The sequence below is a fragment of the Nicrophorus vespilloides genome, unplaced genomic scaffold, assembly GCF_001412225.1.
Source record: "Nicrophorus vespilloides isolate i.1.1-1 unplaced genomic scaffold, Nicve_v1.0, whole genome shotgun sequence".
Taxonomy (NCBI): Eukaryota; Metazoa; Arthropoda; class Insecta; order Coleoptera; family Silphidae; genus Nicrophorus; species Nicrophorus vespilloides.
The window spans coordinates 360-72,448 of NW_017099286.1; the positions used below are offsets into that span (position 1 = coordinate 360).

Genomic DNA, 72,089 nt, shown 5'->3' on the forward strand with positions numbered 1-72,089 from the left:
AATTCGGTTATATTGGCACAAAAATTGATTATATCAATGGTCAAAATAAACTTATTAAAATAATTACTAACAATAATTAGGAGACTTAATTGCAATTAATGAAGGTTACTTAAAATTAATGAACTTGTATAAGACTAAGAAATGAATTTCATATTTCTGTATAAAAATTAATTTAATTTGTATCAATTTTTTTCTAAAATTAATTATATAAAAATTACAGAAAATATCTTATAATAATATTAAGATTTTTAAGTAGTAACTTTTATAATTTCTTAATTTTTTTGTATCTAAATATACACTTAATGCATTTAAGAGATGTAGGATTTTAAAGGTACACCAGAGATAACATAAAATCAGGTAGAAATGTAGCACTAAACGAATCAAATGCGTTATACCAAATTGAAAAAACATCCTTTAGGTAATTATTTTCCAGGACGATCCGCCTATAAACATCTCCGCTCCGCTCCGAAAACAGCACTTAAACTTTTTCCTTCTCGCGGAGGGCGTTAAACTGTCGATGGAGCCCTTAAATTTTTAATTGCCCATTGCACGTCTTCGTCCGCCTCCGGGCCGGAACGTGTCCATAATAAATAAAGGGAACGAAAGTATACACCAAAAAAATATATATATATAGTAATAGAAAGAAGGGCGATGATACACTTTGTGTACGCTTTTTTGTTGCGTTGTTTTTTCTCGCTTCTGTCTTCTTTATGGTGAAAGCGTGCGAGGTGTTAATGCAAAGCGAAAAGGGATCTGAGCTGAGCCCTTCCTTCATTCCTTTCGAACTCCCCAATCCTTTTGACCCACCGGCTACGTCTACGTCAATTATTCATACAATTAACGAACGCTTTCGACAGATGCTCGAATTCCCTGCACCTCGAAAATCCTCACAACAAGTAAATGAATTAAACACCAATATACTCTAATTGAATCTATTTTACTATTGATTACATATACATCAAAACCTCGTATAATCCGGCTTATATCAGTCCGGATCTACAATAGTACAATTTTGTTATTACAAAACTTATAATTTTTATCACTTGACTTGACTGTATAAAGTTTTTTGTTGTGCTGTTTGCATCAATTTTGTTTAGTTCTTCGATTAGTCTGGTTTTAAATAATCCATGGTTATTGGCAGATACGATTATCCATACTATGCGAGACATTGCTGTATATTAGAAAAGTGTATATCTAATATTTAAGTCCTACAAATAAATTTAGAAAAAACGATTGAAATAAATAAATAAAATAATGAATCTCGACAAAACGAAGTTGTTCAATGAAACGCAGGTGTTCAATAAAAACGCAGGTGTTTCCTATGCAGGTGTTCAATAAAAACGCAGGTGTACAATTAAACGCAGGTGTTCGATTAAACGCAAGTATTTCTTATTGCAGATATTCACGAAAGTGTTCAATAAAAACGCAGGTGTTCAATTAAAATGCAGGTGTTTCCTATGCAGATAATCATGCATGTGTACAATTAAACGCAGGTGTTTCTTAATGCAGGTGTACAATTAAACGCAGGTGTACAATTACACGCAAGTGTTTCTTATTGCAGATATTCACGCAGGTGTTCAATAAAAATGCAGGTGTTCAATTAAATGCAGGTGTTCAATTACACGCAGGTGTTCAATAAAAATGCAGGTGTTCAATAAAAATGCAGGTGTTTCCTATGCAGATAATCATGCATGTGTTCAATTAAACGCAGGTGTTTCTTAATGCAGGTGTTCAATTAAACGCAGGTGTTCAATTACACGCAGGTGTTCAATAAAAATGCAGGTGTTTCATATGCAGATAATCATGCATGTGTTCAATTAAACGCAGGTGTTTCTTAGTGCAGGTGTTCAATTAAACGTAGGTGTTTAATTAAACGAAAGTGTTTCTTATTGCAGATATTCAGGCAGGTGTTCAGTAAAAACGCAGGTGTTCAATTAAACGCATATGTTTCTTGTTGGAGATGTTCTTCTAAAAACGCAGGTGTTTTTCTATATTTGTGAATGATTAATAATTTGATTAAGAATTTTTCGTGGCCAAATGATGTCTATTTTCACGTTTGAGAGAGAAATTCAAAAACATAAAATAAATATTAAGAAGTTAAATGAATGGATTGAAATAAAACTGATAGCAATATCAGTTTCTTTAATAAACTTTTAGAAATTCCAAATAACTAGTACACAAATAATCCATTGCTATTAAATTATTAATACCAAGTTATCTCGTCTCTATAATAAACATCAAATAATTAATTATTTTTTTTACTAATTATGGTATGATCATTATAGGAAACAGGATATAATCGTGTAAACGTGTACATTTCGCAATTGCAGATGGATAATTCGATGATTTAACTATGCAAATGTGCAGAGAGAGAGAGAGATAGAGAAAAAGTGGAGCGCCGATGCGAACAATAAAATATCTAATGATCAACGGTAACGTCATTAGCGTTCGGGTCATTATGATTGTAATGTCGGTATTAGCGAAAGGTCCATAAACATGGCCAATAAACAGATTATCAATTGAGTCGCGAATAATGAATGCGCGTTATGTGTGCACAGGGAAAGGGTAGGTAACAATAATAACGGCGCCGACTCGATTTTACGACCCGGCGCATCCACCAAACAAAAAAAAATATATACACACGCATACAAAACTAGTTCGAAATAATAATAAAAAAAGGAACGTAATTTGATTCCTGATCAATTGCAGACCGTTAACCTAATTGGGGGGTTTCTTTCAAACGGTTATCGCGATAACGCAACGTCATTAGCTGCCTCTAATTATGTATGGATTATGTAATTTATATTTGCAGTAATTTAGCTTTGTAAATTACTTTTTCATTAAAAATTATAAGCCGTATATAATTCTAGATTAGGATTAATTTATACCAATTTACATACAATTTTATTTATAATTTATTTATTAAAAAAATACACTTAATTTTTATATGGTTTCAATTTATAATTGATAATAATTATTTTTCTTATAATTTTTCTTATTTTTTAGTCAGAATCCATAATTTTCTTATTTATTAATATTTATAAACAAGTTAATTTCTATAATTATATATTAAAAAAATTAGTAAATTTAATTTTTGTTTATAATTGAACTACAATTTGAATAGTTTTGATTATCTTGAAAACTTATTCTTATATAAAAAGTTAATTATAGATCTACAATAAGTATTATTAATTATTTTTACTTAAGTTAAAACAATATTTTCAATTGATGAAATTGATTCATTAAAATGTATTAAAATTTAATTATTTTAATAACTTATTATAATTCACACTCATATTAAACCAACTTAAAAAATTCATAATCCATTTTTTGTTTACTTAATTCATTACTTTATACTGATGAGAAACCAATTTTCTTAATTGCTGATAGATTGATTAAAATATATAAAAAAAAACCCTAATTGAATCATTAATTTAATTAACTTTGCTTTACAAAATTCCCTAGTTTATATAGAAGTTAAAGTAATTTTCAATATTGATTAAAATTTATAACAAAAAAAATCATTAACTTATTATAATTTACTCTCAAAGAAAACCAACTTAAAAATAACTGAATCCCTTTTGTTTTACTTAATTATCTAGTTTGTACTGAATATAAACCAATTTTTTTAATTGATTACAAATTGATTCAAATGTATAAATAAAAAACTAACTGATTTATTAATTTAATATAATTCACACTGAAATAAAACCAAATTAATAAAAACTTAATTCATTTATTTTAATTAATTCCCTAGTTTGCACTAAAGATAAACCAATTTTCTTAATTCATTACAGATTGATTAAAATTTATAAAAAAAAACAAATTGATGCATTAACTTAAAGAAAACCGACTTAATTTCTTTGTTTTACTTAATTCCCTAGTTTATATAGAAGTTAAAGTAATTTTCATAATTGACTAAAATTTATAACAAAAAAATACCTAATTTGTTCATCAACTTATTATAATTCACTCTCTTAAAAATAACTGAATCCTTTTTTTTTTACTTAATTATCTAGTTTATATTGAATATAAACCAATTTTCTTAATTGATTACAGATTGATTGAAGTTTGTAAATAAAAAAACTAACTGATTCATTAATTTAATATAATTCACACTCAAATAAAAACTTAATCCATTTATTTTAGTTAATTTTCTAGTTTGCACTAAAAATAAACCAATTTTCTTAATTGCTTATAGAATGATTAAAATTTATAAAAAAAAAAAACAAATTCATTAATTTAATATAATCACACTGAAATTATCACTTTAATTATCTAGTTTATACTGAAGATAAACCAATTTTCTTAATTAATAATAAATTAATTAATTTATTGAAATTAGAACTAAAAGAAAACCAACTTAAAAAAAACTTAATACGTTTGTTTTAATTAATTTTCCAATTTTCTAAATTGATTAAATTTCACACAAAATCACTTTCCTCTAAATGTGTTTAAATTAAGATATAATTAAATAAATAAAAAAAATCTAAAATTGATTAAGTATATAGAAATGTCCGACTTAATGTCAATAAAGAAAAAAAAGTAAGTTAAATTGAGCTAAAAACAATGATTGATTTTCTGAATGAAATTTGTTGAAGTGTTATGCAAATAATGAGAGGATATCTCCAAAATGAGTTCCGAATTGTTGGGGACAGGAGGAGGAAGGGTGGAAAGGGGAGAGGGGGGGTCAGGCATTTAAATTTGCCCATCCACGGAGCCGGCGGCTTTACTCTGATTTACAATTCGTATCTAATCCACTCAAAATCCTCACGTTCGGAATCAATTTGGTTAAGTGCCTTGGCCTGACCTGCCGCTACTAGATTCTACCATACACATACATACACATATATATATATATCTTATATGTATACACATTTATATACGTATAGTATTCAAATTCGTTCATTCAGTACTCGTCTCCGGCCCAGACGGGTGTGTGCAAATTAAGCTATTCAAGTTTTAAGCAAAATCTATACAGCTCGCATGTAGCATTGGCATTTCGGAAATCGATGTACAACACAGTGGACTAAGCTTGTTCCGCTCATTAATTAACGCCATTACCGCACATCATTACCGACTCACATTAATTATACGACTCATAAAGTAACAAATTGATGCACAGACTATGTAACAACATTTTTGGTCATATTTACATCTGAAAAAAGTTATCCATTGAATTTTTATATTTATACAATTAATCTTAATTATACAACTTAATAATTACATAAATAATTGTAGTCAATAAAAAGAATCACGTAAATAATTGAAAAAAATTCATAAAACTTCTTTTTTTTATGTCTTATAATTTTATTCACATTCTGTTCATCAATGTGAACATTGAGTAAATTTAAAATCGCGGTTGATAATAAATGGATAATCTTTGTCGGTGGATGTTTATAGTGATTTGAACATTAATAATTTCTTCAATCTATATACTAAATCTAGTGGATCTTTGTCCATTAAATCTTACAGTTGGACAGGCGTCTTTCTTCAGCGTGAATGTGATATGCACAGATTTCATTTTGTTAACTGCTATTCTCCATTTATAAGCCATTCTTGTAGTTTATCTTAATTTTCCTGTAGATATTCGGATGCTATTACTGGATTCTCATCTGATACTAAGATATTCAGAAATAATGAATATATTTTTTTATTAACATATATTTATTGCATTTAATTTGGACCAAAAGGGCTATCAACTTAAGTCTTTTCCCAATATTAATATATCCTAGTAAAGTACACATTTTTATCTACATATTACTACAATATATTTGTTTTTTTTTATCCTCGACCTTTGTAAATACAATTATAATACATAAAAAATAAAAAATAAGGTTAAATAAAATATTTTCAACTATCTACCAACGTTGCCTAATGTTGGACTACCAGTAGTTGTCTAAGTAACACCTGTCAAATTAATAGGACAAATGAAAAGGCATAAAAGTTTGTCATACATATCCACATCACAGCAAGCCTTGATAAAAAAAGCACAATAAAATTAATCATCAAATTTTAAGTTTTTTAAGAAACAACATAAATAATCTATATGAAATATTCTATACAAAGTGTGTTGGAATCAGTGTAAGGATAAAAAGTACTATTGATTAATATATACAATATATACGTAAGAAAACTGAAATTAAACCAGTGGTCCATTCTAAGAAACAAGTTGCTTTAATTGGACCAATCGAAACGTATATCTTATTTCTCATTTCATCTGCATTCTTTTAACTTATAGAGAATTAATGAAAAAAAATAGATGTTCATTCAAATTAAATATTTTCAAAATTAGTATATTTTTCATAAAATGTTTTAGTTTCAGATGTATTAAAATAGTTTAAAGTTTTCGTAGAATTTATAATAAAACTGAATCTTTCCATCTGAAATATAGTCTGTCAAATTCTTATAAATTTTTGAATTTTTACAAATTATTTATAAATTTAACTACTAAAATATTTTTTCTGTTACGTAAATACAAAATAATTTATAATTGCAATTATGTTTCATGATGATTAAAGTTTCTATATTAGCCAATAGATTGTTGGAAAAAATATATAATAAATAATGCGAAGATAAACGAGAATTAATTGCGGAATTATTATTTGCGCTGCTTTCCCCAAAACTTAAGCATTATAATTGACTTTTATTTGTATGAAAATATGTGTAATTATCTGATTGAAGAAAAGGAATGATTTAAGTTTTGAGTGAGAAGGGTGGTTGAGAAGTTTGCTACTCATTTGAATAGGTTTCCATTACCGAACGTCACAGTGTTGATTTTCAATTAAATAATTGGTTAAAAGTTGCATAAGTTCGCGGAGGCCAAGGGAAAACGTGAAGAACGACGAAGTGTGCGGAGGCGGCAACAGAGCGACGCCGGCGACGTCGGCGTCGTAATTAAAATATTAATTAATTTCCACTATTAAAATATTTACGAGTAGGAGGAAATTTCATTTCTCGACCAAAGCCAAACCGCGACCCAAATAATTTTCATTTAAATACGGCACATGTACACATATTGTGAGTAAGGATGAAAACTGTCTCCTTCTCTTCCACTTTTTTCTATTGGTGGAAGAGAGATGTGCAAGAACGATACACACATTGACGCCAAAAATGTTTGTTTTTTTGTTGTAGTTTATTCGTTTATTTGAGAAACGTGCTCGGGGCGAAATTTTCCCTCGACGCTAACGACCCCAAAACGGATAATAATAATAATAAACGCCATTATAATCCGACGGGCATTTCATTATAGAAACTTTGTTAATTGTCGAACGGATTGTTTAGGTACGTACTTCATACTGATATGAATCATAGCTTTACATAATCATTATACAAAAAAAAATGAGCAATTAAAATTACAGTTTTACAATTTGGCATTGTTTCAAAACTAATTTATAATTACATAACAGTACTAAACACATCTTACATATTTTTAGTATATTTTAACAAATAAACTTATGATTTTTTTATAAACTGAATATTGAAATACGTTCACATAAGATTACAATGACATCGATTTTAATCATGTGAAATAATCTAGCTATTAGATAAAACGTAATAACTTTTATAGCTAACTTATTAATTAACATTATATAATAATTTATATATACATAAAATTGCCCTATAGAAAATCCTTAGTATAATCATATAATATTTATTTTCTTTAACAGATTTAGTTAATAACAATAGAGTTTAGCATTAAAAAAATAGATTTTTCAATTTACATTGTTACATAATTAACAAATATCATCTAAGTTTGTTATAATTATAGAAACAATGAAGTTTGAATTGTATTGCTCTATTGCTCAATTTAGTATTGGATTTATTAGAAAGTTCAAAGTTTATACTTTTATACTAATCTTAAGACATACAAGTACCATTAGTAGTTAGTTGGTATGTAATTAAATAATATATGAAATTTTACATAAATTAATCATTATATGTTAAATTCCATTACGTAACAATTACGAACTTATATACAAAACAGAATTTTACTTCTTATAAAATTATATAGAAAAGGTTTATAGTTTTCCAATGAAACTAAAATCCTAATAAATTAGAGTTATTTTTTAAATAAATCTAGAAACATAAATAGAAATTGTAAAAAAATCGTCAAATTTTGTTAAAAAAAAGTAATATTAGTTAGGGCAAATATATAGTCAATTTAATACTAATGAAAATTTCAAAAAAATAGCAAATTTTTTGAAGAGCCACATGCGGCTCACGAGACACAGTTTGGCCACCCCTGCGCTATAGTTTCTAAAAAAATATAAATCTCATTAAACAAATATTTTCAGAATATAATAAAATAATTGCAATTAACGACTTTCCTAATTATTTTATTATATTACAGTTTTTCATATACTGAAAATTTCACTAATTATCACTTTTTAATCAGTATTGTTTTGTCGTGTCTCAGGGATGGTTTTCTGGACACTGTGAAATATCTTCTTCTGTTGTCTGTATGAGAAAATAATGAAACCAACGAGTTTTAATTGTTGTTATTTATTAAAATATGCTTTAATATGTGATAGGTCTAGAATCTCTGTAGTTTATTCTTTAATGTTCTTTCTAAGACTAGTTACAAATACTTATTCTACGTATAAAATTAACTAATCAAGGGAGTTTGAGTTTGAAGAGTAATTTTTGATAAGACGCTCAGCTTCAGATCACTACTCCTGTACAGATTCTGCCAATTCTGCGTCTTGTTCCCACTTGAAAATATGAGCGATGTTCTTATCAGTAGTTGGTCTTGATGAAACTACCTATTCTGCGTCTGGGATCTCAGTTGATAATAGGAAGGAATGTTAGAATCGGTCTCACGGAGGAGGTTTATATAATAAGGCGTCTAAGAGACGCCGTGGATGTCTCTAATCCGTTAATACACTATATTGATAATAATAATTGTAATAATATCGGTTGGACATACGTAATTAAAGTCCTTATTAAAATGCGCTTAGCTTTGGAACATTTTTCTAAATAAAGTAATTGGTATAATTGTATTTTGTAGATGGACTTTTTGTGTGATGCATACTTCGAAAATTAATGCAATTACACAGCGTGGTTTCCACAAGGGGTTTGGAAAATGGAATTGAATTCGAATATGTTGTAATGATTAGTGTATATTGGATTGTGGGGACCGCCGAATGCCGGGGTCGCGGTTCCGATAGGAACACTCAGGCCAGCATTACCATAATACATCATGCCAAATTGAATATACGAGGAAATCATTTCACCTTCCCCCCCAACGAAACCGCTGCCACCCGCATTAAATTGAAATAGTTTGATATCTTCCTTCGCTACTGCTTCGACATTCTGATACTATGAATTGTTTACACAACTATGATCAACCAACAAATTCATCATCAAATTGTTATTGCGTTTCAAATGTTTAGTTTTTTTAGTTCCTGGATTCCCCAGTGATAATAATTTGTCCTCGTCCGCTATAAGTTCTTAACATTAATTAGAACATTGCAAGAGTTGTCTTCTTCCTTCGATAATGCTTCGACATTCTGATATTATGAAGTGTTATAACTATGATCAACCAACAAATTCACCATCAAATTGTTTTTGCATTTCAAATGTTTAGTTTTTTTAGTTCCTGGATTCCCCAGTGATAATAATTTGTCCTCGTCCGCTATAAGTTCTTAACATTAATTAAAACATTGCAAGAGTTGTCTTCTTCCTTCGGTAATGCTTCGACATTCTGATATAATGAATTGTTTACAAAACTGTAATCAACCAACAAATTCATAATTAAATTGTTATTGCCTTTTAAATGTTTAGTTTTTTTAGTTCCTGGATTCTCCAGCATATTTGTGATAATAATTTGTCCTCGTCCGCTATAAGTTCTTAACATTAATTAGAACATTGCAAGAGTCGTCTTCTTCCTTCGGTAATGCTTCGACATTCTGATACTATGAATTGTTTACAAAACTGTAATCAACCAACAAATTCATGATCAAATTGTTATTGCGTTTCAAATGTTTAGTTTTTTTAGTTCCTGAATACCTCAGCATACTTATAATAATAATTTGTCCTCGTCCGCTATAAGTTCTTAACATTAATTGGACCATTACACAAGAGTCGTCTTCTTCCTTCGGTAATGCTTCGACATTCTGATATAATGAATTGTTTACAAAACTATGAACAACCAACAAATTCATCATTAAATTATTATTGCCTTTTAAATGTTTAGTTTTTTTAGTTCCTGGATTCTCCAGCATAATTGTGATAATAATTTGTCCTCGTCCGCTATAAGTTCTTAACATTAATTGGACTATTACACAAGAGTCGTCTTTTTCCTTCGGTAATGCTTCGACATTCTGATATAATGAATTGTTTACAAAACAATGATCAACCAAGAAATTCATCATCAAACTGTTATTGTTATAGCGTATCAAAATTTATTATTTTCAGTATTTTCGTTCCTGAATTCCCCAGCATCCTCGTGATAATAATTTGGCGAATTGAGCGAACGGAGAAAAATCTCCTCGTCCGCTATAAGTTCTTGACATTAATTGGACCATTGCAAGAGTCTTCTTCCCTTTCTTTCTCTCTTCTCTTCTCCCAAGGATTTCCTCTCTAAGCTCCATTCCGGTCACCAATCAAACCCAAAGAAATCGTCCCGAGGGGGTGGCGGTCGAATATCCACCCTCCTTCATCCCTCTCCAAGAATCAATACAATTATTCCTTATGTTCTCCCCCTTCCAAGTCATTACTTTTTTTTTTTCCAAAGACACAGAATGTGCGTTTTTTCTTTCATTCTTGTTTTTGTTCGTTTCCTCTTATTATTATGCCGATTGGATCTACCAATTCACCTTTATTGGTTCCTCTATCTGCAGCGAGTTTAACATGTATTTTCCCGTATTATTAATACAGCGGGTTTGGGGGGAATCCCTCCTCTGTATGCCTTTTGTACACGTGCCTAATATGTCTAGACTAAGGACCACACATATGCCTCCCCTGGGAGTCCTACGGCTAAAACAACCCCACGACCGTATCTCATTATTTTATTGCGTCCCGGACCCGAAACTCTTAAATTATTAAAATCCGATCCATAAATAATAATATTCAAATCTGCGCCGCTCCGCAAGTCCCCATTGAAACATGGCATTTTTATTCATTATATACGACTTCGTTCAATTTCGTTAAAAGTCCAGAACAATCCTAGATATGACAGATACTTCATCAGCAGTTCCCATCATCCGTTCCAACATGGAAAGCAACTTATGCAACAGCTATTAACGTCAATTGTCACATATTTGGTATGCAAAGTATTACATTAATGTAGATTTATACTCACTTGATATTTCCAATTGCAAAACAAATCATTTTTATAAATAATATAAAGATTACATAAAAGTACCAATAAGTATTTAGGTCTCTTTCACGTCTCTTTATAATATAAATAGTTCAAAGGTTATCGTTTTTTTCAATTTTTACCGTAAGTTATAGGAAAACACTTATAGTTACAAACTTGACAATCGCTTTTTGGAAAGCCCAAAAATATAGATTGCATTATAGTGATTATTTATAATTGTGTTATTAAGAAAATAACACTCGATTTTCGTGGATTAAAAAAACGTATACATTTCAGGAAATCTGTAATAGTCACAAATATGATATTTGCTATGTTCGAAGGTCCAAACATTTAGCTGTAATTAGAGTGTTCACTAATAAGTTTGTCGTTTAAAGTTCTTTAGAAAATTGATGAATTATAACACTCGATTTTTTAGACTAAAAAACGTTTTTTTCAATTTTAATCATAAGTTATGGAAACCTGTAATAGTCGCTTGTTGGAAAACCCAAAAATTTAGATTGTATTATAGTGCTCATTTATAATTGTGTCATGTATAGATATTAAAAAAAATCATGATTTGTAAAAAAAACACTCAATTTTCGAGGATTAAAATAACGTATAAATTTCAGGAAAACTGTAATAGTCACAATGGCAATAGTTGCTAAGTTAGAAAACCCAAACATTTAGCTTAAATTACAGTGTCTACTTATAACTTTATCGTTTAAAGTTATTGTGAAAATTGATGACTTTTATTGGCAAACAAACGTACGATTTCAGGAAAACTGTAATAGTCACAAATATGATATTTGCTATGTTCGAAGGCCCAAACATTTAGGAGTACTTACTAATAAGTTTGTTGCTTAAAATTCTTTAGAAAATTTATGATTTGTAAAGACAAAGACATTCGATTTTTAAGCCAAAAAAAACGTTTCTTTCAATTTTGACCGTAAATTAAAGATATTTATCACATTGGAAAGCTTTAATTATAGTGTTTATTTATATTTTTTGAGAACAAATAATCAATGTTAGACATTTGATTTTCGAGTATTGGAAAACGTTTTCTCAACATTCACCTAAATTACATAAAAACTGTAATAGTTAGAAATGCGACCATTAGCACTTTGGAAAACTCAAACTTATGTATTTAATTATATTGTAGTACTTATTTATAATTGTAGCGTATATAGTTATTGAGAAATTTGATGATTTGTAAACACATTCGATGCACACAAAAAAGGTTTTTCAATTTTGATAGTAAATTACAGGTAAATCTGAAATAGTCACATTTGTAATTGTAATTGGAAAACCCAAACTTATATCTTTAATTATTTTGTAGTATTTATTTATAATTGTACTAATATATGGTACAATTATTTATTTATAAAACACTCGATTTTTGATGCTCCTAAAAACTTTTCTTTTTTCAATTTTGACTTAAATTATAAGAAAACTGCAATAGTTACAAAGATGATAGATGCTATTTTATATAGCCCAAACATATAGCTTTAATCAGAGTGCTCACTTATAATTGTGTCATGTATAGTTATTAAGAAAATCGATGATTTATAAAGAATTATTATAAGATTATAAGAAGAATATTATAAAGAACTCGATTTTCGATGTTCACAAAAACGTTTTTTTTTTCAATTTTGACCATAAATTACAGGAAAACTGTTATAGTTACAAATATGAAAGTTGTCACTTTATAAAGCCCAAATATTTGTGTCATGTATAGTTATTGAGAAAATCGATGATTTATAAAGAATTGAATCTGCATATTCATAAAAATATGTTAGCAATATAATTCAGTTCTGCTACAGCTACAGATTACTACTACTACAATTTTATTTTTGTTTGAAATAGAAGCCACAGCAGTTCTTCGTTTTCCCGTCCATCAGTTTCATAAATAATTACCGACTGAAAAGGCTTTTGTCAAGTGGGCGAATAACGAACGGTCGGATGAGTGAGTCGGAGATAGCTGAGTTGCGTGTGTCACAGAGTTGTCATCCCTGAAGGGACGTCGTTAAAATTATCAAACGACCCTTTCCCTGCACACACTTTCACTCTCTGTCTCTCTCATCCCTATTCATCTCTCCATCCATTTCACTCTCTCACCCATCATCCATTCTGAACCCTTCGCCCATCAACGAAACGGCCCATCCCCTAAACCTCTCCCATCTCCCGCGGCATTCACAATTCATCCAAAAAGCGTGAACCTGAAATTACTGAAACGCGTGCGGAAATATTGTTCGCACGTAATTATTTTTCGACGTTTTAGGGTAGGCGCATATTTCCTTTGAGGATTATTCAACCTGCACCCCATTCCATCCATTCCCTATGATTTAACCGGTATTTAACAAATTCGTACGGTTCGCAAATAACAATTACAACGAACCAAAAGAAATCCGTTTCCAAAGTGTACGTTTGTTTACATCATCTCTTGGGAAATTTTCGGTTTGCCCGAAAAAAAAATATGAAATAATGAAATAAAGTGATCGGGAGAAAACGCATATATCGAATCAATAAAAAGTTAATAAAAGCGCGCAGGTAGAAATGTGGAGAAATGGCGGAGCTTTTACGCTCAATCATTTCCAGTTCTCTCTCGCTTCTTTCTAAATCCACTCGTTTTTTTTTGTCTGCTACTTCTTCTCGTAATTTATTATTTAGCATCCTCTGCAATCGCTTTGCTACAGCACAAATTGAATAATACACATTGCAGACTTCTGCTAGAAAAATAATTATATTCCACTATGATTGAAACGAATTTCTACTTATTTCTCAATTTTAATTTAACTAAATCCTTAGTAAATTTTATATTACATCAAGAGCTTTTAGAGTAATTAAATTTTATATAATTTTCTTTATTAAATCAAAAAAATTTCTAATGTAAATTGATTATTTGAATATGAATAAAATAATAATGTAACTTTTCTTAATCATAATTTCAATTCTATTTTTACTCAAATTTATGGTATACAGGGGAATCTGCCTGTAACACCAGTATCGATATAATAAAGAGATTCCAGTCCAAAACGTTGAGGAAAATTACCAATGCTCCATTGTTCTTCACAAACGATGACATCCACAAGCAAGCTAACATCAGTTTCGTCAAGGAAGAAATAGCAAAGGCTAGCAGAAGATACCATCATCGGCTGATCATCGTCGAAGACTGAAGAGATTTAAACCGCAAGACTTACACAACCAATAAATCAATGTTTGCAAGTGCATACATAATTGTTGTATATGTGAAGTGGGATTGCTGGATCATCTTTTCATTAAGTATTTAAGTGTCCTTTTTTATTTTCTTTTTACCACATTTGTAAAGCTTGATATTTATGTTAGATCATACATTGCTTTATTTAAAAAAAAAATAATGTTGACAATGTACAACTGCAAGGAAAATTGAAATAAAAAAATCATTTTTTCTGTTAATTAAATCTATTATATTTTTAAATTAATTATTACATTTAATTTACTTAATTTTCATCAATTCAAAAAAAAATCTTAAGAGAAACATTAATTAATTGAAGATTTATAAAAAAAACTAATGGAAATATTTATTGTAGTTATTAATTTATTGAAGATTTGTTCAAGAAAATCGTGTTTTCTTTGAGCTACACATATCTCTTGGAAAACTTCGTTTTGTATGTGCTTTGTTAGAAGAGATTTTACATAAGAAATGAAAGAAAAACTTATAGCATTTTTTAATTCAAAAAAATAGTTAAACTAAATTACTTTATTAAATTATTAAGAATCATGTCTAAAGCGATTATATATAAGAAATTAAACTACTTTATAAAGTTAATAAAAAAAACTGTACTAAAGTGATTCTACATAAGAAATCAATGAAAACTAAAGTCTTTATTCGTGTTTATTCATACTTTATATTACAACATTTATAAATTAATTTAATTTTGTTTCATTATTTCAAAATTTTTCTATTGAAATCGACTAATATGAATTAAATAATAATAAAACTTTCCTAATTATTATCTGAAACTATTTTTTTTAATTAATAATTGTAATTCTGTTTTATTTAAAAAATACGTAATTCTACAAATTGTTTATGATTATTTTTATTGTTATTGCCAACAGTTTATTTAAATAATTCTTCAAGGAAATCGTGTTTTGGTTATATAAAATTTAATTTAAAAAAAAATAGTTGAAATTAAACTACTTTATGAAGTTTATAAAAATCAGGACTAAATTTTGTCCATGTAAACATTTCATTTTTAAGAATTGTTAAAGAAAACAGAAATTTTCATTCAAAATTAATGTATATTAAACAACTTTACGAACTTAATAAAAATCATGTTTAAAGTGACTTTCTTTGCATGCGAAATTGTTGGAAAAGTTCGTACCATAATAAACACGTACATCGCTTATTGAATCCACCGAATCTGCATTAGATGTAGAAATGTTTCATTATTTCAAAATGTTTCTATTGAAATCGACTAATATGAATTAAATAATAATAAAACTTTCCTAATTATTATCAGAAACTATTTTTTTTTAATTAATAATTGTAATTCTGTTTTATTTAAAAAAATACGTAATTTTACTAATTGTTTATGCTTATTTTTATTGTTATTTCCAACAGTTTATTTAAATAATTCTTCAAGGAAATCGTGTTTTGGTTATATAAAATTTAATTTAAAAAAAAAGTAGTTGAAATTAAACTACTTTATGAAGTTTATAAAAATCAGGACTAAATTTTGTCCATGTAAACATTTCATTTTTAAGAATTGTTAAAGAAAAGACAAATTTTCATTCAAAATTAATGTATTTTAAACAACTTTACGAACTTAATAAAAATCATGTTTAAAGTGACTTTCTTTGCATGCGAAATTGTTGGAAAAGTTCGTACCATAATAAACACGTACATCGCTTATTGAATCCACCGAATCTGCATTAGATGTAGAAATGTTTTATTATTTCAAAATGTTTCTATTGAAATCGACTAATATGAATTAAATAATAATAAAAATTTCCGAATTATTATCTGAAACTATTTTTTTTAATTAATAATTGTAATTCTGTTTTATTTAAAAAATACGCAATTCTACAAATTGTTTATGATTATTTTTATTGTTATTGCCAACAGTTTATTTAAATAATTCTTCAAGGAAATCGTGTTTTCTTTGAGCTACATAAAAGGTAAAAGTTAGTCTTGCATCTGCTTTTGTTAGAAGTTTCTGATGCAACTTCTACTTGTATCTTTTTCCATCCCGTTTTTTTCTTTCTTTTTTTGTAGTCTACGCTGCAGCTGTTAAATTGATGAGATTGTCCATTAGGCGATTACAAGATATTAAACTAATTTAACGTGCTGTGCGTCTGCGGAGAATGGAGCGTCGTCCTCACCCGAAACTTGTCAGGCCGTCTTGTAAAGCGTCGCGACGCCCGGAAGATGGATTGCCCGATACACGTGGCCATGTGTACTTGTACTATATATATGTGTATACGTACATGCTTGTACATGTGCACCTACACATGCGGCACTCCGACGTCGCATTAACATAATTGACGAAATTCGACGGCCGTGCGACACACGCTAATCGCATCCAATTACAATATCCAAATTCCGATTTATCACCGAATCTAATTTGGGAATCCATCTATGATTACATATGCATCATCAACCTTAAGATTTTTTAAAACGTGTTTTTAAATAACACAACTAAAATAATATAAACAATATATTTAATATTTAAAAACGATTCAATTAATAATTAATAATTGAAAATGGAATTATTTTGTATTTCTATAAATTACATTATGAAGGAAATCAAGCTAAAACGTTAGCCTTTTAAAACAGTTTAAAATTTAGTACTTTATTATTAATTAATTAATACAAATCAGGACTAAATGAACTCATTTCATAATAATCGGAATATTTGTTGAAATAATAAACGAGTGATTTTAAAAAGCCCTAAGGAAAAGTCTGGTGCAGAATTTTGTTTGTTAACATAACCACTTCATAGCTCATTATTATTTTTGATACGAAGTCATACCTTGTCCGAAGATCAGCAGCTCATTTTTTCATCTATAACAAAATGGCAGCAAATTAAAATTATGACATTACTTTTGCGCCACCTTGTATATAAAATTTGATTAAAAATGAGTTGAAATTAAACAACTTTATAAAGTGAATAAAAAATCAGGACTGAAGTGATTCTACATAAGAAATGAAATAAAACTTTTAATTTTTTTTTAATTTAATTATATCAAAATTAATTATATAATTAAAATTATTTTGGTTATATAAAATTTAATTTGAAATGAATTTTGACTAAAAAAATTAATTGAAATTAAACTACTTTATGAATTTTATAAAAATTAGGACTAAATTTCATTTCTAACAATTGATAAATAAAGGAGAAAACTTCATTCAAAATTAATGTATTTTAAACAACTTTACGAACTTAATAAAAATCAAATTTAAAGTGACTTTCTTTGCATGCGAAATGGTTGGAAAAGTTCGTACCATAATAAACACGTACATCGCTTATTGAATCCACCGAATCTGCATTAGATGTAGAAAGAATAAAGTTTGGGAAAGGGAAAAAAGAAAAATTCCGTAAAGAAAATAGAGACGTAGCGTCGCTCACTTTTAACTTCAAAAAAAAACCCTCGATTCATATTCAAATAACTTTCCAATCTATCTCTCCCTTCTTCATCATCTTCCTTTTTTTTCTCTCCCTCCACGAGTACAATTTTCCATTACCGGATCATTAATAATATTCCCGTTGATCCTTGCCTTCCTTTTTAAATGTTTTGATTTAATTTCCATCCAGCGAAAATATTATTTCATCGCCAGAAGAAATGATGGATGGGATACGAAATGAAATTATTCACATTCACAGCCAATCATTTTCTTTACTTTTTAACATATACATTCATAAAATACAGGCAATAATATTTCTTTAATAACTAAAAAGAAAATTGCTTGAAATTGCTGCCATTAATTGTTAAGACTAAAGCCATCAAATCTTAAGTAATTCTCATCTTATATCAATCATACTTGCAGTAGATTTTGCAGGAATGAAATTTAATATATTGGAGAGCATTAACGTTCTTGGTTCCTGCTGGATGCGCGTGTCCAAAAGACAAATGATTATATAAGTAAGTCCCATTTGTGTCCAGATTTGGGGGAAACATTAATCATCAAAGTTGAGTCGTAAAGAAAAAAAAAACTACCGCGTCTGCAGTAAAAGCGGTATAATTCTCTTCAGGAAAGAGGGGACACGAGGGTTTTTTGGGAAGAGTATGCGAGGATTCTTGAGCTAATATTGCCTTAACCCACAAACACGATAAATTAAAAAGAGATTTATTTGTCTTCGCTCGAAAGGAAATGCAACTTTTTTCTCCTTCTTCTACTTGTCTGGATTTGGATGAAAGCAATTAAAGTGTGCGTTTATTTAAAACCGTCGAGTTAGTTTGTTTTTTTTTTATCTTTTGGAGTTTGGCTCGTTGCAATTTGGGAATAAATGGAAATGCCCTGTTAACGAATGTTATGTTTAGTGCGATTATTTCACGATTTGACTAATGGAATAATCCGATAATACCCCTGACATCTGCAGGAGGATTAAAACCAACCAAACATACATACGTACAGTGTTTTGGGGGAGTGCTCGACGCACATGCAAACACATTTTGTGACCAACGTGTTTTTTTTTATCAGAAAAAATAAATAAATTTTAACAAACTTTATTTGTAGCTGTTAAAAAGTCCTTAAATTTAATTAACAATATAAGAAATATAAATAATGATTGCATATAATAGAAATTACGAATTTATTTGTATTACATTTGATGAAAAGTATTTAATGTGTTTATTTTTTTTCATCACAATAAATACATTTTGTAAACTTTATTTGTAGCTGTTAAAAAGTTCTTAAACTTCTTCAAAAATATAAGAAAAAGGAATATTGATTGCATGCAATAGAATTGAACCAACATACAATTATACAGTGGAACCTCACTTCACGAGCACCTTGCATAACGAACATTTCGCATACCGAGTGACGATTTTTGAATATGTTTCAAAAATCCGGAAATTTTAAAGCGGAGTAAATTCTTTAAGTGAGGTTCAACTATATTTATATAATCTAAATTAATATTACAAATCTATTTTTTTTGTTAAATTTAATGAAAAGTTTATATTTTTTATGTAGTATTTTCCAATCAAAAGAAGGGAATTATTGACTCTTTAAGAATAATTAAATTTACTTATGGTTTCATATTTTATGAGTTAATAGATTTCAAACAAATTTACAAGATTTACAATAAAACCAATATTTGCACAAAACAAACATTGTTTTTTTCTATATTTTCACAATAATCTTGATAGCATTCTGTTTTTCAAAAAATTGTTTCAAAATTACATAATAAAAGCTTCGAATTTGGTTTTTGCAATTATTTTTTTATTTTCATTATCTGAATTCATTATTTGAATTCAATATTAAAGAGTTATATAACTTTTTAAACTGAATTTAATTGTAAGCAATTGTTATTTATGTATTATGAAGGCAGTTTGAAAAAACAATTTTGTTGTTAAAAAATTATTTAATTTTTCTATACAAATCGCTAAACTGTCCAACATTTAGACCAAAGTTTGTCTAATAATGTGATGGATTTCTAAGCAATTCATACTTCAAATTCTTTGATTTTTGCCATGGTCAAAACACACCTTGGTGATAGATTTTCTTATTCTGTAAAGACGGCCTTTTTTCATGATTGTTTTCCGATCTAATTGATCTAATAGATTTGGCTAATGTTTTGATTTAATTCTTAATTATCTTTAAAGATAATCTTTTAACAACAAATCATTTACATCCAAAATGATCTCTAATACCATAACTGCTGATGAAAACAGTCTTTGTCTTCTCTTCTGCACTTGAACCATATGTAGACAGTCAGAAATAAAAGAATAGATTGCTTCAATACATTTATCATCTTACCATGAATGTTTCTATAGCCATTACAAAACCTTCCAAATCAAAAAAAAAATGATTACAGAACAATACTCGTGTTTTTCCATCTAAGAAACCTGCAAAGACACGTCTACTTTAAATGTCTGGTAAAGAACAACAGACAATCAGATTAAAATAAAAAAAATACTATGTGTTTAGTAAAGTATATGTTAAATTTCTATTGATAATTAAAGAAATTTGCTTTTCATTTCAAATTACATAAATGTACTGAAAAATGGAAAATTTCATTTATAAATAAATATAAACTATTACTTAATTAAATAACAATATTTAATCTAAATATTTAGTTAGCTTTAGTTTTCACAAATTTCAATACATTGTTTCTTTCGTTTACAAATTTTTTTTTTAATTAAATTTGTTTTGTTCATAAAAAGAGTAAATTGAAACGTATATAATTTACATTGATTGCAAATAAATCTTATTTTGATTAGGTAAGACTTTAATTATTTGTAGTATGCTTTGGATTTGCGTATTTAGGTTAGCATTTTCGCTTTGTCACCTTGACAGTTCCACGCAAAGAATGCTGCCGTTTACCAAAAACTATTTATGAGCAATTTATCCTTTTTATTATTAGTAAGTATACAAAGACGAACATAAATTAATCATTGAAATTAATGCGTTTCCTTGATTGCAGATCAGTTTACTAGTTTTTATGAGATGCACGTATAGTCTAGGAAGAAGGACGTGTCGCAGCGAGGTTAGCCTCAAAGATGAGAAGGCTATACGCAAGTTCCTTTGCTACGAGTACGAGAAGAACGCGACGGAGATGTGCACCAAAGCTGTAACGGCGGAATGGAATCATTTAGTAGACATCAAGGATCCACAGAAAGCACTAATTTCGGTAAGAAGAAACGAACTTCCTGAAGGAAAAAAAAAACAACCCCTCACCCTTTTCAACGACGCAGGTGGAATTGATAAAAAAACTTTTTTAATTCAACGTAAATATCGCAAAAGCTCCTGTCTATAGAAAAGAGAGAAAAAAACATATTTTTAATACTTTTTTTTCTCTCTTCCTTTCGCTGCGAGCAAATTGGTTTCGGATACGGAGATTGTTATTAAATCTCTCTTAGGCAGAAAGAGCCTCGCTTATAATTTATAAAGTTTGTAATGGGTCCACGGCTTTACTTCGCCAACTGGCTTATTTACATCTCGAAGAGAGCGAAAAAAAAGCTCTGTTATTAATTTTATTAAAAACAAGTCGATTCGACTTTTCCAATTTTTTCTTTTCATTTTCTTATTCCTTCATTATTTCCTTTTTTTTATATATAAATATATTTCAGTTAATAATTTTTCATCTCGGAAATACATTTCTTCGTCATCAAAGGGAAAAATATCAATTTTATTACCTAGTTTCCACGTTACAAAGACATATCGCGCGCTGTTAAAGTTATGAATTGAGCGTTTCGCAAATTGAATTGCTTTAAGGAGAATCGTAAAAAAAAAGTCCTTTTTCTTTTTTTTGTGTGCTTTCGTCCTTTAATTAAAATCATAGCCTAATGCACGAGATTATGTTAAGTTTTTTATTATGGACATCGTAAATATTCGATAAATCCTGATTGAACGCGATTCTGGGGTCGTCGAAATGGGGCGCAACAAACAAAGCGGTGCTCGTAAAAGAACGTTTTTATGATTCACACTGCTTACATTCTTTAAGATCAACGCCACCATCGAGAGCGCTAAACTGGATAAGGATTATTGGAAGCATTTCTTCAAGGACATCGACGTGAATTCGTTGGAATGCTCCAGTCTTCAGCGGCAGATCAAGCTGTTGTCCATCTTAGGAGTGGCAGCGCTTGGAGATAAGAAATTAAAAGAGGTATTAGATGTTGTTAAACTTTGATCTTTTATAGTTGCTTAATTTGATTGATTAAGAAAAGGGTGTTTCACCTAATTGGGTTTAAATTTGATTGGGTTTTAATCAATCCTTGTGTGACCTTCGTTTGGGTCGATCTTCAATTAGGCATCATGCATATTGATGGAAGTAGAGTTGCGTACTGACGCGAACGTTTTGTATATTGATTCGGTTTAAATTTAGACCAGGAATTAAAAAAAATTTCAGCTGACAGGTGTAATTGACGCGATGACCCAGATCTACGGGACGGCCCGCGTCTGTCCTTACCAGAAGCCGCACTGCGATCTGAAAACGGAAGGACTACAATTGGATCCAGGTATATTTTGGTATATCTTTATTTGTTTCATTGTTGCGTTTTTCTTTTAGATTTGGAGCGAATAATGGCGACTAGTCGAGACTACGATGAGCTGTTGTACATTTGGCTGTCGTGGCGTGAAGCAACTGGTGCAAAAATAAAGCGCTTATACGAGTTTTACGTCGTCCTTTCGAACGATGCAGCCACGGCGAATAGTAAGGACTTCCAATTTACTCCATCTTTCACCGGATGCAATTTCTCCTTTTTCTCTCTCTATCTCTCTATCTCAGATTTCACGGACATGGGACAAATGTGGAGGAACGAGTACGAGTATCCGGCGATGGAGAGCGATCTGGATCGTTTGTGGAAGGAAGTGAGTCCTTTGTACGAGGAATTGCACCGCTACGTCCTGAATAGATTGAGACACGTCTACGGGAAGGACATGCCGCAGGATGACGACGATCTTATCCCTGCCCACGTCTTAGGTAAATTCGTCATTAATCACCGCCGTTCTAATCTGACCTTTTTTTTTGTCTGTCTGTTGTTTTTCCACTTAGGTAACATGTGGGGACAAACGTGGACAAATGTTAGGTCTCTGGTGAGGCCGTATCCGCGCGCGGACGACATCGATGTCACGGAGGCCTTGAAAAAACACAAGTATACTCCGCACAAGATGTTCGAAGTGGCCAACGAGTTTTACACATCCTTGGGATTAGCTTCAATGACAATGTCTTATGATACTAATACTGGAGCCGTCGTAGAAAGACCACATAATAGAGAAATACTTTGTCACGCTTCAGCATGGGATTTTTGCAACGGTAAAGACTTTCGGTAAGAAAACTACAGCTTTAAAGAATCCTTTTTTAATTTTTTGTTCTTTATATTTCTATACCATTTTTTTTTTAATTTCTCAAGAAATATTTAATGAAAGGAATAAGTTTCATTGTAGAGACAAAGCATCTTTAAGTATTTCTATAATAAAAGGGCAAAAATTATTAGGAAATACGACAAATAATTACATTATTTTTATTGATGTACTTAAGGTTCTATGAGTATTTTGGTAGAATCAGAGATGCGGGAGAATTGTATTATCTTCGTAGTCTATATTGATGTTAATTTGATGGCATAAAATTATCGGCGATAGCACTTGGCTCGGAGCGTGGTAGCCGTTGTCTGAACATTAATGTCCAGACCGGTGTGAGGTGTCCCTCCATTCCGGATTCGAATTCGGATTGCAGAGAGGCCAGGCGGAGCTGAAATTAATTTGACCCAATTCAGCTCATTAAACTTAAAGTGACACCATGCAATAATAATTAATTCGTTTCGGGTGAATTTGCATTGCGCGAAGGCTTTATAAATTATTCACTCCCGCTTCTTCGTCTTCGATGCTTTTCTTCTATTCAGTTCCATTTTTATTTATTTTTTTAGTTGTTGGATATTTACATAAAAAAGGCCTTCCATGGCAGACAGTTGAATACATTTAATAAATGGTGAATTCCGAATGAAGCCCGCATTAAGCGATTAATTCGTTGCGGTAATTTATTTTTTTTTGTTGCAGTATAAAAATGTGCGCGGAGGTGAACCATCAGAACTTCATAACGATCCACCACGAGATGGGGCATATACAGTATTACATCCAGTACAGCCATCTGCCGATTACTTTCCGATCCGGCGCTAATCCGGGTAGAAACTCGTTTCTCGGGGATTTAAGAGGGGAGGGCTTTATATTATGGTTAATTTGATTATTTCAAAGGGTTCCACGAGGCGATTGGTGATACCATTGCTCTGTCCGCGTCCACCCCTCACCATTTAAAGGCCATAGGGCTGATCCAGAACGTGACGGAGACAAAGGAGTCGACTATTAATGCCCTAATGGACATGGCTCTGGAGCGCATCGCCTTCCTGCCCTTCGGTCTGATCGTTGATAAGTGGCGATGGGATGTGTTCGCGAATAGGGTTGATCCCGACCAGTGGAACGCTCATTATTGGAATTACAGGTGACACCATAACCACCTAAGCTTTCTCCATCATTAATTTCATTATTCAGAGAGAAATACCAGAAGCTGAAGTCGCCGATGCCGAGGACGCAGGAGGACTTCGACATCGGCTCCAAATACCATATACCAGGCGACTCGCAGTACATGTCGTTGGTATTTCTCGGTCTCTAGTGCTTCCACCTAATATCTAGCGCAACTATTTCAGCTACTTCTTCGCCCACATCCTGGAATTCCAGCTGCATAAAGCCCTGTGCAAGTTCTCCAACAACTATGACAAACACCTAATGCCGCTCCACAAGTGCGACATCTACAAATCCAAAGCAGCCGGTGACAGGCTAAAGTGACCAAATCCTAGACATCTCCAATTCTCATCATCTCTAATTATTTCTTCTTCTAGACAAGGCCTGAAGCTTGGATCCAGCAAGAACTGGAAGTACGTGCTTCAGACCATCACCGGAGAGAAAGAGTTGTCCGGGGAGCCGTTGCTCGAGTACTTCCAACCTCTTTACGATTGGCTCGTGCAGGAGAACGATAGGGTCGATTTATTATACGAATAATGCATTGCACGGTATGGATTAAGGGCGGACGCCTTCGGCTTTGGCTTCCTGTTTTAATTGAAACCGGAGGAATTTGCCGAAGGAATTGCCGCTTCTGCTGATGCTGCTCACTTTGGAACGATTTTAAATTGAGTATCAGCGGACGGAGTGTTGTTTTAAATTCGGAACGTTTTAAAAAGCGGAAGCGGCGTTGTTTTAACAAGCTCTCCACTCCCTTCCTAATAATAACATCCTCCTGCTTCGCTCCTTTTCCCCATTTTAATTCTAAATACGAAAAGCGCCCCGAAAACCTATAATTGCCAGGTAGATATTCGTATTTTGATTGTATATATTTCCTACTGTAATTAATATTCAAATAATTGAGATAAAAAAGATACTTCAGTAATTTACCAATTCTTTTAATTATTATTAACAAGTTTACATTCTTCAACTAAAAAGTGGATTCCTGAAAATTTGTTTTTGTTTAATATTAAAAATTAATTAAAAAAATGTAATATGTAGGAGTATATAAGTGTCTAACAGGAATAGTTTGAACTTAATTAATTGTGAATAATCCGTAAATCCAATATATTTTAATAAAGCCGGGATTAACCCGAGCGAATTTATAGTTTGGCAGCCGTCGCTGGAGCGGGTCGGGTGGCGGCGGCGGCAGCAGCAGCAATTTAACGGTCGGATAATAAAAATATCATTATATCGATATACACCCGCAGATGCACGAGGCCAAAATTTCCGCGCGACTCCGAAATTAGATTCGAACGTTCTGGTAATTGTTTCGGGATACGCGAGGGCCATTTAGCCGCCACCGCCGCTGCTGCCGCCACGAAAATTATTTATCGCGGGATTTCGAAACTGCATTAACGCTAAATTAAATTATTATGACATCTATTTCCAAACACAACATGTTTTCGCCATTACGTGTCACACGCCAACTGTATTATTTCTATATTCGCGAATCATGGATGAAATCAACTCTTTCTTGTTTTCCATTCGTTTTATTCATTTTATATTTTCAAAATATTTAACACATTGTTACCTGAATATAGTTAAAATTGAAAAAAATAACATTTTTCTTTGGATTTCTTCTAAAATACATTAACATTAAGTTTCCTATAAGTTTCTAGTAAATTTCAGCATTGAAACAATTATGCGGTATTTTTTGGTAAAATCAGGCAATTTTAAGCATGAAAGGAAGACGAAAAGTGATGGTATTGCGAAGAAGATGTGTAGATGAGCGACGTTCTGGGGGTTCCCTTCCTATAAAAGCCGTCGCAAATCGAATCGGCCCATGAACCCATATTTACAATGAGGTAACTATAGGGTTTAGTTCTATATAAGCGTTATTTCAGAGCGGCGTTATTGTGAATCGGCGTAAATCGAACGGCGCAAAACTACGTTTACCTGTATTTGATAAATAATTAAATTATTAACCTATAAGTACAACAGATGGGTCAGAGTGACCCCCACCTGATATTTCTTGTCAATCGCATTCTACTGTAATTTACTTGCTCAAAAAACTTGTTCTAATTATTTTAAGCAATAAAATCGGTTTTAAGTGATGCTAAATTCATCAAATTATAAGAATGAATCGGGTCATTTTGACCCATAAGAAGTACTTGTGTTTCGCCAACGCGACGAAAATTATTTATCGCGGGATTTCGAATCTGCATTAACGCTAAATTAAATTATTATGACATCTATTTCCAAACACAACATGTTTTCGCCATTACGTGTCACACGCCAACTGTATTATTTCTATATTCGCGAATCATGGATGATATCAACCCTTTCTTGTTTTCCATTCGTTTTATTCATTTTATATTTTCAAAATTTTTAACCTGAATATTGTTAAAATTGAAAAAAAATAACATTTCTTCTAAAATACATTAAAATTAAGTTGCCTAAAAGTTTTTAGTAAATTTCAGCAATGAAACAATTATGCGGTGTTTTTTTGGTAAAGTCAGGCAACTTTAAGTATGAAAGGAAGACGAGAAGTGCTTGTATTGCGAAGAAGACGATAGAACACACGTTCTTCGGATGCTGTAGGTGGGCGACGTTCCGGGGGTTCCGTTCCTATAAAAGCCGTCGCAAATCGAATCGGCGTAAAATGAACCCATATTTACAGTGAGGTAACTATAGGGTTTAGTTCTATATAAGTGTTAAAATCAGCAATTAATAAAATTGAAAAAAATAACATATTTCTTTTAAAATACATTAACATTAAGTTTCCTATAAGTTTTTAGTAAATTTCAGCAATGAAACAATTATGCGGTATTTTTTTTGGTAAAGTCAGGCAATATTAAGCATGAAAGGAAGACGAAAAGTGCTGGTATTGCGAAGAAGACGATAGAACACACGTTCTTTGGATGCTGTGGATGGGCGATGATGAAGCACGAGACGGAATCAAATCTCGGAGAAGTGTTGGGATCGGAGACGTTCGTTGGTGAGATGCTGAAGAGCAAAGAAATCATCACAAAATACGTAGCTCTCTATGAAGGAAAATGATATTTTTGTTACAACATACAAAAATTACCTATACAGAAGTGACAAGTATTACTTGCACGTAGGTTTATACTTACTTGGTGATTCCAATTGCAAAACAAATCATTTTGTAAACAATATAAAGATTACATATAAGTACCAAGAAGTATTTAGGTGAGTTTCTCATCTCTTTATAATAATAATAAGTATTATATGTACCGTCAGACGACAAAAGGTTAAGAAAGTATTAAGTAATTCAATAATAATTAATTAAGGATTTTTTTTATAATAACAAGTATTAGTATTTTTAATTTCACAAATTTACTTCAACTTCATTACATAATATTTAGTAAATAACTAAATGTAAATAAATTATGAAATGATAAAAGAGTTACTATTAAACTGTAAATTAACAAAAATCAATAGATTAAATAATGAGAAATAATTTTTCAAGGCATTAACAGATTATTTATATATTGATAAAAAAAAACAATTTAGTATACTTTCCTTATTTTTTTTTCAATTTGCTTTTTGTTTTTTTAATATATAATACAGGTAAACGTCGTTTAACGTTCCTACAAAAGCCGTCGCAAATCGAATCGGCGTAAAATGAACTATTATTTACAGTGAGGGTTTAGTTCTATATAAGTGTAAAATCAGCGTTATTTCAGAGTGGCGTTATTGTGAATCGGCGTGAATCGAACCGGCGCAAAACAACGTTTACCTGTATTTGCTAAATAATTAAAGAAAATAAAATTATTAACCTGTCAGTACTACAGATGGGTCAGAGTGACCCCCACCTGATATTTCTTGTCAATCGCATTCTGCTGTAATTTGCTTGCTCAAAAAACTTGTCCAAATTATTTTAAGCAATAAAATCGGTTTTAAATGATGATAAATTCATTAAATTATAAGAATGAATCTGTGTTTGTTGTAAGAATTCATAGTTTGTTCAATTTTGTTAATATTTTATAATCGGGCCATTTTGACCCATAAGAAGTACTTTTGGTTATTTTATTTGTCCGTAGTTAAAAGATTAATTAGAAATTATAAAACAATAAAATTAGTTTTAAATAACTTTAAATTCATTAAATAATTAATCTGTGTTTGTTATAAATATTAATAATGTATACAATTTACTTAATAGTTAATAACCTATGGGTCATTTTGACCTATATGTAGTGCTTGTTTTTTCATTTATTTGTCCGTAGTAGTTACAAGTTAAATGAAGTTTATAAGAAATTATAAAGCAATAATATTAGTTTTAAATGATGTTAAGTTCATTAAATAATAATAATTAATTTGTCTTTGTTAATAATATTAATAATATGTTCAATTTTCTTAATAGTTATTGATTTATAGGTCATTTTGACCCATTAAATAACAATAATTAATCTGTCTTTGGTCATAATATTAATAATCTGTTCAATTTTCTTAATAGTTAATGACTTCTGGGTCATTTTGACCCTTATGTAGTTTTTCTGTGCTTGTTTTTCATTTATTTGTCCGTTAAAAAAAGTTAATTAGAAATTATAAAAAAATACGAGTATAAATTGAAAAATATTTTATTATGTAATTAATTAAATGATAAAAGATTAACTGAAATATTTAATTATCAATAAATAAAAAAAAAAACAAGAGTATTTGATAATAATATTTCAATGGAAATAATTAATCGCGCACACATATTTTTCAATCCGTCCATTAAATTTCAGCGCGAACAATTGTTAAATATGCAATAATGCGTTCGCTGCATGCAATTAAATATATAATTTGATATTTAATTCGTTACGAATTATTTCAATCGCGATTCGCGCAACGTGAAATAATATTGATTTGCAAAATATCATTTATATAAAATGGTGTTGCTTCATTAAAGCTCGAATCCGCAGCAATAAAAAAAACAAAACAAAACTATACAAATTACATAACAAAAATTACAACAAAAACAACAAAAAATAAATAAATTTCAGCAGTCGAATAATATAAAGTGCGATTTTATTAAATTTTAATAATTATCGTGCACGGATCAAAGCCGACTGTATTTACAAAATTCGATCAATTCCGTTTTAATTATATTGTTTTAAAACCGTATTACATTTCGGCACGTCCAACGTTTCGTATGAAACAATACCAGAAAATGCGGAAACCGTGGTTTGTTATTAGTAGTAACTAACGATGATAAATTGTGAATAATGTCGATGCAATTTTTTGTTTGTTATTTCATTTCGATGCGTATTGCGGTTTGCATTGATATTCAATATTTTTGTGTGTTTTTTCGATTAAGCTGAATTATTACATGCTGTTTTTATAACTAATTTTTGTAATGGAAATCGATATTTGTTTTTTTTTTTTTAATTTTTTGAACACATTTTGTAGACAAATTTGATAATGTAACGACTTCACGTTATATTTAATTACTCAATAATTACATACACTAATTAGATGATCAATAATTTAAATTAAAGACAAAATTATTTACTTTGAAATAAGTTTACTTGTAGATTAATATTATTTAAAAATCTCAGAAAATAAATTATTAAAATTTGAGTATTAAAATTCTAATACCTTTTTTTATAATTTCAATATAAATATTACATATTCAATAATTCTTCAATTACACTTCTCATAATACACAAATCAGTAAGTAATAATTAGTAACAATTGAGATTTAACAATTCATTTCAATTCATAATAAATAATGTTAATGAGACAAAGTTTTTTTTTTAATTTTCACGTTTTACATAATTACTCAATAATTACAATTGGGTCATCAAATATTTTAATTAAAGAGAAATTTATGACCTTTCCAATGAGCATATTATTAGTTTTGTGGAATTTGTTGTTTTTCTTTAAAAAGCTTTCCGAATTTTCCCAATTTTTCTAAAAAAAATAATAATCTTATAGATTTATTTTAAAACTGATGTGATTACTTAAAAAAAAGTCTTTTATAACGATTTTTATAAATTCTTGGAAATATTTTTAATAAGAAACAAAAAATTAAAAAGAAAATTATGTTGCCAAAAAAGCACAACAGTTTTATTTCTCATGTAAAGACTACGAATTTTAATTAGATAATTTAATTTGCAGATTAAAGACAAAACAATGACCTTTACAATAAGCTTATTATTAATTTTGACGAATTTGTAGATTTTCTGTAATAAGCTTTCAAATTTGACCTCTAAATTTTTCTAATTATTAAAAAAAAATAAAAGTATCAATCTACTTTAATTTTATTGTTTATGTAAAGATAATGAATTCTAATTAGATCATTAAATTTGCAAATTAAAGATGAAACTATGCCCTTTTCAATGAGTCTATTGTTATTATTGTCGAATTTGTAGTTTTTCTGTAATAAGCTTTCAAATTTGACCTCTAAATTTTCTCAATTATTAAAAAAAAATTAACAATCTACTTTAGCTGTTTACGTAAAGACCACAAATTTTAATTAGATCATTTAATTTGCAAATTAAACATAAAACTATGCCCTTTTCAATGAGTCTATTGTTATTTTTGTCGAATTTGTAGTTTTTCTGTAATAAGTTTTCAAATTTAACTCTAAATTTTCCTAATTGTTTAAAAAAACATAAAATTAATAATCTACTTTAGTTGTATTGTTTATGTAAAGACCACGAATTTTAATTAGATCATTAAATTTTCGAATTAAAGAAGAAACTATGAGCTTTTCAATGAGCCTATTATTAATTTTGTCGATTTTGTAGTTTTTCTGTAATAAGCTTTCAAATTTTACCTCTAAATTTTCCTAATTGTTTAAAAAAACATAAAATTAACAATCTACTTTAGTTGTATTGATTATGTAAAGACTACGAATTTTAATTAGATCATTAAATTTGCGAATTAAAGAAGAAACTATCACCTTTTCAATAAGCCTATTATTAATTTTGTCGTATTTGTAGTTTTTCTGTAATAAGCTTTCAAATTTTACCTCTAAATTTTCCCAATTATTAAAAAAAATCATAAAATTAACAATCCACTTTAGTTGTTTATGTAAAGACCACGAATTTTAAACTATGCCCTTTTCTATTGTTATTTTTGTCGAATTTTTAATTTTTCTGTAATAAGGTTTCAAATTTCACCTCTAAATTTTCCTAATTATTAAAAAAAAAAACATAAAACTAACAATCTAGTTTAGTTTTATTTTTTATGTAATGACGACCAATTTTAATTAGATCATTACATTTGCAAATTAAAGATGAAACTATAATCTTTTTAATGAGCCTATTGTTAATTTTCTCGAGTCTGTAGTTTTTCTGTAACTAGCTTTCAAATTTTACCTCTAAATTTTCCTAATAATTAAAAAAACATAAAATTAACAATCTACTTTAGTTGTTTATGTAAATACCACGAATTTTAATTAAATCATTTAATTTGCAAATAAAAGATGAAACTATGACCTTTTCAATGAGTCTATTGTTAATTTTCTCGAATTTGTAGTTTTTCTATAATAAGCTTTCAAAAGTATGCTTTAAATTTTCTTAATTATTTAAATAAAATTAATTTTACAAAATCACTTGAAATTTAATTACGTTTCTTTTGAAATGACAATTGTTACGTAAATTCTTTAATATGAATTAAAAACTGATATAGCCATGGAGCACAGTACACATCTAAGGGCAATCTACTTCAGGTTTATTGTTCATGTAAAGTGCAAAGCGATGTAGGTAAACATAATAGGAGCGCCTCTTCTGAGGATCTTGCGCCGCTTCTCCCATAAGAGCACTACTCACTTAGCGGTTTAAGGACACGACTCACTTAAAAGGATCGCACTTCGCATCCAGCAGCAAAATGATTCCTCACGCACGAGCAAAGAAATATACTTAAATGTTAAATGCATCAGTAAATTCTACAATTTAATTTTAATAACACTTGCATTTATATTAAAGCAAGCTACAAACTGCAGATTTTCAACAAATTGAAAACAATTAATAATGCATATTTAACATTTAACGTATGTTTTTTTAAATACACAAATTTTAAATGTTGAAAATTGTTTTGGGGATCTATTTTATACAGTCGTTATTATATGGAATAACTAGTTAAAGTATAAAATGTATAGTCAATTAATAGTTTACTTATGTGTACTAGTTCTTATATCAAATTATATGTAAAATAATATATAGATAAAACTAGGTTTTAGAGTTACATAAATGTAATGGGCGACTAATAGCCGGTTCAAATCCTGGTCAAGCCAAGCCCTTTGTGAGCCTTCTCGGTGGTTGCGGCAATAGAGCCCTCGTTTATCACAGATGGAATGAATGAGGTTCATCATGGACCATCAGCCAAGTCGATGGTCAATGATAGTGTTAAGGATTTCAGCAACTAAGTTTTAGAGTTAGATCACTGTTACAAATGTTTAGTTATTCTTCTTGTTACAACCGTTATTATATAGAATAAGTAGCTAAAGTGTAGAATATTTCATACTTTTAACTATGTGTTCTTATACGAAATTAAATATAAAATAGTAACTGGATTAAATTAGGTTTTAGAGAAACATAAATGTTACAAAACTTTAGGAATTCTTCTTTATACCAACTATTATATTGAATAACTAGTTAAAATGAATATAATAATATAATAATTATTTCCTAATTTAACCATGTGTAATAGTTCTTATATTAAATATAAGTATATAGAGTAAATCAGATTTTAGTGATTTTTCTGTATACTTCCATTATTATATGAAATAACTAGTTAAAGTATGAAATATATAATAATATATAGATTAGACTACTGCAGCTATTATATGACATAACTAGTTAACTAATTATAATAGATATTCTATGAAAGATTAGTTATTTTATAGAATAACAGATTATAATGGTTCCATGAATTTTTATATTCTTTTGAAAATAAAAGTAGTTTTAATGCTTTTGCTTTGAAAGCAATTGAATGCATAATAAAAGCTGGAAGAAGCGAATGATAAAAGCTGTACGTTAGTTATTATTTTTTTTTGTTGTAAATGAAAAAATGTGGATGGAAGAAATACGAAATGAATGGGTGGAAAATTAAGGGATGGAGGGAAATTGTGTCGCTAATAAATAATAAATATGCAGATGTCTATGTGTTTGCAGTAAAATGAGTTGACTTGTAACTCTTTTGCAAAAAAAATAAAAGGCATAAAAATGACTGTGGGTTGGAGGAGAAGAGAACAGGAGGAGAGACCTGGAAATGGTTGCAGTGGCTTCCGTTATATAGTGAAGGGAATTATTCAGTCGTGCGTTTTCATACATCCAACAACCCCCAATGTGAATGTGGCTTACACGTATAGAAATGCATGGCATTTTAATTCAAATGAACCGTATAAGGGTGGTGAGTTTGCAGGGGTTGGCGAGGTGGTGTACTTCAGATAATATTTCCGCAGATGGGAAACTGCGGACAAACAGGACGACAAACTACGAAAACTCCCAGAACTGCACGCAAATACGAACGTATTCATGTAGTATTTCGGATGTGGAACGGTGATATTTAATATTAATAATGCACAAACAGTGCGATGTCACAATCCTACTCCAACCCCCCATTGCATTTCGCATATTGCAAGCCTCAGCAAAAGGGGATGAAAATAAAAAAAATATACATATATATATAAATATGTATGTGTATATGTACATACACATACAACCTTTAAAGCTCTCAGCTATGAAGTGAATGAATTCCGGAGCAGTAAAACAAATACCAACAATTTACCGGCTTTTGATGCATGCCCACAGTCGCACTTCGTAACTGTTTCATTCCGAAACAATTAATTTCACGAAATTTATTTGCTTTTCCTGCGTTGCTACTTTAATTAACATTGGCTGGATTGAAAATAAAAGAGACAAATAAATCCTCCTACATACATGCGTTCATTACTTTCTATACTCTGTATTAATATAAAATAAATGAAGCAAAAGTTTTAGTTTTCTATACAAAAAAAAAACATAACAATTAGTCAGAAAAACTACAGTCAACAACATTAAAATTAATAAAATTCATTTATCTAAAATTAATTAATGAAATTTAAAATTTTAATCAATGCAATTATCTAATAATTATTTGCAATTTATTTTGCAATTATCTAATAATATCATAATTTAAATGATTATTCAATAGTTGTCTAACAAAAGTTCGCTAAGTTGGCATTAATTCATTTGTTTCTGAAAAAAACAATAGTAGTTTCTCAATATGTTAAAGTCTAACGGTGTTTCATGTCAAATAAATATGGAAATTATGTAGAGAAATTACAAAAAATATTAAAATAAAATTGTTATTATTTTGTTGTTTTTTTTCGTCAACTTATCGAACTTTTGTTAGACCCCACGTAAATTGTTTCATTTCTTTAAATTTCTTACAATAAATACGTAAGTATGCAAATCAATGTTTCTAATATTTTTCAGATAATAAAAAAAATGTACTAGAAAAGAAATTTGAATAATGTAATCATCAAAAATTTACTTTTGTATTGTAAATTGTATTATGTAATTGTTATATATAATTTTAATATAAATATAACTTGTATAAAATTAACTAAGATTTAATTTCTCATCAATATTAATACAAAATTCACTTATGTAGAATTACTCCAAAATGAAAATCATTGCTTACTTTCAATCAACTCACATTTTTATTGGAAAAAAGTTACAGTTTACAATAGTATTTTGAAATTTTCTAATAATATCATAATTTAAATGAAATTAAATATTCAATAGATACGACACTTATTTCTTGTCTAACAAAAGTTCGCAAAGTTGGCATTAATTCATTTGTTTCTGAAAAACAAAAGTTGTTTCTCAATTTTTAAAGTCTAACGATATTTCATGTCAAATAAAAATGGAAATTATGTAGAGAAATGATGAAAATTAGAAATATTAAAATAAAATTGTTATTATTTTGTTTTTTTTTCAGCCAACTTAGCGAACTTTTGTTAGATTCCACGTAAATTGTTTCAAATTTCTTACCATAAATACGTAAGTATTCAAATCAATGTTTCTAATATTCTTAAGATAATAAAAAAATCTACCAGAAAAGAAATTAGAAAACTGTAAACATTAACTCTTGCATTATAAATTGTATTATGTAATTGCTATATATCACTTTAATCTATATAAGAAAGTAATACATAATTAACAACATTTCTTGTACATATTCATGGCAAAAAAAATAACAATATGTACAAGAAAATACAAATAATTTCATTTAAAAAGTGTTAAATAAAGAGCACATGCATTATGCAATTAAAAAAATAGTATTATGTTTTCTTTTAATGAGAAAATTAATGAAGATTAGGAGAAAATTATTGGATTTTTACAATAAAGTAATTTATATAAAAAAAACAAAACTTCTATAATAATTATTTATTTAGAGATTTAATAAAATTAATTAATAAAAACAACTAAAAAAAATAAATTATATTACGGTAAAAGTACATAATCGGTAAATGTGTACATTTACCGGCTTGGTCTCTGTGTTTTATAAAAGAATTCCTTTATTGTATCAATATTTTTAATGATTATTTTCTATTAACATTCATAGTAATCATTTTATAAACATTTATTTATAACTTTTATAATTCAATTGCAATTTTCAATGAAATTTTGTTTAAAAATTGTCGTATTTTTATTTAAAACTTACTAAACCTTATCATAGAGTAATACTTTTCCAATTAATAACAATTATTTAGTACATAAATGCAAATACACTTTTTTTAATATGAAATATTTGTATTTAGTGCAAATTTTGGAAACAACATAATTTTTGATAATATTGAATAATATATAAAGATATTAATGAATATAATATGGAATTAGACAAATTATCGTATGTCTATTAACTGGATTTTCATTTGGAAGAGACAATGCACAAAACTGGAGATAGTTTATATCGCGTTTCACGACTGACTTCTCTTTTTTAGTGCACCGTGCAGGGAAACATAATATAACACCCCAGCTTCCGGAAATTGAAATATCTTTCGAGTCGAGTACCCAGTGTCATGTCCCTGTGCATTTGACAAAACGCGAAATTATCTGCTTCCAAACCAACTCTCTCTCATTCTATCTGTCTTTCACTCTCTCTTCTGTTTTACTCTCTCTCTCAGTTGTACGTGTTCAAAGTATAAGAGAGAAGGGTTGTTTTATTGATTGATATCCCCAATGTTTCGGCATGGGAAATATCAAAACATTCTATGCAAATAAAAGGCGAAATGCACAGAAGGATAAAAAAAATGACTAACAAAAGCCTGGTGCTGCTGGATGAGTTATAGTAGTAGGAAAAGGCTAAAAAGCAAATATTTAATTAAAAGTTGAACAATCGCAAAGCATCTCTTCGTCCCTTCAACTCGCTCCGGTAATGTGGACAAAGGGAATGGCGTAAATCAAACGAAAGGGAGGTTGGATGAACCGAGATGGAGATGTATGGGGTGGAAGGAAAGAGAAAGAGAGAGAAAAACTGAATTCTCGATTTTTGGCGCTTCATTTTTATTAACATCAAATTTCACTGTATCAATAACTTTGAATAACTTCCGGATGGCTGGCTCCCAGGAATTTCCTCGCCTCTTCGGCCCTTTTCCGGTTTGCTGCTGTCGGTAGTAGTAGAACTACATTCCGCTTTGCAGACCGAACAAGTCTGGTCTCCATACCTCATACCATCCACCTCCGAGGAGCCATACTTCATTTTTATGACGACAAATATTATTACACGTTCGCATTGTCTGAATTTCAACAAAGATTCCAATAAACTCATTTCCATTCGCATAATTCACTTCCATCCGTGAGCGCGTTGCATTCCCTCGCACATATTTTTAACACTACATCACTCTGCTTTCATAATACCATGCAAAAGTAACCAAAGCTCATATCATAAATGCTTACTTACATCAAACATATTAAAAATTTATTTGAAATATTTTGTTTGCACACTTTTATATAAGTTATATAATTATTTTTATAAGAAACTAATAATAACAATATTTATAAATAAACACAAATAATTTCAGTCAAAAAGTGTGAAATAAAGAGCACATGTAAGTAAGTTTTGATTAATAAAAAAATTGATTAATTTGAATTTCTACTATTTTTTTACTTTACTTATATTTTATTTAAAATAAAATCATTTATTATAGTACAAATTCATATTTTTCTTAGTAAAGTTGACATAAAAATAAAGAAATTGCTTTATTAAATTACTTACGTAACATTGAAGAAATTATACCGTTTTTTATTGTTCAAATTCATATAAAATCATAATTTTTTTATAAAAAAAAATAACCAAAACCAACAATTAAAAATATTAGATTATTTTGTATTATTTATCAACAAAAATTACAAATAAACATTTGTTTCCTTTTAGAAAGAATTTAATTATTATTTTCATAAACAAATATTTAAATAAATACATAAAAAAAGTGTTAAACTATAAAAATGTACTTGAATCTTTCCTTCCAAATAGATAATTGTAAAAAAAGAAATGTACAAAAGTTCATCATGAAAAATGTAATAGTTGTGAAGAGATATTATAGAAATTATTTGAATTGTATTTGAATATATTTATTTACTTTCATACTTTTATTATAGTATAGATCAGGATTTCCCAAACTATATTAACAGGTGAAAACCTGGCATGAAATAATTACTAAATAAATAATTTATTTTTTTTTCTTAAATTTTATTAATTATGAGTTATTACCTACAACACAAAATAGACAAGGTTTTTCGTGAAAATTCAGGATTTACGAAGTGTTCCTTTGCAGGAAAAGTTTGGGAAACTCTGGTATAGATTCTTATTTCCATAGTAATTATATCATAAGAAATTGCTCTACTAAATAACTTACATAATATAAGAGAAAGTACAGTTTTTTGGTATAGTTTTTAACATTATACACTAATAATTCATATAATATCATAATAAAATATTAAAAAATAACAAAAGTCTTCTATTTTATAAACAAATATTTACAAGACATAAAATAAAGTGTTAAATTTAAAAAAGAACTTCAATCTTTTGTTACATTTAAATTAATGTAAAATAAGAAATGTACAATAGTTCGTCATAAAAAAATGTAATAGTTGTGAAGAGATATTCTAGAAATTATTTGAATTGTATTTGTATATATTTATTTTCTTTCGCACTTTTATATAAGTTATAGGTTATTATAGTATAGATCAGTGATTCCCAAGCTATGTTAAAAGATCTTTACTGAAAACCTGGCATGAAATAATTACTAAATAAATAATATTTTTCTTTCTTAAATATGCATTTATTAATTATGCGTTACAACACAAAATACACAAGGTGTTTCATGAAAATTCAGGATTTACGAAGTGTTCCTTTGCAGGAAAAGTTTGGGAAACTCTGGTATAGATTCTCATTTCCATAGTAAAGTTATCATAGAAACATAGAAATTGCTCTACTAAATAACTTACACAACATATATTATATTAGTATAGTTTTTAACATTATATACTAATAATTCATATAAAATCATAATAAAATATTAAAAAATAATCAAATTATTTCATTCTATAAACAGATATTTACATGAAGACATAAAATAAAGTGTTAAATTCAAAAAAAAAACTTCAATCTTTCGTTCCATGTAAATTAATGTAAAATAATAAATGCACAATAGTTCGTCATACAAAATTGTAATAGTTGTGAAGAGATATTCAAGAAATAATTTGAATTGTATTTGATAAACGTAGTTACGTATCTTATTTACGTGAGTTACAGTAATTGCAAAGTGAATTTTCTACTGGAAATAACAGCCTGTGCATTTCCATTTTCATATCTTCATTGGAACAGCAATAAGCCGAAACTGTAATTACAATATTGCGAAACAATGAGATTTAAATTAAACGCGAGTCGCGACTATACATGTACATATGCATACGTATTTCGATCAAAGGGCTTTAATACCGTTCCACCCTCCCAACCTCCCATCCATTGAAGTATTAGAAATGAAAACCGTGTACGCGACCGAAACGGCCCTATTAAAATATGGGACATTAATAAAGAAGGGGGTTTCGAGATAAAACGTTTTAATGTTTCCCGGTCGAAATCGTACGTGCGCCCATAATAGCTACCATCATTATATATATATATATATACATCCAGAGGTAAAGCCCTTAACCGAAAGGTTTTCAACGAAAACTGCGCGTTCGCTAAATAAACACAATCGAAGCCCTCCATTAAAACACATTCAGCAGAAAGTTTTGCTGCTGCTGCTGATGATGATGCTGATGAGGTGCGCTCCGAATCAAAGTGAAGGGTTCTAATACGCAAAGTTCTTTCTGTTAATCCCTTAGCTATTTTTTTTTCCACTGTTTTCTTTCAGAGCTGTCAACACCCTTTCAGCCTCGTTTAATTTTAATGGGAAATTAGCCGAAAGGGGTGACTCCATTTCCATACCAGATTAGTTGTATTTCTATTTCAGGCGACGAGATTTAAGTCATCCCCCACGCAAACAAACATCTCATTCTGCACACCCTTTTATGACATAAACTTCTCAGTGGAAATAATTCTTTGGTATTGTTATTATCATTTGGAAATAATAGAATTTATAATCACAAAGATTTATTATTTTGTTGTTGTTCGGTAATACTGTGGGTTGGGAAAACCGCTTGACACCGATTAATTACTTTTGGGGATGGAATGATGATGACGATACTTCTCGATCAGGTTTCGAAATACAAAACGGGATTATCCACCTCGATAACAAACCCGAAGCTCCGGACATTGTTATTGCCGATTATACATTCTTTTTATTCAGATATAATCCGCAATTTCGGATTGAGGATTTACAAACATTTATTTATATATTTTTTTTCGTTCATTCAGCGTAAATTACCGCTCGCAAATTAATTTTACAACCGGAAATTGTATTTGTTTGTAACCCAATTTGTTATAAGCTCCAATTTAATTCCTCTTTTTAGTACAGATTTTATATATAGTCAGATTTTTAAATAAGATTTTTTTTTATTCATATTAGATGATACCTCGCATAGAGCGGATTCACTATAATAATGTTAGAAAAGGAAATTGTATTTATTTGTGACTCAATTCGTTATAAGCTCAAACCCAAGTTGATTCCTATTTTTAGTACAATTTTTATAGATAATCAGATTTTTTTAAATATAAGAGATTTGTTTATTCATATTTGTATTACCTTGCATAGTACGGTTTCGATCAGTGCGGATTCATTATAATAATGTTACAACCGGAAATTGTATTTATTTGTGACTCAATTCGTCATAAGCTCAAACCCAAGTTCATTCCTCTGTTTAGTACAGTTTTTATATATATAGTCAGATTTTTTAAATATAAAAGATTTGTTTATTCATATTTGTATTACCTTGCATAGTGCGGTTTTGATCAGTGCGGATTCATTATAATAATGTTACAAAAGGATATTGTATTTATTTGTGACTCAATTCGTCATAAGATCAAACCCAAGTTCATTCTTCTTTTTAGTACAGATTTGTTTATATATAGTCAATTTTTTTTAAATATAAGAGATTTCTTTATTCATATTTGATGATACAGCAATACTTCTCATAGTGCGGTTTTGATCAGTTCGGATTCACTAGAATAATGATACAACCGGAAATTGTATTTATTTGTGACTCAATTCGTCATAAGCTCAAGACATATCATTCCTCTTTTCAGTACAGTTTTTATAAATAGTCAGATTTTTTTTAAATATAAGAGATTTGTTTATTCATATTTTTATTACCTTGCATAGTGCGGTTTCGATCAGTACGGATTCACTATAATAATGTTAGAAAATTTCAAGTGTTATCAGGTCTTCAATTAGTACGGTTTCAAAGAGTGCTGAATATTGGCGAGTTACGACAAATTTTTAATATTTTTTAGTATTTATTAATTTGTTTTTGGAAATTTTCAAAGCAATCCTAATTTTCAATTGAATATAATGACTTTTTGCAAAACTTCCTTTGTAAATAGTGAGATTTTTTAAATATAATAGATTTGTTTATTCATATTTGATGATACAGCAATACTTCTCATAGTGCGGTTTTGATCTGTGCGGATTCACTATAATAATGATACAACCGGAAAATTGTATTTATTTGTGACTCAATTCGTCATAAGCTCAAACCCAAGTTCATTCCTCTTTTTAGTACAGTTTTTATAAATAGTCAGATTTTTTAAATATAAGACATTTGTTTATTCATATTTTTATTACCTTGCATAGTGCGGTTTCGATCAGTACGGATTAACTATAATAATGTTTGAAAATTTCAAATGTTACCAGGTCTTCAATTACTACGGTTTCAAAGACTGCGGAATATTGGCGAGTTACAACAAATTTTTAATATTTTTTAGTATTTATTAATTTTTTTTTTTAATTTTCTAAGCAATCCAAATTTTGAATTGAATATGATGACTTTTTGTAAAACTTCCTTTATAAATAGTTAGATTTTTTAAATATAAAAGATTTGTTTATTCATATTTCATGTTACAGCAATATCTCTCATAGTGCGGTTTCGATCAGTGCGGATTCACTATAATAATGATACAACCGGAAAATTGTATTTATTTGTGACTCAATTCGTCATAAGCTCAAACCCAAGTTCATTCCTCTTTATAGTACAGTTTTTATAGATAGTCAGATTTTTTAAATATAAGAGATTTGTTCATTCATATTTTCATTACCTTGCATAGTGCGGTTTCGATCAGTACGGATTAACTATAATAATGTTTGAAAATTTGAAATGTTATCAGGTCTTCAATTACTACGGTTTCAAAGAGTGCGAAATATTGGCGAGTTAGAACAAATTTTTAATATTTTTTAGTATTTATTAATTTTTTTTGGAAATTTTCTAAGCAATCCAAATTTTAAATTGAATATGATGACTTTTTGTAAAATTTACATTATAAATAGTCAGATTTTTTAAATATAAGAGATTTGTTTATTCATATTTGATGATACAGCAATACCTCTCATAGTGCGGTTTCGATCAGTGCGGATTCACTATAATAATGTTACAACCGGAAATTATATTTATTTGTAACTCAATTCGTCATAAGCTTAAACCCAAGTTCATTCCTCTTTTTAGTACAGTTTTTATAAATAGTCATATTTTTTTAAATATAAGAGATTTGTTTATTCATATTTTTATTAACTTGCATAGTGCGGTTTCGATCAGTACGGATTCACTATAATAATGTTTGAAAATTTCAAATGTTATCAGGTCTTCAATTAGTGCGGTTTCAAAGAGTGCGGAATATTGGCGAGTTAGAACAAATTTTTAATATTTTTTAGTATCTATTAATTTTCTTTTGAAATTTTCTAAACAATCCAAATTTTAAATTGAATATGATGACTTTTTGTAAAATTTACATTATATATAGTCAGATTGTTTAAATATAAGAGATTTGTTTATTGATATTTGAAGATACAGCAATACCTCGCATAGTGCGGTCTCGATCAGTGCGAATTCACTAGAATAATGTTTTAAAATTTCAAATGTTATCAGGTCTTCAATTAATACGGTTTCAAAGAGTGCGGAATATTAGCGAGTTTGGACAAATTTTTTATTTTATTAATTTTTTGGAAATTTCTTAAATAATCCAAATTTTCAATTGAATATGATGATTTTTGCAAAACTTACTTTATCACTCATTATATATGTATTACAAAATATGATTATGTCATCTATATAACGTTGAAACTAAAGTGCGTTGGTAAAAAACATCGATGTCTTTGATGTTGGACCCTTCAAACTTTTTTTTCTTGAAGATGTGGAAAAGGCATTATCTTCTGCCAATACGTGTTGCTCTCAGTCGACAGTCGTCGCCCTCGAAAGTTTTTAATACAAAATAAATATTTGATTCGTGTGCTGGATGATGATGGATCAAAACAATGTTATCCGAGTGCGGCCGGAGCGGAACTTTGCGAACATAAAAATTCAATTCGGCTTTATGCTTCCTCCTCGTCGTCGTCGTCGTCGTCGTTTAAGAGGTGAAAAGAAGAATGAACATAGTAAGAAAATAGAGAGAGGGAGAGGAAAAAAAAAAGAAGTAGAAATAATGTATATAGATTCTGGGGGGGAGGGTTGCTGGAATCGTGCGTTGGCGGGGGTGGACGAGATTTTTGGGACAGCAAACACGTCCCATTCTCGACTCAATAATGTGTGTTTTCTCTCCACGGATCCGAAGAACTTTTTATTCGCCGCCATTTCACGCGTGTGCTGAATTAATTTTCATTTTCTTTTCCACATCTTTATTTCTCTTTGTTTTTACCTTCAGTTTCTCTTCTCCTCACAGGGTTCGAATCGCGGAAAGGCAGAAATAACATGCATTAAGTATACAATGAAAATACGAATTTTCCATTTTCTCACCGTAATTCATTAAAAATATTTTCTATCTTTAAAGCATGGAAATTTTTAAGTACTGAATGTTATTCCTTCAGCAAATTTTTCAGCAACTCAATTCCTTTTAGTTATCATTTACAAATTGTAATATTTCCTCTAAAAATGTCTGTAATTTCGGTTGTACTCAATTAATTACAATGAAACACACAATAATACAATATTTTAATGATGATGAAAGTAAAATCTTAATTTTCAGTTTTTTTCAATAAAAGTTGAATTTATAGTAGAAATACTGAAATTCTTAAAGTTTATTTAAGAATTACAAAATCTAAGTAAAAATTTCACGTTGGTATTCATGCTGAAAATATTATGTAATACGTCAAATGATTTAAACATAATCAATGTGAACACGACTACTTTCTTAATATCTAAATGTCATGTATTACCATAACTTCACTGGTTAATAAAAGGGTAACCATAGTAACCGAGGTAGCGTCCATAACAACCGAAAGGCGGGATTTTCAAATGTCATTGGTTACGTAGCAACAAGGAGCCGTCATTAGTAATGGAGATAGCCTCCCTGATAAACAAAAGGCGTACTTAGTAACTGTCATTGATTACGTAAAAACAAGAAGGCCTCCATAGTTAATACAAATACATATCTGCTACATTACGAGCAGAATTGTTATATAATATTGACTATTTTTGAAAACCTAAAGTTAATGGTACGAACATCGAATATATGACTACATAGCATAAAGCATATACTGCATATGCATTCAGATAAATGCATTTGAGAATTGGATGGAAATAAATCCGCTCTTACATCCTCATTTACAAATTGAAATATTTCTTCTAAAAATGTCTGCAATTTCTGTTGTACTCAATTAATTACAATGGTAAAGTTGTGAAACACATAATAATACAATATTTTAATGATGATGAAAATAAAATCATAATTTTCAGTTTTTTTCATTAAAGGTTGAATTTTTAGTAGAAATACTGAAATTCTGAAAGTTTAGTTAAGAATTACAAAATCTAAGTAAAAATCTCATTCATGCTGAAAATGTTATGTAATATGTAGTTTGTACACTTAACTAATTGGTACACAAACGTATACGTCAAATGATTTAAACATAATCAATGTGAATAAGACTACTTTCTTAATATCTAAATGTCAAATTGTATTACCATATAGTAAAGTTAATTACAAGGTAACCTTAGTAACCGAGGTAGCGTCCCTAACAACCGAAAGACGTGCTTAGTAAAAGTCATTGGTTACGTAATAACAAGAAGGCGTCAGTAGTAACGGGGATAGCGTCCCCAATAAACAAAAGACGTACTTAGTAACTGTCATTGATTACGTAGCAACAAGTTATAGTTAATACAAATACATATCTGCTACATTACGAGCAGAATTGTTATATAATATTGACTATTTTTGAAAACCTAAAGTTAATGGTACGAACATCAAATATATGACTACATAGCATAAAGCATATACTCTCATACATACTGCATATGCATTCAGATAAATGCATTTGAGAATTGGATGGAAATAAATCCGCTTTTAATATCTGGCGTATACATCTAAGTTTTATAGTTGCGAATGTGGATGGAACGACAAAAGAGCAAAGGAGGAAGAGTGCATGCACAGGACTTCTTTCCTCGATGGTAAGATTTTATTTTTCCCCGTCTCTTCTGCATCGATAAATCCATTCAAGTCCTTTACCTTCGCCAGGACAAATATATCTATATATATATAGAGAGAGAATAAATAAATTGGATTCGAAATTGGAAATGAATTATTCCCATTGTTGCATTTGTAACATCCACCCGGATTCGGATTATGCGCCCTCATACTGTTATTTTCTATTGCGTTTTCATTGTTTGTTTTGTAACTGTTTTGATGAGATACAGCATTGTCCTTTATCCTTGTAATTCCAAGCTTAACATTGTGATCGTATATTACTCATATCTAAGGTACAAAACAAGAAAAGTTTTATTGTTATAAGTAAAATAATTTGGATGATATTTACGATTTTTAAAACCAAAATATTTTTTATGAAATTATATAAAAAAAAATAACTTTTCTAGTATTTAAAGCTGAAAGAAATACTTTAATCAAACAAATTTCATATACAAATCTAAATTTTAATAAATAAAACTAGTGAGTTTACAGAGAAATTCCATATTATAAATAATTCTATCTTATTGTTAATAATATAATTCCTTTTCCTTTGGAATTATTCTTTCCTGAGATCCATCCCATCGAGAAAGGAGAGACGGCATTGTTCCTGAAGATTGTATAGAGAATAATCGAGTTAAATAATATTAAATGAAAACTGGGTTTAATTAAAACAGCGTGAAAATTCCGCACTGCATTACGACATCCTCCTCCTCCCGTCTCATTGAGATTTCCTTGAAGAAAACATCCGTCCCCAAGCCCGCCTCTTACAAGCACAAAGCGAAATTTTGAATTCTCAGTCATCTCTTACTACTTCCACACTTCCATTTTCATCATAATGCACATCTTATATTAAATATTCGCAAAGTTATTATTGTACGCTCCATTAATTTAATTTATACAGGTAAAATTGAACGTAAACTCAAGCATGTTTTCTTTAGCATTTAATAAGAAGAGGATTTATTTAAAATTATATAATTTAATAATAACTACAATCATTTAGCGCTGACAATTGACAATAGTATCCTTGATAACCGAAATGCATCATTAGCAACAGTTTAATGATCGCTAACAACTGTCATTGGTTACATAACAATAATAAGGCGGAGATAGCGTATCTAACAACCGAAAAGCAACTGTGATTGGTTAAATAACAATAAGGCCTTCTTAATAATGTAGATGTAGTGTCCAAAAGAAACTGTCATTGGTTACCTAGCAACAATAAGGCATCTGCAGTAACGAAGATAGCGTCTTTGACAACCTTATCATGTAATATGTATTCATTATGAAACAATTAGAATAAATCTATAATTTCGACGTTTTGAAATACAAATAGAAAACTTATTATTATATAATTAAAATTAAATAATTTATCCTTGAAATTGAATTCATACTTTTTTATGTGGTAAAAGATTTAATTTCAATTTATTCAAGAGTTAATCTACATTTTTCTTTGTTCTGCAATGAAAAGCCATCAATATTGGCATAATCAAATTGAGATTATTATTTTCAACAGTTCTTAGTTGCATAACAACACTAAAGCGTCCTTAGTAACAAAGATAGCGTCCTTAACAACCGGAAGGCGTCCTTAGCAACTGTCATTGGTTACCTAGCAACAATAAGACGTCTGTAGTAACGAAGATAGCGTCTTTGACAACCTTATCATATAACATGTATTCATTATGAAACTATTAGAATAAATCTATAATTTCGACGTTTTGAAATACAAATAGAAAACTTATTATTTTATAATTAAAGTTAAATAATTTATCCTTGAAATTGAATTCATATTTTTTTATGTGCTAAAAATTTTATTTCAATTTATTCAAGGGTTAATCTACATTTTTCTTTGTTCTGTAATGAAGAGCCTTCAATATTGGCATAATCAAATTGAGATTATTATTTTCAAAATTCTTAGTTCCATAGCAACAATAACCGAAAGGCGTCCTTAGCAACTGTCATTGGATACCTAGCAACAATAAGGCGTCTGTAGTAACGAAGATAGCGTCTTTGACAACCTAATCATATAACATGTATTCATTATGAAACTATTAGAATAAATCTATAATTTCGATGTTTTGAAATTCAAATAGAAAACTTATTATATTATTAAAGTTAAATAATTTATCCTTGAAATTGAATTCATACTTTTTTATGTGCTAAAAGATTTTATTTCAATTTATTCAAGAGTTAATCTACATTTTTCTTTGTTCTGTAATGAAGAGCCTTCAATATTAGCATAATCAAATTGAGATTATAGTTCTTAGTTGCATAGCAACAATAAAGCGTCCTTGGCAACGGAAGTAGCGTCCCTAACAACCAAAAGGCGTCCTTAGCAACTGTCATTGGTTACCTAGCAACAATAAGGCGTATGTAGTAACGAAAATAGCGTCTTTGACAACCTTATCATATAACATGTATTCATTATGAAACTACTAGAATAAATCTATAATTTCGACGTTTTAAACTGAAAAAAAAATATACCCGACGCATCCACTTATTGAAATTAAAATAGAAAACTTATTATTATAAAATTAAAGTTAAATAATTTATCCTTGAAATTGAATTCATACTTTTTTATGTGCTAAAAATTTTTATTTCAATTTATTCAAGGGTTAATCTACATTTTTCATTGTTCTGTAATGAAGAGTCTTCAATATTGGCATAATCAACTTGAGATTATTATTTTCAACAGTTCTTAGATGCCTAGCAACAATAAAGTGTCCTTAGTAACGGAGGTAGCATCCGTAACAACCGAAAGGTGTCCTTAGCAACTGTCATTGGGTAAGTAACAACAAGAAGGAATCAATATTTTTTTCTTTGTTCTGTAATGAAGAGTCTTCAATATTGGCAATCCCTAATCAAATAGAGATTACATGGAAAATATTCCAAGAATGAAGTGAAGCTTATAACTGAATGATGTATGCAAATATCGTTTTGTATCCGATAAATCGGAAGGCGGGAAATTTGATTTCGCGCGCCGAATTTAAGCATCGCACCCTCCTCTTCATCGAAATGAGCGGTAGGTGTGCATCTAAGTAGATGACGCCGTCGAAGGGTGTGCAGCAATAGGTTATATACGTGCGTGTGCAAAAGGGAAGTGAACGGGAGGGAGAGAAAGAGACGAATCTGCTTTATATTCATCGAAATTTCAAATTAAATTTTGAATTGAGCCAAAGCGAATTGGAAACAAGTAAAATGCATTAAGTTTGGAGAGCGAGAGGATCGGCCTGTATCGGATTTATCATTTAATTCCGACTCACACAACCCCTACTGAATACAGCGCAAATACAAAATACAATCGAATACAAATGGATGGAGACGAGGAAAGAGTGGATATATATATTTTTTTACAATGCACACGTATTTAATACTGCATTTATTATTTCACTCTCTTTCTTCCATCATTTCAAACCACGGATAAATTTAAATCATATCTTTATGAATAATTTATTGTTGCGGCCGAGCTGAAAAGAATATTTAGAAACATCTGATTTCCAGACGTCGACACGCCAGAAATACATTTAAATTACAAATTTCGTTTTGTTTGGAAACGTTGCACTCGCAGACCGGATTCTAAATTTTTATTTTTATTCTCTATTCAAATGCTAACCAAACTATATTCTTTAAAACGATTTCCTCAAAGACAGTTTTATCCACTAAAAAGACAAATTTCGCAATAAAATATTTTAATCCATTTGGATTATAAATTTTAATTAGGATTTGCATAAGAAAACACATCTACTTTAATCAATATTTATGTAATTGAGAAATTAATGATAAATTCTATACAGATTTTCTTAAGGAAACAATTGATTCTAATACGAAATGAAAGGATATAATTATTTTTTTAACAAGAAATCTTCAATTTGATCCTTAAGACTGTTCGAAAACCGAAGTGTGCAAAAAACGAAATATTTAATGATTAGATGATTTCTTATGTGAATGAAATTGTTCGAGAACCGAGGGATACACAAAATTTCGGATGTTCGGATTTCGAATAAATCGTTTAATATACACTTTCACAACCGATTGATGTTACTTTTGAGATTAAATCGGTTAAAGAACAATTCGTATTATCTTTTCACTGATTAAATTCGTTAACCGAATCTATACACACTGTAGATATTTTCAATTTAAATCAATATGTTTAATCAAGTATATAAATTGAATCAATTTGTGTACTTGAATTATTCACGTAATTGACGAAACTATTAAGAGTTTAGAACTAAAGCCGGTATCTGATGATCGCTTTTCGATGAGAGCTTTGTTGTGACACGCACAAAACGGTCTTCGGCACTTGCGGTGAGAGAGAGGCTCGAGTTTCTTATCGTAAACTTTGTTGTTTAGGGGGGACAACAGCAGCAGCAGCAGCAGCATTATGCTCGAGGTCGACGAACATCAACACTTCAAACAATCTGCACACACAACTTCATACTTTGCACTCAATGAAATAACAACTCTCAAGAATAACAAAACAGTTTCAACATTATTATATATATATACACAATATTTAGCAGTTTGTAAGTGAGTAAACACTTACTTCATTACATTTTTCACTTTAAAATAAATTTAATTAATTAAGTTAACTGATAAGAAAATATTGTATTCAGTTATAAAGGGTGTCCCAAAATTAACGCAAGATTTCAATTTGCCGCCATTTGTGCAGTAAAGTGTTGGAAACCCCTAAAACAAACAATTTGACACTTTACTGCATAAAGAGCGGCAAATTCAAATCTTGAGTTAATTTTGGGACACCGACAATCAAATTTGTTTAATATTATTATTTTGATGTAAAATGTAATATTTCATAATTATTCTATTTGTATATTAAATATTTCAGTTTTTATCTCAAAACGTATCTTTGTTTCAATTAAAACTTAAACAAAACCAATTAAATTTTAACAAAAATTAAATTAAATAATATAAAGAAAAAATGCGTCAAATACTGTCAATATTATATAATAATTTATTTAAAACATATTAAATAAAATAATTATATTTATGTTGTTTCTTATATTAATGTAAAGAATTATTTAATTTTTCTTAGTTTAATTATTCGTGTTTTAGCTTAGCATGTATTCACGCACGTGTTCAAAGGAAATGCAGGTGTTCATGCTGGTATGCATGCAGGTGTTCAATGAAAACGCAGGTGTTCTTGCTGGTATGCATCCAGGTGTTCAATTAAAACGCAGGTGTTCTTGCTGGTATCCATGCAGGTGTTCAATGAAAACGCAGGTGTTCTTGCTGGTATTAATGCAGGTGTTCAATGAAAACGAAGGAGTTTATGATGGTGTTTAGACAAAAAAAAATGCAATGAATAATGCCAATATTACACGTATTTTGATAATTTCAAAATAGCTCAAATTCTATGACTAAAATTTAAATATACCCGGCGAATCTACTATTAAAATAATTCTAATTATTATAATATTAACAAATATTTATTGAAAAAAAAGTTGTTTTAAAAAATTATTCAATTTTTCTTTGTTTAATTTTTCATGTTTTAGCTTAGAGAGTTGAAACAAATTTAGAAAACGCGAAGCGACTTGTAATAATCAGTTTATTTGAACAAATAAATGAATGTTTGTGGCAGGTGTTTACTTATCTTTCTAGCTGCAACTAAAGCACAGGTGTTCATACAGGTGTTCAATTAAAACGCAGGTGTTCATACTATTGTTCTCGCAAGTGTTCAAATAAACGTTAGTATTTCTTATTGCAGATATTCACGCAGGTGTTCAATAAAAACGCAGGTGTTCAATTAAAATCAGGTGTTTCTTATTGCAGGTGTTCAATTAAACGCAGGTGTTTCTTATTGCAGTTATTCACGCAGGTGTTCAATAAGAACGCAGGTGTTTCTTATTGCAGGTGTTCAATTAAACGCAGGTGTTTCTTATTGCAGGTGTTCAATTAAACGCATGTGTTCAATTAAACGCAGGTGTTTCTCATCGCAGGTGTTCATTTAATATTAATAAAAGTTAATAATTAATACAGTAAAATATAATTACAACAAATAATATTTATTTATAATTGTGTAACTTTTATAAGAAATTTCATTATTTAATATATTATGTATTAACTTAATGCCAATTTTGTATATAAATAATTAACTTATAATATTTTTGTATAATATATAATAGGTTTCCTTCTTTAACTTATAAACTTCTACACAAAATTCAGTCGATTCCAAACATAAATTTTAACAATAATTATTTTCCAATCTTTTTCCAGGACTTTGACATACGATTGTCAGCTGTACATCCAAATCAGGATTCTGAAAAGGACAACTAGTATAAACAGAGAGTACAAAAAAATATATACACACAGACGGACAAGCTTATTGTTTCAAATGGATTGGAAAATATCCATCCCTTCACTTCCTCATCCATTGTACACGAATTTGATGCCTTTGCATTTTGCGTATATGTGTATGTATACGTATTTTTTCAGGCACGTAATTTAATCTGCCCTCGGTGCAGAATTTTTATTTTTATTTTTTTTTGCTTCTTTCTCTCTTCTCTTCTTTGCACCCCTCTTCCGCGTTTTCAAGTGGTTTGCGAGGGATCCGACGAAATTGCGGAATGGAATTGCAGCGATGTTCATTTTATACACTATATGGACGTAGTCGGAGTCTTCCAATTCGGTTCAGTGTGTATGTGAATTAAATATCCCCAACTTGTGTGTACGTTTCTGTCTATATATTAGAGTGTTTGTGAGTGTATGAATGAGTGAGTGTATGTATGTATACGTATTTATAAGTGTGAGTGTGTGTGCTGTAGGTCGGATATTTATTTAGAACGAATAGTGTCGAGATGTGACAATTCCATTTCCCCCGATACACAATAGTGTACAAATAATGGAGACATATATGCAAGCCCTTTTATTCTCCATCGCGCAAACACAGAACCGCCAGTTTAATAGTAGAACTGTAGTAGTAGCAGCAGCAGCAGTAATAGTACGAACGGTGCAAGGATGAAGAGGGAGAGAATTGTTGGATGAATGACGTGAACTCCTTTAAAACGTAATTCATCACATCTGCATTTATGTCACCATCATCCATTGTGTAACCAAATCATATGCACTCGCTTCCCATCATCCTCTTTTTTTATTTTTCTTCATTATTATTATCATCATTTTTAACATGTAATATGTATACGTATATTTTTGTGAATGTGTACGTGTTTATTTTGTATTCATTTACGTATTTATCAACGCGAACGCGCGTACTCACGTAATTGCCCTCAAAATTCTATTTATTTCGAGCGCTGCACACGCGAAAAATTCAATAGCGCATATTCATCATTCCCGCCCCCAGTTTTTCTCTCTCTATATTTTTTTTTGTTCTGCTTTGTTTTGTTTTTTTTTGTCGTATTTTCATCCATTCATTGTGTTCCCCCACCGTGTTCATCGCATACACTTAATAACAACATTCGATTTCCAATTCGGCACTGCACAAAAATTACACAGCATTCGATATTTCCATCACATATTTTTTTTTGTTGGATTTACGTTTTTCCTAAATAAAATCATACTAATCCATCAATTTGATCCTTGTTTCGTCGATAACTGTTTCAATAATCATTGATTTAGCATTTATAGATTTCTAAGTCATAACATCATAAAATTAGTAATTATTCAATATTTTTTGAACAAAATGACAAAATAACTTTTAGATTTCCAAAAAAAACAAGTAATATAACAATTATTAATATATAATATTTTTGATTTATTCATTAATAATATTTATTAAATAATCAAGTAAATTTACTTTAATTTAATTTTAAATTAGAACAAACAAAAATATAATAGTATTTGATTACGTATATATTCGTCATGGTATCTTGTATTATGTAGCGCTTATGACGAATATATTCGCATCAAGGATAATAAGATACCCTAGCGACAAACCGCTTAAATGGTTAATTCATTAATTTGTTTCTATTGAAATTATTTAAAATAAATTGTGTTGTTAAAATAAAAAACGTAATAATTTTATAAAAGCTTTAGTTTTCATTGATTTATCTAAGATTCAAGAATTTAAATATGTTTTTTTGTAATTGTTTTCAAAAATTTATGTAAAAGTGTATATTTTTTTTTTGTGAATGATGTAAAAAGTTGTGAATGGACAAAATTTCTTAAAAAGACAAGAAGTGTAACATATGGAAATAACATGATGGAAATTATTATTTTATAAGTTGTATATTAGTATTTTAATTCTCTAGTAATGTTAATTACTTGTCAAGTAACTCATCAAATAAACTCACTTGTTAAATACGCTTTTAATTTACGCAAGTACAAGTAATTTGTTTTTTTATTATTTATTTTTTTTTAAGTTTCTGTAAAAGTGTATATTTAGTTTAGTTAATCATTTGTGAATGATGTAAAAAATTGTGAATGGACAAAAAATTCTTGAAAAGAGAAGAAGTATAACATATGGAAATAACATGATGGAAATTATTATTTTATAAGTTGCAGATTAGTAATTTAGTTCTCTAGTAACGTTAATTACTTGTCAAGTAACGCATCAAATAAATTCACGTACCATGTACGCTTTTAATTTTCTCGAGTACAAGTAATTTGCTGTGCATTTTTAATGTTTAAATTTCATTCATTTATATTGAAATTATTAAAAAAAAATTATGTTGTTAGAATAAAAAAAACATAATAAAAACTTTAGTTTTCATTGATTTATCTAAGATTCAAGAATTGAAATATGTTATTTTTTTCCAAAAAGTTTACGTAAAAGTGTATATTTAATTTAGTTAATTGATTTTGTGAATGATGTAAAAAGTTGTAAATGGATAAAAGTTTCTTGAAAAGAGAAGAAGTGTAACATATGGAAATAACATGATTGAAATTATTATTTACTTCTCTAGTAACATTAATTACTTGTCAAGTAATACATCAAATAAATTCACTTGCCAAATACGCTTTTAATTTACGCATGTACAGTTATTTTCTGTGCATTTTTATTGTTAGATTAGGTTAATTTTATTCATTTTTATTGAAATTATTTTAAAAATTTTATCTTATTAGAATAAAAAAACATAATAATTTTATAAAAGCTTTAGTTTTCATTTTTCATTTTTTTTTTTTTTCAAAAAGTGTAAATGTAAAAGTGTATATTTTTTTGTGAATGATGTAAAAAGTTGTGAATGGACAGAAGTTTCTTGAAAAGAGAAGAACTGTAACATATGAAAAAAAGGGACTTTTTCAGGTTTTATGGTAATGGGGAATAAAATAATTCTGAAGTCTCTATCGACTATTGATCGATGTCATGGCAAAGTTTTGTATAGAAGAAATGATGTAAATTCCCATGAAAATATCGTAAATAAATATTTGAAAATTTCGAACTCAACATCAAAAAAAATTCTTTGAACTTGTTTTTTAAATTCACAGCAACTTGACAATAAGTTTTTGATATAGAAAAGCAGAGATTTTACGTAAATTAGCAATAGAATCTGAGAAAGACATAAAAAGAGAGACAAATAGTGATGATGAAGATATTTTTTTACATATTTATAAAATAAACATGTTTAGAAGGTAATCTACTCAATTACATATATATTTAACGGAGTTTATCAGACGCCACGCGAGTAACGATGTTACGAAATGTTAGTAGCGCGAATGACGGAGAGTTTACAATTTAATATTTTATATTCACTAATAGGTTTAACTAACAAAAAAAAAACGCATTTACCGAAATTGAATAGAAAACTGACAGATTTTAAAGTATGAAAATGATTTCATGTCCAGACCCATTTTCCCCAAACGCCCGGAATATATGGAAAATGGAAAAACCGATTCGGCGTGTAAAGCGCCACGGATTTCAGCCTGAAAAATTTAAAATGAACAAATGTTGGGTACATATGTATATATATAGAGTGAAAGAGAATGGAATGAAAAAAAAAGGATTAACAAATTTATAGATTATAATCTATATTCACGGGCGTACGAAATAATTTATATACAAAATGTGAACATATTTCGAGCATCTGGCATTTCGACAGTGTTATTACAAATAAAAGGGCCGTTAATCACTGGCACATATACACGTCCAATTCGTTCACATTCAGTTTCGTGTATGTATTTACATTCACATGTACGTGTGTATGCACGTACGCAGCTTAAATGGCTCCACCGGTTATTAATATTGAAAACATAATATAAATTCAATTTGCGTCTGGCAAAACTTTAAATACGACCGATGATTAAAACTGTTAATTAAAATAAAAAATAAATAAAAACTGTAAATTTTAGATTTTTTTTTCAATTACATAAAGTTAGAAAATTAAATTTCTCGCTTAAAAAATATTAAAATTATTGATAAAAAAAATAGAAACTGTAAATTTTAGATTTTTTTTCAATTACATAAAGTTAGAAATTAAATTTCCCGCTTAAAAAATATTAAAATTATTGATGATAGCAATTAAAGCAAATATATATAAGAGTATGTATTTAGACTAAGTTAGTATTATATAAACAAATGTACATAATAAAGTGAATAAACAAAGCAACTGTAAATTTAGAAAAAAATAAATTTTACACAAATATTTCAGTGAAAATAAATAACTTTTTTCAATTATAAAATATCAAATTGGTAAATTAAATACAATTTCGTTCTTAATTACATTTAAAAAGAAACTTATAATAATTAAATATTGTCATAATAATAAGTTAATAAAAAAAGTATACTTTTTGGTAAAATTATTATTATATAAAATTAAACAATTTATAGAATGAACGAAAACTAAAGTAATTCAGTTACGATTTCAACAATTCAAGTTATGAATGAAAGTGACTATAATTGCATAACAAATTAGTAATTATATTGTTTTGAGACTTCTTTCTCTTTATTTCGACGATGAAATGAAATACAAAGTTAAAATTTTCAGATTTAGATCAAATATGCAAAACGGCGGATATTTGATCTAAATCTGAAAATTCGATAACTTTTGTCCATTTCATAATTTTGCGATTGAAGAAATCTTCGTCTCTATTGATAAAAAGCTCATTTTCACAAAACTCTTTTGAGGCCATTTTTTTACCATCAAGAAATTTTTTCAAATGCTTGAAAAGGTGATGACTTGATGGAACACAACACCCTTCCTATTGGCCAATTCTGGACGTTTGTCCAGCAAAACCTTCTTGGTAGTTAATCTGGGCTTGTCGATGGTACTGAAGAATGTATCAAATTTTCTCTCTTTTATATCTTCATTTTGGAACGCTCGAACAAACAACTGGATTCACTAAACACAAAATTGCCAAAAAACTTTTTTTAAAGCGTTATGCAAGATGCAACAAATACATCCTGAGATATGGCTCACTAAGGCCATCTAACGAAAAAGGCTAAAAACTTTTTACTTTACCCAATAAATAAATAATTATTTTACATAAAACATAAATTTTTCGCTAAACAAAATATTTCTTTACAAAATGTTTAAGACTTAAATGTAACTAAGAAATAATTACATACAATTTTCATTAACTTTATTTCATAAAAGTTAAATAATTCTCATAATATATTTTGCAAGAATAATCTGAAAATCTTAACCATTAACTTTCATTAAGTTTTTTTTAATGTTATTAATTTTGTATTATTAAGTAAAAATTAGCAAAACATCTATGTTATTGTAGGTAAATTTATGAAAACATATAATTAATTAATTATTGAAAAAAATTAAAATGAAAAAATTATTTGGAATGAAAATAATTAAATGCGTTATTTCACACAAAAAAAAATGCATTTAAATGATGAATTATGAACGCGTTTAATTGTTTGTAAAGTTTTCCAGCAAAAAAAAAATAATGAAAATGACTTTGGAGTAATCCTGACGTGGATTGCGGGAAAACGGAAACAGTTTTCCTTATGGTTATGGAGAACCGTTGTGCATGAAGTGTTTTGAAAGAAAGGCAAATGACCCTCCTCCTTCTGAACGCTTCAACACAATTCACTCAATTTCACCCCTCTAACATTCGCAGAGACTGTTGGGGTGGATGAATACTCTTTCATTGAAAAATTAATTAATTTCCATAAATAATAATTATGCGGTCGCAGGAGATGATAAATCGCGGAGGCGGCGGAGGCGGCGACGTCGGAGGTGGCGCCGCCGCCGTTTCCTTCTTCGTCTTCGTGAGCTCAGCTAATTTTGCCCATAATACTATTTCACACAACGCTTTCATAATTAGAAAGATGAAAGGGAACATGTTTAAAGGGCAAATTGATTTTATACGCTAATATATTTCATGCCTCTACTAAATTTCTTTCTCGCTACAAGAAAGATTATTGATTTTCTATGATGCCCTTGCATATTCACATCTACGTGAATAAGTCATTTCGGTTGTTTACTTATTTATTTACTCTTTTTTAGCTTATGTACTTGTCGGAAACACGTCCTCTGCAAAGTGCCCAAAAGTATGGCAAGTACGCACTTAAGAATCTATAAAAAGAGACGACTTTTAAAGCTCAAAGCATCGGTCGTAAGCTAGAAATGTGTGTGTGTACGAGGGTGATCGTCTCTTTCTGCAGAAGTATAAAAAAAAAACGTCCTATCTTCATAACACATTTTACTTCAACCATTCCATTCATATTCAATGATGCAATAATTTTCATGTTTCACAATGTGGAATTTTAATATAAACTAAATTTTGTAAAAGAATCATATTTATTATACGTAATTTATGCAGATTGTAATTGATTTATATAAATTACTTTAACATAGATTAATTAACATTGAAATAGGTTAAGATAATCTCGGATTAGTTTGGTTAGTAAACGATTTGAAAAGTTCAGATAGGTTAGGATAAATTGGGATGTTTAGAGCAGGTTAGGATTGTTATCATTCCTAACGTATTCTGACAGGAATGACAACAATACATTTCATTAGTTGTCATAGTTACCGTTGTTAATTAAATTGTCGTGTGTCCGTTTAACATAGATTAAGCTTAATTCAAATTGTAATAAGTTAGGATAATCAGGGATAGGTTTGGTTTTGTTGGATTGAGATATGTTCGGATGGGTGAGGATACATTGGGGTAGGTTAGGAAAGGGTTTGACAAGTTAAGATAGGTTAGGATAAATTGGGATGTTTAGAGCAGGTTAGGATTGTTATCATTCCTAACGTATTCTGGCTGGAATGACAACAATATATTTCATTAGTTGTCATAGTTACCGTTGTTAATTAAATTGTCGTGTGTCCGTTTAACATAGATTAAGCTTAATTCAAATTGTAATAAGTTAGGATAATCAGGTATAGATTTGGTTTTGTTGGATTGAGATATGTTCGGATGGGTGACGATAAATTGGGGTAGGTTAGGAAAGGATTTGACAAGTTGAAATAGGTTAGGATAAATTGGGATGTTTAGAGCAAGTTAGGATTGTTATCATTCCTAACATATCCTGACAGGAATGACAACAATACATTTCATTAGTTGTCATAGTTACCGTTGTTAATTAAATTGTCATGTGTCAGTTTAACATAGATTAAGATAAATTCAAATTGTAATAAGTTAGGATAATCAGGGATAGGTTTGGTTTTGTTGGATTGAGATACGTTCGGATGGGTGAGGATAAATGGGGATAGGTTCCTAATGTACTAAGACAGGAATCATAACAATCAATGGAATTGTCATGTGTCAATAGTATTTTCTAGATTTGACAGAAACAAATCAATTTGGGATAATTCGAATTCTAGTAATAACTGAGATCCGACTGAACAATAAATCCAAGGAAATTGTTCCGATTGTAAAATTTCACGAGGCAATTCTGAAATTAATTCGTGCGCCGGTTTTCTCAAATTCACATCTTTGCCAAAATACCCTCAAACGCGGCATGAGAGGGAGCCGTGTTTCTCTTAAGTGTTATTTCAGCGAGAGAAGACGAGTTTGTTGCATCTGTTCCAAGTTTAATATTGATTATGGCCCACGGAGGTTTGCGACACTTACAAGAACAACAATTGCACTTCGGCTGTAGTGAAAACCAGAGATAGAGATGAGGAGCGTAAAGGAAGGAAGATGTGGATGAGAAACGCGATTCCGCCGCCTCCGGCTACAGCCATCCATCCTTCCTATCGGGACGAATCTTTAGAGTCTTTCTTGAAATGAGCTGCTCCCATTTTTCCATCCGCAAACTTTTGCCACGTAATAGCACTTTATTACGACGTTCAAATATTTTATCCTGTAAATATAAAGAATTTCATGTATTGAAGTAAACAAATCAAACAATCCATGATTTATACACAAAATTGAGAAATGGTAAATAAATGAAAATAATTGCTCAATTTCCAAAGCTTATTGCAAGAAAACGGGAAAAGATACAAATCTGAAAATAAGTTCGTTAAACAGACCATAATTTTATGTTTATTTACATATAAACTAATCCAATTCTTTCATGTAATTATTGAGTAATTAAATATAACGTGAACTTAGTACACTTTCAATTTTGACAGCTTACTACTTAATCTTACTACAAATCTGTCAGTAGGTTTGTTGGGAATGACGTAGGTTGTTTCATTTAATAATAAAATATATTGTTAAATTTAATATTTTCGGGCATGCGGCGGATATATCCGCCCAACTTTTTAGTAGTAGTTTTTTTTTTAATATTTTATATGCAAATACATTAAAAGAAATGATCACAATTGAAGATGTAGTAATTTATGAAATTGAAACAAATGTGTTTCTCTGATATTTTTTTGTGATTTATTAATGAAACATAATAAATAATTGCCGAAGGAAAGTTTTTCAACTAACCCCGAGGATTACAATCTCCGAAGATAATCGTAAATCAGGCTCGTGGATTTTAAGAGGTCCCCGGAATTAAATAACGACCGTCGTGCGTTGTTATATCATTCCCAAACTCGAAGTTTCCTCGTGAACCAAAGAAAAAAAAAACAACAAACTTTTTCAGTAAATGTACATTAGCTATAATAAATATTTCATGTTTCGCTGCACTCCAACAGTATTTATACACGAACGTCGCATCTCATCTTATCATCACGTAATTAAGGATTAGGAATCGATACATTTCATGTTAAAATTACATAATTCAATTTTTTTTTCATGTTACTTTGTAAATTTGAAGCTCTTCCCTTCTCGACGTTAATTAATTCTCCGGAGAGGATTAACAATACTTCCTTTTACTTAAAATTTTTAATTACACTTCTTTTCCTCCCATCGCCCACCTAATTGAATTATTTTCTTTACTTTCTTTAATTTAATTTCCTCGCAGGATTAATGCAATTAAATATGCTCTTTTTGTTTCGTCCCGATGCCCGTGTTTTCCTACCCTCGCACACAATTTTTCCTAACTGAATTTCCTCTCAGCTACGTACGAAACCGTCGTCCTCTCAACTTCATTTTTTTTTTTACTTTAGTTTAATGCTATTATAACGAGATGGAAAACCAGTAATACCTTAAGAGGCTAGATGGGGTTGGGCATTAAGAATACCTTTGTATACCTACCGGGTTGAGCATAGTCTCCATGGCAACTGTCACAAGTCAGGGGTGGTTTTGTGGGTGGTTTCGTCTGCGGGTCTCATGGGGGGGAGGGTGGCTGTTTCCGTTCGCGCCCTTCTCCGCTCCAATTCCAACTTGAGACTTTGTAGTTAATAGCGAAACACGGACAATCGATAATAATAGATCCTCGCAGTTGGCAGATGACACCGAGCCGAAACTGGAACGCTTTAAATAATAAATAATACAATATTCATTTTAATACTGAAAACGGAATACTGAATAATACATCTTTTGTGCCAGCAAAACAATGAAAATGCAGACTATAACGGAGATTCAAGCACAAAAGACTTCAATTGTACTTCAAATAACAACGCCTGCCTTCAATAATTCCAATACTTATCAACAAAACATGTGCTCTTTCACTCTTAACCTTTCATATCTTTATTTTTAGTATCCTCTCATCTTCTACAAATCGAGATTTCTTTATGTACATTAAAACTTGGGGTATAAATATTAATTATTGTGCATTATGTAATTAATGCACGAGAAGAGTGGGTCCCTAATTAATTAGACGAAAAATATAAAGTTACCTTGTGTAAATGAAAATAAAATTGCACGGAAAAAAGCTGAATTAATAATACACAAAAAGAGGGAGAAGATACCAAAAGAAGTTAAAAAAAATGTGTGGGGGAAGAAGGTGGGACGAGCATTAATTCCCAGCCACCTTCTGAGTTATAGGAGTACTAAATCCACACTAAAATGATGAGCGAGCGAGCAAGTTAATGTCTAAGTGTTTTCATAAACTGTGCAATTCTTTATGCCTTTCTCCTTAGGTTTTGGCCATTTTTCTTTGCAAATTTTTCATTTAAATTTGTACTAGACGCAAAATTATTGATAGTTTTTTTTTTTAATACAAAAACATATTTTTGGACTCAAAATTTTCAATTCTCTTTACTAATTACTTACTTTTGTTTACTAAATATTTGTGTCAATTAAAATGTAAGAAAAACTACCAAAATTAAATAACTTTCAATGTAAATTTGGATAAAAAAATGTTATTTTATAATAAAATATATTGTTAAATTTAATATTTTCGGGCGATCGGCGGATATATCCGCCCAACTTTTTAGTAGTAGTCTTTTTCATACTTTATATGCAAATACATTAAAAGAAATTATCATAATTCAAGATGAAGTAATTTATGAAATAGAAACAAATGTATTTCTCTTATATTTTTTGTGATTTATTAATGAAACATAATAAAAAATTGCCGGCAGAAAGTTTTTCAACTTTTCATAAACTGTGCAATTCTGTATACCCTTCTCCTTAGGTTTTGGCCCTTTTTTTTGCAAATTTTTCATTTAAATTTGTACTAGACGCAAAATTAATCATAGTTTTTTTTTAATACAAAAACATATTTTTGAACTAAAAATTTTCAATTCTTTTTACTAATTACTTACTTTTGTTTACTAAATATGTGTATCAATTAAAATGTAAGAAAAACTACCAAAATTAAATAATTTTCAATTACATTAAAAGCAATTATCATAATTGAAGATAAAGTAATTTATGAAATAGAAAAAAAATTGTTTCTCTGATATTTTTTTTTTTGATTTATTAATGAAACATAATAAATAATTGCCGAAGGAATTTTTTAACTAACCCTACTTTTCATAAACTGTGCAATTTTTTATGCCCTTCTCCTTAGGTTTTGGCCCTTTTCTTTTGCAAATTTTTTATTTAAATTTAAAGTTTTTTTCTTTAATACAAAAACTCAAAATTTTCAATTTTCTTTACTAATTACATATTTTTGTTCATTAAATATTTATATCAATTAAAATGTAAAAAAAAGTACCAAAATTAAATAAATTTCAATGTAAATTTGGTAAAAAAAATTATGAGACACAACACTTCCTTCGATAATTCTAGTGCAATAGTTAATTTAAAAAAAAAAACTTGTATTTAGTACAAAGAAAAATGCTCTATTAAACTTCATACAACTTTATACTTAGATTGTCTGCATAAAATACCTACCTGTATATTGCTTGGTAATTGGTCGCTTCGGGGCAACTGCGAGTTCGAACAAATAACTTGAACTTGACAAAGTTCAGAGTATCGGAATCAAAGTTTACTCTTAACGAAATACCACCTGGTCCCAGCGAAATGTATATTAGCTGCAATTAGTCGACGTGCCGAGAAGTTTTCGAAGGCCTCTGACAAAGAAGAACTTCTTCTCTCACTCACTCTCACACAAGTTTCCCTTTTTTCTTCTTCTTCATCTACTTCTTCGTTCCTTTCCTCTCCGATGTTAGCGTCGGTTTAAAGTTGCGGAGGAGTGTAAATTTGTGGCAGGTGTAAAAGTGGCAGCCAGCCAGACGCAATAAAGTTTTAAGTAAATTGATGAAGCAGTTAAGAAAACAATGCTGTGAAATGGCGGCGGCAGCAGCAGCCGCCGCCTCCGCAGGAATCGCTGTTCTCTCTGTGTGTGTTTATGTATGTGTGTGTGTCGCCCGGATTAATAAACTTCCGTTTCCTGCCTCATGCCGCCAAAAAGAAGTGTCAAAGAAAAATTAGGAAACTTTCGGGGTCTCCGCAGGATCCAAACAAGAAAAAAAAAAGTAGAAAGGAAACACAAGGACTGATGGAAACAAAAAGGGGATATGTTTAACTTTATCCTAGAAACACATTTATCCAAAACGCACAAAAAATCTTAGCTTATATTTCATAAAAATTGAAGTCCTTAAGATAAAAACTCTTGAGTATTAAATGATCATTCAAAATTGCAATGAGTCAAAGTTCATAATAATTAAAAAACTGTTAATTTTTGGTTCAAATTAACAATTAATTTAAGAATACAAAGATCATATCTACTTATAAAAACTGTTAGTATTTTGGAATTCATTAATTAGTTGTAATAAACGGATTTACTGAAATGAATAAATAGATTTTGGAAATACTCAGTTTACTTACATACAATCAACTATATCCGAAACAAACAATGCTACATACATTGTTTCGTTTATAATTTGTAACTGGTGGTAATTGATTAAATGTAGTTTCGGTTCACCAATGAATATTGCGGCCCTTCCGACTCATCGAAAGAGGGAGTGGAGAGAGAGAGAGAGAGAGAGAGGTCGAGGCCGGACGCAGTTTTGTTCCGTTTGGGGCATTATTCATTTTAATTAACCATCGAGTTTAATTAATCTACCTTTAATCAGGCACAATTTGTCGTGATTTATTTTTCGAACTATTCCTGTGCAACAAAAACAATCCCCAAACCAACCCACGCACGCTGCATAATTAATTATTTAGCGAAAACCCGAAATTCACTTATTTTAACGATTCGCCGATTACGGATATCCGATCGTAAATAATATACGCAATTATTAAATATGTTGAATTACATAAAAAAAGGAATATAATTAATTCAATTTTCAATTACTACTGGATTGTAGATTTTGTTGGGTAGAAATATTGTATATGTATATGATTGTATTAATAGAGTGGATTAATTCTGTTCGTAATCTGAAATTTTGTTCGAAAACCGAGGCGTGAGTTAGATTAGCTTTCCAAGAACAGAGTACAATACTTCAAGTAAAATATATTGTACTTTGGTAATATAAAATGCAAATAATAGAGGGTGTCCCAAAAAAAACTGACATTTTAAATTTACCGCCATTTTTTTGCGGTAAAACCACAGGAGAGATTTTTCTGTATGGAATTCGATATTGTGAGATGATTTTAAACTTTTTATGGCCTAAAATTAATGATATGGATTAAGAAGACATATGGTTTCAACATGTCACAGTGCCAATGAAATCATGCAAGAAATTTAATGGATGTGAATTGGCCGGCAAGATCATATGAGTTGTCACTCTTATACTTCTTAATTTCGGATTATCTTAACTAGCTATTGAGATCCTTAAAAATAAACAACATTTCCGAAAACTATCAGCAATTATGACAACATGTTATATAAAAAATCATTAAAAAAGTGAACGTGTGCTGCCAAAACATGGACAGTTTTTTTTTATCACATATAACTTCAAAGTCTCAACTTTCCAATACATCAAAAATATTATCAATTATCAAATAAAAATGTCTTTTATTAAAAAATTCAAATGTCTGTTCATTTTGGGACACCCTTTTATTATTAATAGTAATAAGCGTATTTTATGAATACTCTTTTAATTATGAAACTTGTATTATTCAAGTAAAGTTAACATATATTTCGGTGTAATAGAAATAAATGGTAAAATAGGACAATTTTCTTTCTTTCTCTAGAAAATCTAAAGCTTAATCCTTCCGGATGGACACGAACGAAAAAATATGAGTGAGCAGTCAACCTACATGTGTCTACTTTTTAATAAAACAAAAATGTTATCAATTATTAAATAGAAAATGTGTTTTATTAAAAAATTAAAATATCACTACATTTTGGGACACTCTTTTGTTAAAAGTAATACTTGTATGATTCAAGTAAAGTTAACATATATTTCGGTGTAATAGAAATAAATGGTAAAATACGACACTTTTCTTTCTTTCTCTAGAAAATATAGAGCTTAATACTTCCGGATGGACACGAACGAAAAATAAGAGTGAGCAGTCAACCTACATGTCTCTACTTTCTAATAAAACAAAAATGTTATCAATTATGAAATAGAAAATTTGTTTTATTAAAAAATTAAAATATCACTACATTTTGGGACACCCGTTTATTTTTAATAAACGTATTTTGTAAATACATTTTTAAGAAGGAACCTCGTATGATTCAAGTAAAGTTAACAATATTTCAGTGTAATAGAAATAAATAGTAATATGAGACATTTTTATCTCTTTCTATAGGAAATATAGAGCTTAATCCTTCCGGATGGACACGAACGAAAAAATAAGAGTGAGCAGTCAAACTACATGTCTCTACTTTCTAATAAAACAAAAATGTTATGAATTTTGAAATAGAAAATGTGTTTTATTAAAAAATTAAAATATCACTTCATTTTGGGACACTCTTTTGTCAAAAGTAATACTTGTATGATTCAAGTAAAGTTAGCATATATTTTGGTGTAATAGAAATAAATGGTAAAATGTGACACTTTTCTCTCTTTCTCTAGGAAATCTAGAGCTTAATCCTTCCGGATGGACACGAACGAAAAATAAGAGTGAGCAGTCAACCTACATGTCTCTACTTTCTAATAAAACAAAAATGTTATTAATTATGAAATAGAAAATATGTTTTATTAAAAAATTAAAATATCACTTCATTTTGGGATACTCTTTTCTTAAAAGTAATACTTGTATGATTCAAGTAAAGTTAACAATATTTCAGTGTAATAGAAATAAATGGTAATATGAGACACTTTTATCTCTTTCTATAGGAAATATAGAGCTTAATCCTTCCGGATGGACACGAACGAAAAAATAAGAGTGCGCAGTCAACGAGTGTCATAAGCTATAAGCGATCGTAAAATCTAATCAAAAAGTAAGGAAGTGTATGAAAAATATGTGGTATAAAATCTCCAATTTGATTTTTCCCTTGTTCGTTCCCTCCTCGTGACTGGGTGATAAAGTTTTTGGGCAGCATTCCAGCCGTATTACATCTCAATAAGAGAGAAAATTTCGTCGTGAGGAAATTGCGCGAAACGGCGTCTCCAACTCCCTTCCTCCCTCCATCCCATACATACGATATCTATATATATTTTTGCTCCAGATGGTTGTGAGTACCTCGAAAATGATGTTGCAGCCTGTATTTATGTTATCACTCGGACGACAATCTTGCCATTACCAAGCCATTACCATACGTATAAACCATCCGGAAGACATTATCCCCAAGTAATGAAATCGATGCTGTTCTCGTCGCCAAGCAAAAACTGTTATCCTTGCTGGAAGATCCTGCTGCGACAGGAAGAGAGCATGCTTCTGCTCCAAAAGGGCTTTCGCGTTCGAAAGTCTGCACTGCGACGTCGAGCTCACACTTATCCTGCAAATGCTCTTTTGAAAACTTTCCTTACACCATTCAATATGATTAAAATATTAACAACCTGCAACGCCTTTAGCCAACATCTCTTCACTTTACTTAAATATTTACAATTTCCAGACTTATAAACACTAAAAGATACAAACATAAATATTTATCTTAGAACATTATCAAATATAATTAGAATATATGAAGTATTATATTCAACACTTTAATATTCTCTCATTAAATAAGTAATGAAAAACATATACCTTTTTGATGTTTATTTCCAATTTTCATTTATCTTCAAATTTAAAAAAATTTGTATAATTTTTCAAGAATTTCTGTTAACATTTTTTTCCCCTAATTTATTAAATTGTTTTTTCTTTCATTTTATGATTTACTTGGCAAGTTACGAGTAGTAATCACGTAGCTAAATGTGACATGTTTCAGTATATTTATATATCTTTTAGAAGAAATAAAAGAAGGAGTATTTTTGTATATATTATAAAGCTTCAAACAATAGAAAGAAAGCTCTTTAGATGATGAAGATAAAAAAAAACATTTATCATCTTCCTTTTACAAACTGAATAAAAGCAACGAGTTGGGATAACTTCGCTAAATGTTATATGATCTTGTTATGACTACAGAGACAGAGTTCGGTCGCAATTATCCTGTTTACTGTGAACGCACCGTAATTGTAACCTTTTTCCTCGCTTGCTTCTTTGACTCTGACGAGAGCAGAAAGGTCGTTCCATTAAAACTGAAGATGATGCGCCCTCAGGGCTGGAAAACCAAAATCGGGGTGAATGCGAATGCGAACGTGTGCGTACGAATATAATAGCACAAAGGGCAATTAATTGATCCATTAATCGCTAATGTACGTATGCATTAGCATTAGGAATTATTTCATTAATTCTCGCCCTTTCCATCCCCTACCCCAACCCTTTGAATACACGTCGATTTAATAAATATATGCGGAATTATCGGATACTGGTTACTATTGCTAATGAAACTAATTAATTAGACTAAGAGATTTAACATTATCCTACATTAATTAAATAATTAAAAAAAACAGTTTGATTAATTTAATTCTCTTAATTTTTATTGTATTCTTTTAAATTACTATTTTGAACGTTTAAAAAAGGCTTTATAAGAAAAAAAAACAAATTATAGAGAAAAAACTGTTAATTTTTTGGTTTTATTCATTTAAAAATGTTAAATATGCAACCAAAATGCAAGTAAATTTGTTGTAGTGAATGAATTCATTGATTTAAAAAAAAAATTAAAAAAAAATACTATATGCGAGGAGTGCAAAGGAATGCGGAAATAAAACGTAGATGATTCTCAGAAATACGTACAATCCATGAATGAAACGTAGTAAAAACTATAAAAAAAAGATGTGAACAAAGTTCCGTTTCGAGTCTAGACGATAAGCTAAAAAAATAATGTAATCCAAATAACATCGACGAACTGAAATAAGAAAAAAAAAATGTATACATTATTTTGATGTCTCGCCCATTTTTTCATAGTTTAATTGCATTCCTTTTCTTTTAAAATATTTTTTTCATGTTTTAACTGAATTCTTTTCCTAATAAATTTCAGAAATTGCGTAACGCAATTGAATTTGTACTTTGTACGTAAATTAATTGCGTATTTTGGTATATATTTATATTGATATTATGCGAGTATTTCAACAAGTAAATATACTTGTCAATTAAGTAAGTTTTTAAGAAATTATATACAGCATTACCTCACATTGTGCTGCTTAGCAAACAAGCCGGACAGTTTGAAACAGAACTAATCGAGGTATTAAATAAAACATATATTTCGTATTAATGGAAACTTGATCAAATTGTTCATTTATTTATAACAAATTTTGTTTTTTAATCTTTTAAGATTAACATTTTTCAAATCTTGGACTGTTTGAAACAGCAATAACCGAGGTATTTAATAAAATTGAAATATTTCATATAATTGGAAACGTGACTATATAGAGAGATAAAATTGATCATTTATTTATAACAAATTTTGTGTTTTAATATTTAAAAATTAACATTTTTCAAATCTCGGACTATTTGAAACTGCACTAATCGAGGTATTGAATAAAATAGAAATATTTCGTATTAATGGAAACTTGACTATATAAAGAGATAAAATTGATCATTTATTTATAACAATTTTTGTATTTTAATAGTTAAAAATTAAGATTTTACAATTCTCGGACTATTTGAAACAGCACTAATCGAGGTATTGAATAAAATAGAAATATTTCGTATAAATAGAAACTTGACTATAGAAACAGATAAAATTGATATGTGAATAAAAAGTTTTATAATAAAATATTCGAAAATTAAAATTTTTTCAAAATATTTTCAAGGTGATTTTTTTTTAAATAATATACAAAGAAACGTAGACATTACATAATTTACAATCCAAATAAATTCCCTTCAATCAAGTTCATCTATTTAGATAGAAAATTTATAAACTAAATTCAAACTATATTAATAAATTGAAATTAAAAAGAATGATTGTTTAAAAGTCAAAATAAAAATCCAGTTTTCGGTGAAAATAATTCACGGTTAAATTTGTAATTTCGTATTTATGAACTATGTTCGAACGCGTGTAAATATTTGAATGGAAATATTGGATGGAATTTTGAACGGATTTCGGGTGTTAACGAACTTGAATAATTTATAAGTAGCCGTCGGTGCATGAATGCGTCAATATGTGCGTATATATACGCACATGTTATATAAATGTATATGTATAAGATGTAATGCATTAGATAATCCAAATACGTGTGGCCGGTTTACTTTCGGTCGGTAAGTTTACTACCCCCGAAGACTGTGGAACTATGCCGAAGCGCTGCGCCCGCTTCTAGTTGGTAGTCTGAAGTGGCCTCAGGTGTACCGTTAGGAAGTGGAGCCCTCAGGATATTTCTAGACATTAGCTCAACAAACAGCTGTCAGGGATCCGAGGGAGCCCATACATCCTGCAGGGTCCACACCTACTACGATACCATAGATCCGTGGTGCTGTGGTATGATGGTCCATGCATTTATGGATGTGTGTGCTCAATGTATGTATACTTCATCCTGATGTATGCATACGTATAACGGGAAACCGCCCGGGAAATGTTAATTAGCATTCTCCGTGTTGACACGTCGACACTTGCGTAAATATCTTACTTGATTATTATCTAAGCAGCGCACGGCTCGGATACGCTCACTAAAACGCTGACTGACACGTCACTAATTACACTTTCATGACGATTCTTTTAGAACTAAATAAATTACTTACTCGCTTCCAAATTGCGTATACAGAATTACATTGCATAAGCAGATATTTATTGCTAGGATTGAGCAAAATACATTGAATGAATTGAGAACAAATCAACTTCATTAGCAATCAGAGTGAACATGTAATTAATTAATCTAGTAGTATTAATGATCTCATATAATATATTAGCTGCAATTGTTAAGTTAAAATATTTATTTAAATTTGTGAAACTCGAAGAAATTTAGAATTTTAATAAAGATGTAAATTATATTTAAATCAAGTTATGTAATATAATTTGTTTCATTTCGTTTTTTTTTTCGTAGTCCAAAAACAGAAATTGAACGTTTATTCTTTAATTTGAGTGCAAGATAATGTAATTATATTCCGCGGTTCTCGAGCAAATCACTAAAAACTGAAGACATTATGTAACTTTTTTTTCACATAAAATATTTCAATATTGCCGAATATGCATTAAAATCGTAATAAAGTTCATTAGTTTTTGAGTTATTAACAAAAATCCTTTTTTTCTGTAAAATTGTGATTTAAATAAAAAATTCGATTGCAATTGAACAAAATTTTCGGTAATTTTCAACTACTCCAAAAATCGAAATTTTGATGATAGAATCGTTTCAGTGGAATCATTCGAAAGCAGACTGAAGAAAAACCTGAAGAAGTTGCATTTTCAGCAACGTCAATTTTGACAGTAAATAATTTTCTAATCTAATTATTTTGTTCTAAATTTATTTGAATATTTAAACTAATAAATTGCTATAAGTAAATATATAATAAAAAAATTGTTATAAACTTTTGTTTGTTAATTATATCATATTTAATCCATCTTTTATACTGAAAACTTATAAAATTATGTGAATAATTTAACTCGCTTTTTTTCTAAAAAAATTCGTCTACATTTACACTAAACAAAGTATATAAATATTTAAAGTATAAATATGATCACGTTACAATTTAATAATAAATGAAATAACTTGCAAACCCAATTCGTTCGATAAAAGCTTTCTCTACTTCAAAATACATTAAATAGAATCGATAACACATGAAATATTTACAAAGTTATTTGATTACTTTTACTTTTACTCGACATTTTTTTTCAATAAAACGATTATTTTTACTGTATCAAACAAATATATAAATATTTGTAAACAAAAACAAATTTTAAACAATAATTGAATATAAATTTCTTAGAAAAGTATATCAATTGTTAAAAACACATTATTCATATATAAATTTTAACTTTATTCATTAATTTCTAATAATTATATATAATAACTTTAAGTACAACTTTTTGTGTAAAAAACAAATTTTGATACAAATTAATTAATTATTAAGTAACTTAATTATTTAATAATTATTGTTACATAAATTATTTCTAAGTTAAATGTAAAAAAACGGTAAATTAGAAGTATTGTACCCGGCGCATCCACCACTATAGTAAATCTATTAATCTCACTGTATTACGTAACTCGCGTGGCGCCTGAGAAAATATGTTTACTATAGCAATAGCAAGTAATGTATATAAATATAAATCAACTAAATTTTTAAATTCTACATATTATTTAAGTATTTTTCAAAGTCGACTTTTCAACTGTTTGTTTGTGAATCTGCTGTGTGTTATAGCATATAGTAAAACAAGTGGTGCCTCTGCAGAACTAACGTTAAAGCTCCGCTAGTCTTTCAGAAATAAGTGTTGCCTTGTTTTAAACTAAGTTTTGGTGATTACGCCATCCCAGTATAAAAAACACAAGCATAATCTCCTTTGTAATGAATTGGGCGGATATATCCGCCGCTCGTTCGAAAATGTTTAAATTGATTTTGGAACTGAAAAGGATATATATGGTAGTATTGTTTCAATAAACTATTTTGAGTATTTTACAATATAAATTATTAAACTCA

At 29.4% G+C, this 72,089-nt stretch overlaps 2 protein-coding genes across 2 annotated transcripts; both read left to right on the forward strand.

Annotated features, from left to right (window-relative positions):
• The first annotated feature begins 20,946 nt into the window (after positions 1–20,946).
• On the forward strand, positions 20,947–23,215 carry LOC108564313 (angiotensin-converting enzyme-like). The gene is made up of 7 exons (XM_017923313.1): positions 20,947–21,135; positions 21,949–22,110; positions 22,354–22,462; positions 22,513–22,656; positions 22,732–22,926; positions 22,999–23,134; positions 23,203–23,215. The coding sequence occupies exons 1-7, from the start codon at positions 20,947–20,949 to the stop codon at positions 23,213–23,215; spliced, it is 948 nt and encodes a 315-aa protein (XP_017778802.1).
• Positions 23,216–24,313: 1,098 nt separating this feature from the next.
• Positions 24,314–27,497, forward strand: LOC108564314 (angiotensin-converting enzyme-related protein-like). The gene is made up of 5 exons (XM_017923314.1): positions 24,314–24,438; positions 24,489–24,587; positions 24,644–24,778; positions 24,836–24,974; positions 27,282–27,497. Exons 1-5 carry the CDS (start codon positions 24,314–24,316, stop codon positions 27,495–27,497), a joined length of 714 nt encoding a protein of 237 aa, XP_017778803.1.
• Positions 27,498–72,089: the final 44,592 nt, after the last annotated feature.

Excerpts from the sequence above, each read along its gene's own strand:
- LOC108564313 (XM_017923313.1), top strand. The coding sequence starts at position 20,947 with ATGAGATGCACGTATAGTCTAGGAAGAAGGACGTGTCGCAGCGAGGTT. Across the intron at positions 21,136-21,948 it reads CACAGAAAGCACTAATTTCG|ATCAACGCCACCATCGAGAG; the intron begins GTAAGAAGAAAC and ends ACATTCTTTAAG. Across the intron at positions 22,657-22,731 it reads CGATGCAGCCACGGCGAATA|ATTTCACGGACATGGGACAA; the intron begins GTAAGGACTTCC and ends TCTCTATCTCAG.
- LOC108564314 (XM_017923314.1), top strand. The coding sequence starts at position 24,314 with ATGGACATGGCTCTGGAGCGCATCGCCTTCCTGCCCTTCGGTCTGATC. Across the intron at positions 24,588-24,643 it reads GGCGACTCGCAGTACATGTC|CTACTTCTTCGCCCACATCC; the intron begins GTTGGTATTTCT and ends CAACTATTTCAG. Across the intron at positions 24,779-24,835 it reads GCAGCCGGTGACAGGCTAAA|ACAAGGCCTGAAGCTTGGAT; the intron begins GTGACCAAATCC and ends TTCTTCTTCTAG.